Source organism: Chiloscyllium punctatum, chromosome 33, assembly GCF_047496795.1.
Source record: "Chiloscyllium punctatum isolate Juve2018m chromosome 33, sChiPun1.3, whole genome shotgun sequence".
In the NCBI taxonomy this organism is placed as follows: domain Eukaryota; kingdom Metazoa; phylum Chordata; class Chondrichthyes; order Orectolobiformes; family Hemiscylliidae; genus Chiloscyllium; species Chiloscyllium punctatum.
The window spans coordinates 34,753,975-34,826,063 of NC_092771.1; positions in this window are offsets into that span (position 1 = coordinate 34,753,975).

Genomic DNA, 72,089 nt, shown 5'->3' on the forward strand with positions numbered 1-72,089 from the left:
ACTCTCAAGGAGCAAAGTGGACAGGTTTATGTAGCAAAGCAGGAGATGGGCAAGAATTACAATGAATATTTCTCCACCGTGTTTACTGTGAAGAAATACATGAAGACTTGCAAGGCTTGGTTGAGTGAGTGCTGGCGTCTTGGGGACATTCTCTAGCAGAGTAGAGGAGGTGTTGTATGTATTAGAATGTATTAAGTTGGATAGAACTTCTGGTCCTGAGTAAATGTATCAAGGAACTTGGCAAGAGGCTGCAGAATAAATTACGGGGAAGCTGGCTGATATGTTTGCATCATCTTTAGCCATGAGTGCAGTCCCAGAAGTCTGGAGGGAAGTGAATGTTGTGGCCTTATTCAAGAAGGGAAGCAAAGAAAAACCTGGGAACTATAGACCAGTCAGCACAATATTTGTGGTAAGTAGGTTACTTGAGCAAATTCTGAGGAATGAGATATACATGCGTTTGGAAAGACTGGATTTGGTTAGGAGTAATCATTATTTACTTTAGTATCAATTAATGACCATTGTTATTTAACTGAAAATATTGCATGGCTTTGTGAATGGGATATGATGCCTCACAAGATTGTTTGGGTTTTTTGATGAAGTGACCAGGAAGGTTGATAAGGGCGGAGTGGTTGATGCAGTCTATCTGGATTTCAATAAGGCCTTTGATAAGTTTCCATGTGATAGGCTGCTTTTCAAGGTTCGAACACATGGAATCCAGTCGAGGTGGAAAATTGAATACTGAATTACCTTGATGATAGGAATCAGAGGCTAATGATGGAAGGATGCTTGTCAGAATGGAGGCCTGTGAATAGAGTAATGCCTCAGATGCCGGTGCTGGACCAATTGCTGTTTGTTGTCAAGATCAATTATTTGGATGAGAATGTACAAGGTGGGATTAAAAGTTTGCTGATGACACGAAAAGAGGCATTCTCATGGACAGTGATCAAAGTTTTCAGACATTGCAGCAGTACTTTGATCATTGGGCGAAGTGGGATAAGAAGTAGGAAATGGGGTTTAATATAAATGATTGTGAGGACTTGCATTTTGGAAAGTCAAATCAAGGAAGGGGTTTCTTGTAAATGGTATTACCTTAAGGGGTGTAGTGGAACCTTGGAGTTCGGATGCCCGGTTCTCTGAAAGTTGTGCCACAGATAGACAGAGTAGTAACGAAGTTTTTTGGCACACTGACCGTCATCAGTCAGGGCATTGCGTACACAAGTTGGGAAGTTATGTTACAGATATACATTATGTTGGTGAGGGCGCCCTTGTAGTTTTGTGTTCAGATTTGTTCACATTGCTGTAGGAAGGATGTTGTTAAACTGCAAAGATTGCAGAAGAAATGTATATGGTTGTTGCCAGGACCTAATGGTCTGTGTTACAGGGAGAGCTTAGACAGACTAGGACATTTTTCTTTAGCGCATATCAGACTGAGGTAGGTTCTTTAAAAAAAAAGTACAAAATCATGAGAAGTTTGGATATGGTAAAAGGACTCAGTCTTTTCTTTTCCCAGAGTTGGGGAATCGAGGACGAGAAGGCATCAGTTTAATGATGAAGGGAGAAAAATAAAAGGGAACCTGACGGGCAACGCTTTTACACTGAGGGTGGTCCGCATATGGAATGAGCTGCAAGTGGAAGTGGGTGAGGCGGGTACATTAACAACATTTAAAAGGGATTTGGACAAGTACATGATACAGAAAGGTTCAGCAGCATCTGGGCCAAGTGCAGGGAAATTGGGTTAACGTGAATTGAATTTGGGTCAGCATGCATAAGATGGCGGAAAGGGCCTGTCTAAGTATTGTACAACCAATGATTCTACATGTAGAATAACATTTAAGCCAAATGCTCATTTTTCCTTTTGACATGTGTTCGAATTATATTTGGACGAAATTCTTTCAAGTTGACATTGCAGAGATTTCGCTTTTCAGTTTGTTATCAAACGTGTGTGTGTATGTGTGTGTATGTTTGTGTGTGTGTGTGTGTGTGCGTGTGTGTGTATGTGTGTGTGTGTGTGTGTGTGTGTGTGTGTGTGTGTATCTGTCTGTCTGTGTTTCACATTATTTTACAAACCGAAATATCAATTTGCACATTTGCAATATCCACTCGTCATTCTTCTTCCCATGATAGTTGGAGTAACTTTATTTTAGTCATAAACGTGTTGTTTCAGCAGATTAAAGAAATCTGCCTGACTTGTTCCTAACACTGATCCTGACACACTCTGACAACTATATCATTGGCCCAACCACCAAACTAATTATATTTAAAATTTGTTGTGACTAGTGGAGGAGTGGGACTAGGAAAGAGAACAGTGATAAAAAACACGGGCAATTTTAGACTCAGTGAGCCTAACGTCAATGTCCAGTAGATGTTTGGAGGCGGCTCTGACAGAAACAATTTACAGGCATTTCGAAAGACAAGGACTGATTAGAGACAGTAAACATGGCTTTGTGTGTGAGAAATTATGTCTTATTAACTTGACGGATTATTCTGAAGTGATAACAAAGTAGATTGATGAAGGCACTGTTTACAGTGATGTAGACAATATTTACCCAGACTTTAGAAAAGTGTTTAGTAAGGTTGCACATTGTAGACCGCTTACTTAGGTTTAGGTCATATGGAATCCAGGGAAAGTTAACCAATTGGATGCAAAATTGGATTGAAGGGAACGCATTTTTTTTTCCGGACTGGAGGCTTGTGGACTGCGGTATGTTGAAAGAATCAGTTCTGAGCTCACTGCTTTTCATCATGTATATAAACGATTTTGATGTGAATATCGGAGGCAGAGTTAATGTTTTTACAGATTATATTAAGAAACGTGGTGCAGTGAAGAAGATTACCTCAGAGTACAATGGCACGCCTGAGAGCGGGTTCATTTGCACGTTTAAAATATATCTGGGTAAGTGCATCCAGGAATAGTTCTGATGAATATGGGCCAACTGGTGACAAATGTGAATTGACCAGATTAGGATATCTGGTCGGCTTGGACAATGTATAGAAAAGGGTATGTTTCCATGCTGTATGACTCTCTAATCGAATAAGGGGGACGAGTAAAAGTTCTAAAATGGCCTCTGGAGTGGAAATTCTCTTCCTCAGATGTTTGAGGTGCCTCTTTGTTTACATTTACTCGAAGCTGAATTAGTTAATTATTGGCTAGAGAAGTGAGCCAGACATAATGGGACACAGACAAAAAGTGAGGCTGAGACCACAACCTGATCAGCCAGAATCTTAGTGCCTGGTAGAGAAGGCTCAAAGTGTTTGGTGACACACTCCTGCTCCTCAGCCCCATGTTTCTGAGTTCCATTCAGTCCCTCAATCCTGATAGGCACCAGTAGTTGAAGGTTACTTACTCCGACAACCTTGTGCACAATAACAGAGGAGAACATACAGCCTCTCAAGACTGTCATAAACAGTATGATGGTATTTTTGAAAATGTAATTTGAAAACCCAGACTGGGTATGAAAGAGGTAATTCAGCTCTCTTTACAGAGCGTTCCCTCTCTGAATTTTAATCACATTATAGACCCACATTCAGTGCGAATATAGGTCCATACCACACCCAGTAATGGCTCACAAAATTCGCTAGTCTCCCTGACTGCAACATTCAACAATAGAAACTAAGGGAAAATAATTTCCACTAAATTTCCAAAAACAGAATGTGAGAACGTCAGAAACAGAAGCAGGTTTTTCACACTCAACGACCCACGCCGCCAACCCCCAAGTCTAACTTAAAATACAGTAAGATCATGACTGATTTTCTGTCGGACTCAAGTTCTCTTTCATGCTCATTTCTTCTTCTCACTCAACTCGCTGACACTTCAAAATTCATTTAGAGCATCTTCAAATACTTTCATAGACCATATTGGTGGAGCAGCAGAAAGCATAAGGGACTGTCAGAGAATACAGGAGGATATAGATAGACTGAAATGTGGCAGATGTATTTCAATCCAGACAAATGTGAGGTGATGCAGTTAGGCAAGACAAATTCTAGAGCGAATTATACAATGTACGGAAGGAGCCTTGGGAAAAGTTGATGGGCAGGGAGATCTGAGTGTGCAGGTTCATTGTATCCTGAAGGTTGCTGCACAGATGGATAGAGTTGTCAAGAAGGCAGATAGTATGCTTGCCTTCATTAGACGGGGTATTGATTATAAGAGCTGGCAAGTCATGTAAACATTGTCCAAGACATTGGTTCGGCCGAATTTAGAATACTGTGTGCAGTTCTGGTCGCCACATTATCAAAAGGATGTGGACGATTTGGATAGGGTGCAGTTTCGGTTAACGAGGATGTTGCCTTGTATGGACGTTGCTAGCTATGAAGAATGTTGAGTAAGTTAAGTTATGTTCATTAGAAAAAGGAGATGGGGACCTGTTTGAGGTTTATAAAATCATGAAGGGTATATACAGGGTGGGCAGAGACAAGCTTTTTCACAGGGTGAAGGATTCAATAACGAGAGGTCACGCTTTCAATGTGACAGGTGGAAAGTTTAAGGGGGATACACGCGGCAAGTACTTCAGAGAGAGGGTGGTGGGCGTTTGGAATGCGTTGCCAGCAGCGGTGGTAGAGGCAGGAACGGTAGTTTCTTTTGAGTTGCATATGGGTAAATGCATAAGTAGGTGGGGAGTAGAGGGATGCAGATGCTCATGAATTGACTGACAGGTTTAGACAGTACATTTGGATCGGCTCAGGCTTGGAGTGCCGAAGGGCTGTCCCTATTTCTTTGTTCTTTATTCTATATAACATAGAGTACAACACAGTACAGGCCCTTCGCTCCTCAATGTTGTGCCAACCTTTGATCCTATTCGAAGATCAGACGAGCAATATCATCTATACATCAGTGCAATATCATCTATTAGCCTATCCAAACATCTACCTAAAAATACCTCACGTATCTGATTCTAATCCCGTTGCTGGCAGTGCAATCTACGCACCCACCACTCTCTCTGCAAAGATATTACCACTGACAGCTACCTTAAACCTGCCTCCAATTACTTAAAATTAAGTCCCCTTCTGAAAATCATTTCTGCCCGGGCAAAAGGAATCTGGCTACTCAGTCTATCTATGCCTCACATCATGGTGTACACCTCTATAAAATCAGCTCTCGGCCTTCCTCGCTTCCTAAGACCTGCCCTCCAGTCCAGGCAACATCCTGGTAAATTTACTCTGCACCATTTAGAAATATTCCCCGTCCTTCCTATAATGAGGTGACCAGAACTGAACACAATATTCCAAGGGTGGTCTAACCAGGACGCTATAGAGCTGCAGCATAACCACACCGCTCTTACACTCAACCCACCTCCCCCACTACACCCCCCCCCCCCCACCCCGCCGCCGCTAAGGAAAGCCAACACACCATTCACCTTCTTTACAACCCTATCAATTTGGGGTGCACCTTTCAGTGATCTATGGACATGGATTGAAGATCATTCTGATTATCCACGCTGCCAAGAATTCTGACTTTAACCCTGCATTCTGCATTAAATTTCGAGCTTGCACACTTTTCCAGGTTGAACTCATCTGCCGCGTTTCCGCGTAGCTCTGCATCCTGTCCATGTCCCGTTGCAAACTCCAACAGATCTCCATACAATGTAGCACTCCACCAACCTTCGTGTCATTTGAAAATTTACTAATCCTCCCTTCCACTTGCTCACACAAGTCATTTATTAAAATCGGGAAGAGTAGAAGTCCGAGAATCGATCCCTGTGGAACACCACTGGTAACGTTTAGTGATCTTGCTCCTCTAACTCTTTGTGTAAGAAAATTCCTGACATTCACTACCCTATGCTTGAAGAAAACATTCTCTGCTTCGACACCATTACCTATTGTTATGAACAAAAGAGGTAACTTAGGGGGTCAGGTCTGATTGGTCTGACCCCGATAAATAGGCAGTATTTGACTGAGGATGATATCCAAGATCATGAGCATAACTGCACTTAATGCGAATCGATTGTAACCTCTCTCCTGTTTGCAGCCCCCAAACAACACAAGGGAACATGCTCATCATCGGTGGGACTCCTTCATCTCAGCTATGGGACATGACTGCAGGAGATGTTCAAGGTAGCTCCCTCAGCCCAGGCATCCACGGTTTGTTATCATACATCAAAACAGTGTAGTAGGAGGCCATTCAGTCCATTCAGTTCACACTAAGTAGAAGTGGGGATATTGGCTGGAGGTTACACAATGTTCAGAACCCCCTCGGCTCTTGAACCAGTCTGTATCCATGTGCAAAAAAACCTGGACAACATGCAAGAAGTGCTGTTAAAGTTTGGGTAACATTCATGTAACATGACTTCCAGGCATCACATTTCCGTACTAAATGGTGCAGCTCATTCCCACACCAGTCTGGGTCCACAAGAACGTGGGGAAGTCATTCAGTCCATCAAAACTATTGGACAAGAAGAGGGACAGCCTATTCAGTACCTCCTGTCTATTATACAAGAAGAGAAAAAGTCTGCTCACTCTCTCAAGTCACCTATATCAGAAAGAGACCATTTCGCACCTGGATCAGGAAGAGGACCATCAGCTTCTCACATTGTTAATACAGGAACAGGAAGGGGTCAGAGATGCTCGACCACCACAAACAAATATTGACAGGACTGAACGTTTGGACTGCTCCACCTTGTTTCACATTGCTTGATTGCTCATTGTTCATAATTGTTACTTTAACATGTATTTATTTGCTGTAGGAATGAAGCCAAATCATCAAGGTGTCTTCCATCTACAAGAAGACAGACCCATGGTCTCTATGGAAGTCAGAAACCAATGGGAATACCTAACTGTTTCAGACTTAAGGTATTGTGCCTGCTGACAGGATTGTGTACCACGCAACATTCAATACCGAGTCAGACAGAAACTGCACATTTCAGTGTTCAGATTTCATTCAGAACCCGTCACACGATATGGGGCTCTGCAGAGGCACCTAAATTATCAGGAAGCAAGCATTCTACAGAAAGTATGGAATTTTCACCCTGTTCAGATGTTTGGGACACAATGAGTGTCCAACGTTAACCAACTTATTATTCTTTCACAGTACTACAGATTAAACGCATCGCTTCTTCAGTCTCTCCGAAAGGTACCATCAGACCAGAGTTTATCTGTTGAAAATCCTTTGCACTGTGTCAGTGACGAGGAGAACATTATTTATAAATCAGACCTAATCTATTCACAATATTGCAGATACCTCCTTACAAAACACTACTACTTAGAAAGACATTCCTCCTCTGGTAGTCCAATCATTTTGCATGAAGAGCCTCACATCATTTAATGCCTGCCCAGTAAGAATTCTCTTAATGACTTATAATCTAGAACATCCACGGTCCTTTTCAGCAACAGCTTTTCTCAAGCTCTCAGTGTTTAATTAATATAAATGTGAATGATTGTTGTTCACATCTGAATAATTTTTATACCTTGCAAACAGCTTTTGTCCAAACATTGGTCCTTCTGAAACGCAACAAGCTTTCAGTTCAGAGAAAAGTAACACTGTTCGCTTCATTCTCCCCATTATCTAATTTTTAATCCATTTGGGATATTCCGCCCCTACCTAGCCATGGACACTAACATTCTTCACTCACCGAAATTCAACCATGTCAAACTTTTTTCTGAAAATACAAAGAGTCCACTTTCACTGTTTCTCTGTTGTCAATGTCACAACGGAAATTAGCCACAAACTTCAGCGGGTTTATCAAAGATTATTTCCCTTTCCTAATCCAGGCCGACACGACCAAACCATACTTCAATGTGTGTGTATTTGTCACATTCTTATAAAAGTTCTTTTTTTTTCTTAAAACTATCATCAAGCTATCTAATATTTTGTCCTGTTTTCCCTCTCCGTCCTTTTTTCAATGTTTGCGTTCACTCTCGCTGCTTTCAAACCTGAAAGATCCTTTCCGGAATCTAACCAGCTTCAAAGAATAATCAGTAATCCTTTCACTCGCTCTTTTGCAACCTCCTCAATACTCTGGGATGTAGTGTATCAAATGCAGCAACTTATCAATCTTCAAATCAATTAGTATTTCAAAAACATACTCTTCATTATTTCTAAATTCCCGTTGTTCCTCAATTTTAAAAGTCACGCTGAATCCTGGTTTGATTCTGCATTTACATCTGTGTATATGGACATAATGTATTCCTCTCAGCCGGCAGACGTCTTCTGTCAGCCAGTGAACACATTGACGACTGCAATGCAGAGATGATGGATATGTCAAATACTCCTGCACAGAAAGTTTCAGAATCAATCAGTTACCTTAATTGTGAGTGTCAGCACAATCCCGTCTCTGGCGTGAGGCTACAGGTTATACGAAAAGAGGGGACACAGCTCAATCACCACCAGTTTGAAACACACTGGTTTCATACTTTACACCTGAACGTGTCCAAATTCCTGGAAATCCCAGAGAAAATAGTACAGTGCCTTGCACCTCGCTGTTTGCAGAGCTTCACTTCTGTGTATTCGCAGCTCCATTTGTTTACCATGGACCAAGACACTTTAGAAATGCAGTGCCCAGAGTGGGATTACCAGACGGTCGAGTCTCCCTTGCTATGACACGAGGTAAACCCCTCTGTTGATTTAAACCAATCAAACAGATCGAGACGCAGAGGACTATCCCAAAAGTCATGAATTAAAGTATAAATTAATGACTTTATTCTTTCAGTTTAAAGTAGAATATTAACTGACAACAATATACAACTGCTTTCTCATAAACTTATCTTTTATCTAACTCTACACAGTACTAGTCCGACAAATTCCCGATTACGAACTTCAAAAGAAATCACGTTTGGAAATAATCAGATATGCAGAGATTTCTCTGTAAATCTTTCTGTGTTCTTTTCTGCTTCACAGATCTTTGGACAACAAAGGTACTTATTTAGAGACCAGTTCTGCAGGCAGTCTGTACTTGGTAGTGGCTTGCTGGTCTTTTCCTTTCTCTTGCTAACTGTTCACAATGCCTGATACCTGTATCACAAAGTATTGGATTGTTTCATTAGTTTTAACTTTGCCAAAATAGTAAATTGAAACTTGAGTGGAGTTTGGTATGTTAGGGCAAAATGTTAACTGATTGGCTGAATTTGAATTTGTTTTTGTATCCAGCCAACCCAACTCCTCTAGCGGTTCGACCAAATGTTACATTTTAAATTTTTCAGCACTCTCTGTGCCACTCTAAGTCATTGATAGCTTTTTCCACTCTCTTAAAGGTACAGTACACTTTAAAATTTCGTAACAATTCCCCTTAAGAAAAACTGAACCATGTAATGAAAAGTTGGCTTCGATCTTTTCTATGTTTTAACTACGTTACGAAATAGTGTGGATTATTTTGATCTAAGCTCATATTAACTTGCTCCCAAATATATATAACATTAAAAAGATGTGTTTTTACTCTAATTTCAGTTAAATCCGTGACAATTCAACTGTGTTTGCATTCTTACGACACATAACATGTATGACTTTCAAATTAAAAGGCTGTAACATAAGACCACAATGGAGTAGTCACATATTCTTGTATTTAAAGTGTCCCATGAATAAAAGATGATAGAGATCCGTATAAACAACCGTCTCTGACACATTGTTTATGACATATACGTTAAGTGCACCAAACTAAATCGTGCGTTTTCGATCGTGGAACATTTTCTCTGGTGGATGCTGCGATTGTTGGCAAAGTAACCAACTGGCAGGTCAACCCCGTCCTCATCTTCTTGTAACAGTACAGATCCAACTCCTCTGTCACCAGCATCTATGACAACTTTGAAATGTTTTGGAAACTTTGGTGTAGGCAAACCTGGTGCAGTGTTTAATATTCCTTTCAAATTGTAAATGCCTCCTGGCATCTTACTGTCCACTGAACCTTTGTTCTTCTTCAGCGAATCAGTTAACGGTTCCACTATACTGCTGAAGTTTGGAACAAACTTGCGATAGAATTTGCTGAGTCTGAAGAATCAATCGAAGTTGGTCATGGAAATTCCTCGATGGCCTTCGCCTTTGCGCTCTGATAAAAGTCCCAGGAACGTCACCTCTGATTTTGAGAGTTCAGTTTTGTTTAGGTTTATTTATATGTTTGCTTCTCGTAGTCGTTCAAAGCGCTCTGCCACATGTACCATGTGATCTTTCGCAGAGTTACTAAAAGTCACTACATCGTCCAAATAATCTGCACAGTTTGTTCATGAGTCTTTAGAATGTTTCTGGTGATTTTCTTCATTCCAAAGGGCATCATTTTGAATTGGTATAGCCCATTCGTGGTGACAAATGCACGAATGTATTTTGCAGTTCCTGTTAAAGGTCCCTGCCAGTAACCAGGCAGTATATCCAACTGGGTGATATGGCTGGCTTGGCCGACTTTCTCGATACAGTCCTCCAATCTAGGAATTGTTTGTGAGTCCGATTTTAAAATGCCATTTACATTCCGATAATCCATGCTGAATCGTTGAGTCCTGTTCAGTTTGGGAACAAAGACGATCAGCGAACTTCACTCCTTCTGGCTTGATTCGATGATATTGTCATCGAGCATGGCCACCACCTCCATCTGGATCTGTCTGGCTTTGAGAGATTAAGCAGATAGGGGTGTCATTTTATCAGAGCACTATTCCTTACGTCAACTTCACTTACATTAGCATTAGTCCTCCTCATCCTATTCGTACATATGTCCTAGTGCTGTAGTAACAAATCTTTCAACTGCGTTCTGTCCTGAGACCAATAGTTTACTAACCTATACCCCTCCTCTCGGATCTCTCATTTTTTAATCTATTCTGAGGCACATCAAAACCAACACCATCTGAATTTGATTCCTCCCTCTGCAGGGCAGTAACTCACACCTGTTTCTTCAGTTCTTTCACTCTCGTGCAATACGGCTTTGACATGTTCGCATGATATAATTGATACCACTTTTTTTCCTATTTGGCACCTTTAGTAGATACTTCACCTGACTCATTTTTTTTCCCAATTCGAAAGGTGTTGAGAAAACCTGGCTTTGAAAGGATCTCCTATCACTGGAAGCAGTACTAACGCATCGTTCCTTGGGAAAACTTCAGAGGTTTTAACTGACACATGCTTCATTCTATGCTGTGCCCTCTGTAGATGCTGTTTTACTAATAGAACTACGCGATTTAATCTCTCCCTCACCTTCGATACATAGTCAAAGTATGAGATCTCTGACTTCACTCCTGTCTGTTTTTCAATTATTCATTTCAAAAGGCCTCTAACTTCTTGCCCAAATATTAACTCGAAGGGAGTGAACTGAGTAGATTCGTTTGGGTCATCTCTAGTGGCAAACAATACGAGTGGAATCTCTTTATCCCAATCATTCGGGTAATCCTGATAGTGTATTATCAACATGGTCTTCAAGGTCTCATCCCACCTTTCTAAAGCTACCAGGAATTCAGGATGATATGTTCTGGATTTAAAGTGTGTATACCTCAGCATCCACAACCTTCTTCAACAGCCGAGCGTAAAATTTGACTCTTGGTCCAACTGAACCTCTCTGGGTAGCCCGTACTGTGTGAAGAAAGCTACTAACTCCTCGACCACTCCTTATGCCTTGATACTCCCTCATGGCGTTGCCTCTGCAAATCTGGTCGACAGCCCCATCATGACTAACAAGTATTGGCTCCCCTTATTATTTCTCGGGAGAGGACCTTCACAATAAATTATAACTAGTGTGAAAGGTTATTTAAATGCAAGAATTGGCAACAACGGTGCTGGTTTTATTACTGCCTGTGGCTTACCTACTATTTGGCATGTGTGACACGTATGGCAAAAGTTAACCACATCTTTGTGCATTCCAGGCCAATAAAAGTTTTTGTTCCTTCGCCTGAGTCTTTCGTATGCTTGGTGACCTATTTCATGTAGTTCAAGTACTATCCATAACACTTCCTGTCTGTATGCTACTGGCAACAAAATCTGGTGCATTTTGGTCCATTTCTCCTCTGCACTAACCTGCCGTGGTCTCCTATTCCATCTTAGGATTCTCTCTTGCAGATAATAACCCTTTGAAATATTCTCTACTTCCTTTTCAAAGTACGGATCCACATATATCCCTTCTATCGTCTTGTCTGACTGTTGCAAGTCCCTTAGCCTTTCAGGACGAAACACTGTAATCTGAACCTCTGCCTCTTCAGGTTTTTCCAGCAACATTACGTCAAACAAAGTGTCTGCTAACTTAACATCAAGTCCTTCATGTCTGTCTTCAGTTATTACTTCGTGGTGCAACTTGTAATAGTGGAAACGGAGTCCTGAACATTCTGGAAAATACCAGCTATTTATCTTTAAACTGCTGGGTGTCTTGGTCTTCCTTGTGCTTACCCACAACAAGGGTCATCACTCCCGTCTTGGATCCTGCTAAACCATTCCGAAGAACATACTGAATTGCTGGAACCGTGCACTCTGTCACAATCCACAGTCTGTTATCCTCTGTTAAATCCACAGTTTTGAGTTGGCACTCCTACCTGCTCTTACATAGTGGAACGCTAGGTTTCTATCCATCTATCCAACAAATTACCACACTCTCAGTTAACAGATCAGAAAGAGTGAAAATTGGCTCATCCCTTATATCGGTAACTGTTTATTTCCTATATCTCTCACCATTATAATTTCTTGTACTTCTTTCCTGTCCCTCAGAGATAGAAAGCAAGGCTGGAGATATTACACAGACGAGAAAGCAAAGCTGCAAATGTTATAGTGAAAGTGCAGCTTGTACATGCTCGAACAGGCTACTGAGATTTTTAAAAAGTATTCATTCACAAGATATGGGGAGAGGTGTAGTAGCTAGATGTTAGAGTGATAGGGAGGGATGTTGGGGTTGAGGAATTTACAGTGACAAATGAGGCTACAGTATGAGATGAAGATTGTGGAGATGTGGAGGTTTACTGAGATACACATGGATGTAGCGACAGGAGGAGAAGACAGGGAAAGATACAGAAATTCATGCGGACATTTTCAAGACTGAACTGTCCAATGACTTAACAGAGAAGACGATGTGAAAATCTGTGAAAAAAGCCAAAGCACTGACAGGAACTGAATGCGTGAGACAAATCACAGGAGCCATAACGTCAGTGTCACACTGCACAGAAGAGACCATTTGGTTGACAACGAGAAAAATAAAATGCCCTGGAGACCCTGAAAATTCGTTCTTCCTGACGTCTGGGGGCTAGGGCCAGAATTGGGAGAGCTATCCTACAGACAGCTCAAGCAAAAATGTGACATAACATTGTGTCAGATCAAACACTGACACGTAAATCGCCTGACACACCTCCCTCAGCCTCACGGTTTCAGATCAAACACTGACAGAGAAACCTCCTGCTGACTCCACTCCCTCAGCCTCATGGTGTCAGATCATACATTGACATGGAAACCTCCTGCTGACTCCACTCCCTCAGCCGCACGGGGTCAGATCATACATTGACATGGAAACCTCCTGCTGACTCTGCTCCATCAGCTTCATAGTGACAGATCAAATACTGATAGAGAACCCTCCTGCAGACTCCCCTCCCTCAGTCTCAAGCTGTCAAATCAAACATTGACACGAAAACTTCGTGCTGACTCCCCTCCCTCAGCCTCATGGTGTCAGATAAACACTGACACGGAAACCTACTGCTGAACCCCCCCCCCCCCCCCCCCCCCACCCCCTCAGCTGCTAGATCAGTGTCTTTCCACATTGAGCAACACTTGGTGGAAACATTGAGAGAGTGACAGAGCGGGAGAATATATACTGGGTGGGCCATTTCAAAATCATCACCAAGAACAGCTCAGCAGCAGCATTGCTGATCCAAAAGGACATAGCAGCTAGACTGGGTCTGCAACAGACGGGGAGGGAACGACTAAGAGTGAGAAACATACTTGACCACATCCTCACCAATCTGCAGGCTGCAGACACATTGATCGATAATGATATTGGGAACAGTGATTACTGCATACGGCATTTTACATTGTGAATACCTTCTGTGTGTGTGAGAGAGAGACACTATCACTGTGCTGTACGGGATAGATTTCGAATACATCTCGTAGCTCAGCACTGGGCTGTGTGACGTGATTCGGGTAATTACCAATAGCAAGAGAATTGTTCTCCCGCACAATTTTCACTATCACTGCTTGGGATATGCTCCACTTTACCCTGACCATCAAGCCAGGGGATAAACCCATGTTCAATATATAACACAGGAGTGCCTGCCAAGAGTAGCACCAGTTCCACCTCAAAATGAGTTGAAGTTACCAATCAGGATCATTTTCTCACTAAATAATGTAAGCTACCAGTGACTGACAGATCTAAGTGAAAACATAACCAATGAATCAGACCTAGTCTCTGCAATCCGGTCAAATGTAATCAGAGTGAATAGTGGTGGACAGACATAAAACTCACTGGAGGAGGAGGATCCACAAATATCAACTCCCTCAACGATGGAAGAGCCCAGTACAACAGCAGAAAAGAGAAAGCTGGAATATTCACAACAATGTTGAGACAGAAGTGTTGATCCGATGGCTCATTTTAGTCTCCTGCAGATGACAGGTTTCAGTCATTTAGATTCATTTTGTGGTACCAAAAGGCTGGAAGGTTTGGAGAATACAAAGGCTGTGGGCCCTGATAACATTCCATTCAAGCTGTTTCTGCTGAGCTACGGCACTGGCACCTACCTGATAATGTGGGAAACTATCCGGGTATGTCCAGTACACACACAGACAAAACATCAGATAATGAATGACTGTACCATTGCTTTCATCCCTATCATTAAAAAAGTGATAGAAAATGTCATCGACAATGGGATCAAGCAGCACTTCCTCAGAACCCAACTACTCACTGAATCTCAGTTTGGGCTCTGCGAGGGCCATTCAACCCCATGACCTTTGTTTAAAGACGGACAACAAGAAAACACGGTGGCTATCACCATGTCCCATCACTACATACCTCAGTTTCTCTGAAAAGTGCACCTTAAAACTCTGCCGATCTATGTTAGCTGATCTGGCCTCGACAACTGCCCTTATATCTGCAGAAACTCTACTGTGAAAGTTGCTCCAATAATCTCCAACTCTGCTGATCTTTCAACTGCCTTCAGTTGTGAAACTCTCCCCATCTCTGTCATCTTTCTCCATTTCGAAAGCCTATCTTTGTATGTTCCTCCAATTCCTCCAACTGTCCCTGTCTTTATGACATTTTCCTGCATCTTGAAACCTCCTGATTGCTGAACCCTCTTCAGACACTGCACTTTCCTTTTTTTTCTTACTTTCCCCTGTTCTTACTACCGTCCCTGTCTGTATAATACCCTGCATTGTCCGCAACGCTCGGTATTTCTAACCACTAACTGCCTCACAACCCTCCCTATATATTTTACTACTTCTAATCTCTTCAGCGTCTTTTTTAACTGCAAACTGCCCATTTGCCAAGGCTACTCCAGTTCCTGCAATGTCTGTCAGAAACTGAAGCTCACACTCTCTCCAATCTGCAAATCTCTCTACAATCCGTTAAGATCTGCAGCCACCATTACGGTCCGTGCATTTCTTCGGTCCTCCAGTAAAATTAAGCTTCCTATTGTTGCATTAACTAAAGCCTGTCTATCGTAGTACTGTTCTAAAAGCTTTCATGTCTTTGTAAACTGCTCCAAACCCTCCACGATCTCCATAAACATCTACAGCAAGTGAAGCCCTCCCTTTCTGTGTTAGCTCTGCCAGTCGTGACAAAACCCCCAGTCAATGGAGCCCCTTTTATCTTCCCTTGTTGGGTAATGCATTGAAATACCTGCCGATTTCCCGATCTGTAAACGTTTTCAGTCATTAGAAACTTCCATATCTCTCTTAGTAGATATAATACTCTTCTCCCTGAAACACTCCCTTCTGTGCTTGGCACTCTGCCTGCCTCTCCCGACATCCATCTATGTCCTTATCTCCAGAATCAAATCAAGCTCCCTCTATCTCTGTAAATTCCTCCAATCCCCAAACCGCTTTGTCGCTCTGACATTCTTGACCAGATGTAACTCTGTTTAACTCTATAATCCTCGAGCCCCCACAAGCCTCCCTATCTCTGTAATCTCTACACATCTGTTCAACCGCCCCACTACTGATGAATGTCTCCCTGCATTCGCTATAAGGCAGATGGAATGACAGTTCTGATCAAACTGTTCTTCCGGAGATGTAGCTGCAGAATGACCATTGCTGGGAAGGGGATATTGAAGGGCTGTTGGGATCTAGGCAGGCGAAGCAAAAGCCAAAATTTGTGAAGCAAGGATGAGGCTAATGCATTAATGAGATAAACAGATCGAACTGAAGATCAAAATTTGGAGTCTATTTGGGTGGATCTGAGAATAATCAAGCAGCAGTAATTTTTAGCAGGAATTCTTTTTATCAGCTCCCGACAGTGATGGTAATGTAAATATGGACACTAACTGAACTTGCAACAAGGGCAGTACAGTAATTGTGAGTGATCGTGCTCTCCATCGACGTTTCCTCGTATGTAAGCTTTTTGGGTGACACTGACATTGGTGGTCAACTGGACAGTGTGAAGGTTTTCTATGATACAACAGAATTAACAGTGCTGATGGGAGAGTGGGCTGAAGAATAAATGTGAAGTGTTCCATTTAGGTGAAACAAGCCTGGTGGGACTTGTACAGTCAATGTTCAGGCCATGGGTCATGTTGTCAATCAGGGACCCAGAGATGCAGGTGCAGAGTTCTTTGAAAGTGGTGTCACAGGTGGACAGGCTGGTGAAGCAGACGTTTGGAATGGTTACCTTCATTTGGCAGATCATTGAGAATAGGAGTTGGGATGTCATGTTGTGACTGTACAAAACATTGGTGAGGCCACCATAAAAAAAAATTGTTCATCAGTCGGAACAACTCATCTAGTTCACTTACCTCCTTTTGGGAAGACCATCTGACATTCTAACCTGGGCACGCCAACATGTGAATCCAGACTCACTGCAATATGGCTGACTCTGAGCTACCCTCTGGGTAATTAGCAGTGGGACAAAGAATGCTGGTCAAATCAGTGACATCCTCATCCCATAAATGAAGAAATAAAAATGCATATGTCCCTCCCGACCTCTGCAAACACGTCCAGCTGCAGTAATCCGTCCTGGTTCTGTCACCCTGTAACACTCTCACCACCTCCAGAACCTTATTTTTTCCCTGATCCGATCTTGTCATTAAACATTGACAAAGATTCCTCTTCCCATTGCCCACCTCCTGCTAGCAGATCCTTTGCAATCCCTTCACTCTTACTTCAGGATTTTAAGTACTTTGTGTTGATCTTCTGAGCCTGATAATCTAATATGATCCATTTTGTCCTGAGTGAGAGATGGGTGGGAATTTCTTGCTGAGGAGTTTCTCTTTCAATGGAATGACCTTTTGTTGAGTCGTTTACACTGTTCCTTTAAATGTTTACGACTGTTCACTTTCAGGCACATATTTCAGTTTGTTTAGCCTGTTTACCTTAATCGGTTCTCCTCTCAAAGCATGTAGTTGGTTGTTTTTGTTTCTAGTTGCAGCTTGTCCTTTCTGTGGATCACTTTAAAACTTTATATTTCTTTAAACAGCACTTTATCACAATTTCCCAGAGGATCCCCCCAGGTGACATTACTCATTCACTGAGTTTCATTACGCAACGGTCAATCTGAGATAGTTATGTCCCTAGCCAGTTGCACAATGTGTTATTCAAAGAAACACTGAAAACATTATACCATCTCCCCTTCGAATATCACCCTTGTCAGTCTAATTTTCAAGATTATATGAATATTGAAGTTTCACTAAATTATCACAATGCCTGCATTTACAATTCCAATGAGATCCTGTTTAATGCAGTGATGAGCAATGAAATGTTGTTCGGTGGCCTAAATCTGTTCTGCTGTTTATGTCATTGGCACGTAGTAGCCAAAATTTACATTCAGACTGACTCTACTTCATGATCTGCGGCCAATGCTTTTTCTGGAATGCCTTTGTTATCCATTATTGTTAGCGTTGTCCATTTTGCCTGAGTTTCTGCTAGCATGTGAGCCATTGAATATTTATGTTCCAGCTTTTGTTCGCCCTGTTGCCATGTCTCCTGGTGTCTAAATCTTTAATACCTGTGTCACAAATCCACCTACCTGATCGAAGAGACTTTGCCCATTCCAGAAACAAACACAATTTACTCTTTCCCACAATTTCCTGTCAAAAACTGATTCACTGATGTACAGTTTTAGTTAAACTCTGTTCCTTCCACTTCCTTCCTGCATGTCTTCAGTCACATTCCCATGCTGGTCTGATGCTTCACCGTTTCACATTGGATTTGGAAAGGTCCTTTAACCTGAACCCTGTCCTTGCATCATCACTGTCAGTTTAAACCCCTGCCCATAAACCTACGACGTGATTGACCAGGACACTGGTCACAGCTCTGTTCCAAAGGGATCATCCTGATGTATTTTTTTTTAAAATTAGGTATGGGATGTGGGTGTTTCTGGCTAACCAGCCTTTCTTGCCCAACCCCAGCTGCCCTACGTTGTTTGGCTTGCTCGGCCATTTCAGAGGATAATTGAGAGGCAAACACTTTGCTGTGGGTATGTCGTGCAGACCACGTGAGGATGGGAAGATGTCCTTCTCGAAACGAGAAGTGTTTGTATTTATTGAATATCAGTAATGGATTGTTAATTAATATATTTAAAATAATTATTTGAAATTCTACCATTTCTGAGGGCGGGATTTAACCCTGTCTCCCCTGACCATAAGCTGAGGCTTTGGATACATGCTGTAGCAATAATACCACTCCGCCATGACTTCGTCTGCTCACAGACTATTCATCCCTGAACACTGATACAAGTGTATCATGAAGCTAAACCTGTTTTTCATTCATGATTGTTTGATCCTGATACCTCCCTGCACTCTGGTGATATTACTCAGTGCCTCTCCATGCGGTATCCCTCACTGTGTGTGTCTAATTGCTGCCTCTATCAACGACTTTCGCCATTGCAGCTACTCCAGATCCTGAGAGAACAGAATTATCCACTCCAGAGACACGCAACAGCACTGTCAATGGATGGAGACTGGGATTTTCTAGATCTCTGTGATACTCAGGACCATTCTCCATGTATTACACTCACTGCATCAGTATAATTTCCTATTCTGCCTATTTCTCTGTCTCCTGTAGGTACCCATGGAATTCCTGTCTTAATAGACTTCCCAGCTGCTGGGTGTCTCGTCTATCACCTCATTGAAGATGGTTGGTCAGCCATAGAGACAAATGGAAGGGAGATCTGAAAACTTCAATATATCCTTCAGTGAGGTCAGATCACTCACGGTGCACGGAGCAGAGAGCAATGAGAGGGTTCCAACTATCGATTCACAAGACATGACATAGGTACAGTGCTGGAGGGGGAGCAGATTACAGACACACCACATGCTCATTCATCGCCCCTGCTGTATGTTTTGTTGTACAGAGACAGCATCGGGTGGGTCACCATTATCAATCCAGGCCTGTGCTGTCTGAGTGAGCATCGGTACAACAGAGGGGAAAACAGGCCTCGCGAGAGAGGCTGGGATTGTTGCCTGGAAACTTTATGTTCTGCGTTCCCCCTCCAACACTGTACATATACCATGTCTCGTGGACCAGTGTCTTCAATAGTTTTTAACTCCTATGAAAGTTCCTGGCCCTGTAACATCCTCCCGCCCCTACAGTCCCTCCACGTATTTGAAATGTAATGCATTGCAAACTATTATCCCTCTCGCTGTAACTTGGTTCAGTATCTACAACATGACTTACCTCAATAGTCTTCTTCTCCAATTACTGGAGAAAGGGCCATCCAGCACGGAATCGGTTCCTTCGGTCCATCTAGTCCATGCTGACCACAGTTACTGAACTCGTCACGAGATTTGCCTGCGTTTTGCCCATATCCCTGCAAACCTTCTCCTATCCATATACCTGCCCAAACCTCTTTTCCATGTTGTAATTGTACTTTTCTCTACCACTTCCCCCGGAAGCTCATTCTATACTTTAACAATTCTCTGTGTGGGAAATGTTCTCCTCTGGTCACTTTGAAGTATTTCTTCTCTCACCTCAAATATCTGCCCTCTAGTTATGAATTCCCCTACCCTGGGGATTCATCCTACGATTTCACGATTCATCCTACGTATTCCCCTCATTGTTTTATAATCCTTTATAAGTTCACCCCTCAGCCACCTATGCACATGAAAAATACGAAGGAAGATGCAAATATCTCTGTCACATTCCCCACTGCTACTTTGCTACAATGTTGTGGGATGCACTTGTTCATGACCTAGAGTTTTTTCTACCATTGTGTTCAAAGATCTCCAGCACAAACACTTCTGTAATGGAGATTCTATTCAAGACATCATTGCTTACTACCGTTTGTTTCCTTATCCTTGTCCACAGTACGTTTTGACATGAAATATTCATTTAGGGTCTTGCCCATCTCCAACGGTTCCACACATGGCTCGGGAACTGGAGCTGGAGTTGGATGAACTTAGGATCATTCAGGAGGCAGAGGGGGTCATAGATCGGAGCTTGAGGGAAGTAGTAACTCGAAATATTGCAGACAGATGGGTGACAGTGAGGGGGACTGGGCGGAAGCAGCCAGTGCAGGGACACCCTGCGGCCGTTCCCCTCAAGAACAAGTATACCGTTTTGGATACTTGTGGGGGGGAAGACATACCAGGGGTAAGCAATGGGGTTCAGGCCTCTGGCACGGAGCCTGTCCCCGTTGCTCAGAAGGGAAGGGTGGAGAAGGACAGAGCAATAGTTATTGGGGACTCGATCGTTCGGGGCACAGATAGGCGGTTTTGTGGGGGCGAGAGAGACTCACGTTTGGTATGATGCCTCCCAGGTGCAAGGATACGTGACGTCTCTGATCGTCTTTTCCGGGTCCTTAAGGGGGAGGGGGAGCAGTCCGAAGTTATGGTCCACATTGGCACCAACAACATAGGTAGGAAGAGGGCTGAGGATGTTAGGCAGGCTTTCACGCAGCAAGGTTGGAAGCTCAGAGTTAGAACAAACAGAGTGGTTGTCTCTGGTTTGTTACCCGTGCCACGTGATCGAGAGTCGAGGAATAGGGAGAGAGAACAGTTAAATGCGTGGCTACAGGGATGGTGCAGGAGGGACGGATTCCGGTTTCTGGATAATTGGGGTTCTTTCTGGGGAAGGTGGGACCTCTATAAACAGGATGGTCTACTCCTGAAACTGATGGGCACCAGTATCCTTGGGAGGAGGTTTGCTAGTGCTATTTGGGGGGGGGGGGAGGTTATAGTAACTCTGCAGGGGCATGGGAAACTAGACTGTAGCTATAGGGTGCAGGACCTGGAGTGTAGGGAGGTTAGGAATATCAATCTCAAAGGACGGTGCCTGTAAACATGGAAGTGGCTTGTAGCGTGTATACTTCAATGAAAGAAGTATACGAAATAAGGTAGGTGAACTTGCAGCGTGGGTTGGTACCTGGGATTTCGATGTTGTGGCTATTACTGAGACATGGGTAGAACAGGGACAGGATTGGCTGTTGCAGGTTCCAGGATTTAAATGTTTTAGTAGGGTCAGAGGTAGGGGTAAATGAGGGGGATGTGTGGCATTGCTTGTCAAAGATAGTATTACAGCGTTGGAAAGGACGATGGATGAAGAGTCGCCATCTGAGGTAGTTTGGGCTGACTTTAGCAATACGAAAGGTGAGGTCACGCTGTTAGGAGTTTTCTACAGGCCTCCTAATATTCCGAAAGACGTAGAAGAAAGGATTGCGTGGATGATTCAGGAGAAGAGTAAAAGTAATAGATTGGTTGTTATGGGGGACTTCAACTTTCCTGATATTGACTGGGAAAGCTATAGATCGAGTTCGTTAGATGGGTCTGTGTTTGTTCAATGTGTGCAGGAGGGTTTCCTGACACAATATGTAGACAGGCCAACAAGAGTGAGGCCACATGGGATTTGGTTCTGGGTAACAAACCAGGCCAGGTGTTAGAATTGGAGGTAGGTGAGCACTTTGGGGACAGTGACCACAATTCGGTGACATTTACTCTCGTGATGGAGAGGGATAAGTGTGCATTGCAGTGCAAGAGTTATAGCTGGGGGGCAGGGAAATTATGATACGGTGAGGCACGACTTAGGCTTCAAGGCAAGGGCGAAACTAATATGTGGAGCTTGTTCAAGGAGCAACTGTTGAGTGCCCTTGATAAGTATGTACCTGTCAGGCACGGAGGAAAGTGTCGTGTGAGGGAGCCGTGGTTTAATAAGGGATTGGAATCCATTGTTAAAGGGAAGAGGGTGGCAGCTGTAAAGAGGAGGCGTGAAGGTTCAATTGGGGCGACTGAGAGTTATAAAGTAGCCAGGAAGGATCTGAAGTGAGAGCTAAGAGCAGCAAGAAGGGGACACGAAAAGTCCATTGTTGGTAGGATTAGGGAAAACCCCAAGGCTTCTATAGGCATGTCAGGAATAAAAGAAAGACTAGGGTAGGAATAGGTCCAGTCAAGGATAGTCGTAGGAAGTTGCGTGTGGAGGCTGAAGAGATTGGGGAGACACTGAATGAATACTTATCGTCAGTATTCACTCAGGAATAGGACATTGTTGCCGATGTGAATACTGATTCACAATTAAGTAGAATGGATGGCTTTGAGGTATGTAGGGAAGAGGTGTTGGAAATTCTGGAAAGGGTGAAAATAGATAAGTCCCCTGGGCCTAATGGCATTTATCCTAGGATTCTCTGGGAAGCAAGGGAGGAGATTGCAGAGCCATTGGCCTTGATTTTTATGTACTCGTTGTCTACAGGAATAGTGCCAGAAGACTGGATGATAGCAAATGTGATTCCCTTGTTCAAGAAGGGGAGTAGGGATAAACCTAGTAACGATAGGCTGGTGAGTCTCACTTCTGTTGTTGGCAAAGTCGTAGAGAGAATCGTAAGGGATAGTATTTATGCACATCTGGATAGGAATAATGTGATCAAGGATCGTCAGCATGGTTTTGTGAAGGGCAGATCGTGCCTCACAAACCTTATTGAATTCTTTGAGAAGTTGACTAAGGAGGTGGACGAGGGTAAATCGGTAGATGTGGTGTATATGGATTTTAGTAAGGCGTTTGACAAGGTTCCCCATGGTAGTCTACTGCAGAAAATACCGAGGTATGGCATTGAGGGTGAGTTGGAGGTTTGGATTAGGAATTGGAGGCTGGAAGAAGATGATGGTAAAGGGTCATCTTGGAGTGCAGTTACTAGCAGTGTACCGCAAGGATCTGTTTTGGGACCATTGCTGTTTGTCACTTTTATAACTGACCTGGAGGAGGGGCTAGAAGGCTGGGTGAGCAAGTTTGCGAATGATACAAAAGTTGGTGGAATTGTTGACAGTGAGGAAGGATGTGTCCGGTTACAGCGGGATATAGATAAACTGCAGAGCTGGGCAGAAAGGTGGCAAATGGAGTTCAATGCAGGTAAGTGTGAGGTGATTCACTTTGGTATGAGTAACAAGAAGATGGGGTACTGGGCTAATGTTCGGATACTTGGTAGTGTGGATGAGCAGAGGGATCTCTGAAACCTGCCACCCAGGTAAATAGTGCGGTGAAGAAGGCATACGGCGTAGTGGCTTTTATTGGTAGAGGAATTGAGGTCCGGAATCCTGAGGTTATGTTGCAGTTGTATAAGACTCTGGTGCGGCAGCATCTGGAGTATTGTGTGCAGTTTTGGTCGCCATTCTATAGGAAGGATGTGGAGGCACTGGAACGAGTGCAGAAGAGGTTTACCAGGATGTTGCCTGGTATGGTAGGAAGATCGTAAGAGGAAAGGCTGAGGCACTTGGGGCTGTTTTCATTGGAGAAATGAAGGTTTAGGGGTGACTTGATAGAGGTGTACAAGATGATTAGGGGTTTAGATAGGGTTGACCATGAGAACCTTTTTCCACGTATGGAGTCAGCTATTACGAGGGGGCATAGCTTTAAATTAAGGGGTGGTAGGTATAGGACAGATGTTTGTGGTAGATTTTTTACTCAGCGAGTCATGAGTTCATGGAATGCCCTGCCAGTAGCAGTGGTGGACTCTCCCTCTTTATGGGCATTTAAACGGGCATTGGATAGGCATATGGAGGATAGTGGGCTAGTGTAGGTTAGATGGGCTTGGATCGGCGCAACATCGAGGGCCAAAGGGCCTGTACTGCACCGTATTTTTCTGTGTTCTATGTTCTATGGTTGGCCTCATTGATGTTTGAGTGACCCTCCTGTCTCTCCAGTGGCATTTTTGTACTTGTGTGTTGTAGAATCTCTGCATTCTACTTAACCTTATCTGCCAATGCCATCTCATCCCCCCCCCACCCCCCGCCATTTCGCTTTCCAGCTTATCCAGCCTCTCCTTGTAAATCACACCGTCCAGTATCAGTAACATCTTCGTCAATCTTTGCTCCATTTACAGTTTCAGAAAATGCTTCCTAAAGCAGACAGATGAGAATTCTACACATTACTCCAACTGCAGACCCAACAATATCTTGTATAGCCATATCATGATGTACCAACGCAGGTACTCAATGCTCTGACCCATGTGGGCAAGTGTGTCAAATGCCAATTTCACCAACCTGACCACCTGTGATGCCATTTTCAAGGAACAATGTAGTCTCTCTCTGCTTGATAACACTGCACAGAGCTTTGCCGTTAACTGGGTTAGTCATCCCTGGTTTGTCTTAACAAAATCCAGCACCTGCATTCAGCTCCATCTTTCATTTATTAACCCATTGGCTCGGTTAATTAAAATCATCTTTCATAACTGTATTCACTGCACACTATGACAGTTATTTTTCTGTCTGCAACCTAACTAGCAAAAATTCCTATATTCTTGTTAATGCACATGCGTGGCCCAACACCAATCCTTATGGAACACCGCTGATCAGAGCGCCCCCCCCCCCCCTCTCCCAACACCCTCTGTCTCCGACTGTCAAGATAATTATGTGTTCGTTTGGCTCGCTCTCCTTGATCCCATGTGATCTAACCTTACTAACCAGTTCACTACACTAAACCCTGTCCAAGGCCTTGCTGCAGTCAGGATAGTCAACGTCGACTGCTCTGCCTTCATCCATCTTCTTTGTCACCTCTTTGACAAACTCAGTCAAGGTTCAGAGACACTACTTTCAATACACAAATCTGTGCTGACGATCCCTAATCAATCTTTGCCTTTCCAAATGCATTTAACTCCTGTCCCGTGGAATCGCTTCCAACACCATTCGCACCACTGACATCAAGGTAACAGGTGTTTGTGTCCCAAACTTTCCCTCGCAGCCTTTCTTAAATACTGACACAACATTAGGCACCCCCCAGACCCCCAGCTCACCACCTGTGTGTGTCAGTGATAGAAATATTTTGTCAGTTTCTTTTCTAACTTACCCAAATATCCTGGGATATCCTTGATTAGTTCCCAGGGAGTTGTCTAATTTTAGTGCGTTTTAATGCCTTCAGCACCTCCTGTTCTCCAATGTGCACTCTTTTGAATACATTGCTGTTTATTTCCCTGCTTCCCAGTGTTATTTCCACAGAAGGTTCTGACGTGAAAATTTTGTTTCGGAATTCGCCAATTTCTTGTGGTTTCACACAAGAATTGCTTGATTGATCTTTAAGTGGTCACATTCTGTCCCGAGTTAATGTTCTGTTGTTAATAAACTTATAGAATGTCTCTAGATTTCCCTGAAACTTATCTGCCAAAGCACTGTCCGGTCCCCTTAGGGCCCTCATGATTTCCCTCTTTAGAGTATTACTACACCTACAATGTTCTTCAATGGATTGACTGAATCCAGCTGGCTATATAGGAAATGTGCCCCTTTTTGTCCTGACCCGAACCTCAATATCCCCAGTCAGCCAGTGTTTCCCACTTGTATCAGGATTGTCCTTCACACTAACAGGAATATGCTGACCCTAAAATCTTAATTTATCTCTCTTTGTGGAAATAAATCCACTTGCTTGAGTTGTAAATAGCCTCCACGAATCAACTTTGGGACGTTCTTGACTAATTCCTTCTGGACTGGGGCAAGACCAGTTTTGATATTTAATTTGTGCACCAGATCTGTCCTTTTCCATAGCAGTTTTCAAATAAATAGAACTGTGGTGACGTTGTCAAAGTGCTCCCCCAAAAACACCTCAGCCCCTTTCTCTCCCTTGTTTCCCAGCGGGAGGTCAGATTTATCCCTTTCTCCAGTCCGGCCATTGACATTCTGATTGAGATTGATTTCTTGAACACGTTTAAAAAAATCCTCCCATCCAAGCTCTGAACATTATTGCAGTCCCAGTCTAGGTTTGTAAAGTTAACATCCCCGACCATTCCAACTCTATCATTCTTACAGATACCTGAGATCTCCCGACATGTTCGCTGCTCAATTTCCCGCTGACTACTGGGGGACTGTAGTAGTCATATCAAACTGATCATCCATTCTTATTTCTCAGTTCCACTCATTTAGCTTCATTGGGTGATCCCCAGGATTATACTCTCTCAGTGCTGCAGTGATGATTTAACTGACCTAAAACTCCACTCCTCCTCCTCTCTTGCTTGCCCTTCTCTCCTTTCTGCAGCATCTGTCCCTGGAACAATGAGCTGGAGTCCTGTCCCTCCCTCAACTGTGTTTCTGTAATTCCTGTGGTTTCCCAGTCTCATGTTCATCTGCCTTATCTGTCAGACATTTTACATCAAAGTAAATGCAGCTTAATTGATCAGTTTTCCATCATTGACTGCTGTGCTCTTGCCTGGTTTGTCGACTGAAATGACTCTCTTGAAATTCTGTCCAGCCTCAACCTTCAGCGTGAAAGTTGAGAACATCCACCTGACTGTCGACAACACCTTCACCTTTCATGTCATCTGCAAACCTGCTAATGATAACTTCGGCACACATGCAACTCAGTGCATAAAAACCAGCAATGGTTCCTGCACAGATCCCTGTGATACACCCGCTAGCCAAAGGCTTTAAATCACAAAATCAACCCTCCACCAATTTTGCATCCAATTTGTCAAGTTACCTCAGCCTTCCATATGGGATCTTGTCAAAGGCCTTATTGAACTCCATGTAACGCACATCATGTGCACTTCCCTCATCAATATTTTCAGACTCCATTTCAAAAAACTCAGCTGAATTTATCAGAGAGGATCTTCCTCTACCAAATCCGTGCTGACTACTACTCATCGATCCATGCCTTTCTAGATATTAATTCAAAATTTCCCTCGGAATTGTCCCTAATACTTTGCCTCGCATTGACGTTAGACTACCTATTCTAATTCTGAGCTGAAAATGTGTTGCTGGAAAAGCGCAGCTGGTCAGGCAGCATTCAAGGGCTTATGCCCGAAACATCGATTCTCCTGTTCCTTGGATGCTGCCTGACCAGCTGTGCTTTTCTAGCAACACATTTTCAGCTCTGATCTCCAGCATCTGCAGACCTCACTTTCTCCTACCTATTCTAATTACCTGGCCTATCCCTTCTGTCATTCTTGAACAAATGAAACGCATTAGCTATTCTCCAGTCATACGGCACTTCAACTGTGGCCAGAAAAGTATTAAATATATCCACCAGGGCCCCGGAAATCTCCTCCCTTACTTCCCATAGCAGTCTGGGATACATTTCGTTGGTCTCTGGCGATGTCTCTATCTTTATATCTGTCAAATCATTTAATAACCCCTCCTTATTGATCTTAAAACGTTCCAGAATCTCACCATCCCAACTGAAATCCCTCGCCATCATGCCTTTCTCCTGTGTGAATACAGATGGGAATTATACATTGAATAATTCAACTACTTTCACTGGCTCCATTCACTGATTGTTCTTTTGGTTTCTAACAGGTCTCGCTCTTTAGCTGGGAATCCTCTTACTCTCACGATACTAATAAAAAACCTTGTGGCTTTTCCTCATACGTATCTCCCAATATATTTCATGACGAGTGCTTGCACTTCATTGTCTACAATCCCCTTGCCTCTGTATACTCGTGAAGGGCTTTACCTGATTTTATTGCACTGTAATTTATTTTATCAAATTCACGATTTTGCGTGATCAGCATTTGCTGGACTTTCTGCTTTTAATATTCACTCTCCAAGAAAAACACTCGCCTTGAGTTCTCACTGCATCACTTTAAAATACTCCCACTTTCCGAATATAGACCCAACTGGAGGTAGTTCCTCCCAGTCTCTGTTTCCCAGGTCCTCTCTGATGATCTCAATACTGACAAGAGACTCAGTTGTGAGGGGGACAGACTGGAGACTGTGTGGGTGAAAAAGTGATCCCTGGATATTGTACTTACTCCCGGGTGCCAGGGTCAAGGATGTCTCAGACCGGTTACAGAACATTCTGAAGGGGACGGTGAACAGCCAGAGGTCATTGTGCACATTGGTCCACATGACAGATGTAGACAAAGGGATGGACCCCTGTGAAATGAGAACAGGGAGTTAGATAAGAAGTTGAACAAAACAGGATATTGAGGGCAATAATCTCCAGATTACTCCCAGTGCCACGTGCCAGTGAGGATAGAAATAGAAAGATAAGCCAGACAGATGTGTTGTTGAGGAGCTAGTGTAGGTGTCAGGGTTTTCAGTTCTTGGGTCATTGGGATCTCTTCTGTGGTAGAGGTGACCTATACCGGGGGATGGTTTGCACTTGAAGCAGAGGGGCACCAGTATCCATGAGAGCAGATTTGCTCGTGTTACCCGGAAGTATTTAAACAAGTTTGACATGGGTTTGAGACTCTTAATAAGAGAGAGGCCATCGACTAGTCGGGTGAAAACACATCAGCCATCCAAAGCAGGTTTCCTATTCAGGATATGCGTGGCATTGTAAAGGGACTAATAAAAAACATCTGATTTAAACGACATTAATTTCAACGCACGAGGCCTGACTGGGAAGGCAGATGATCTCAGAACATGGATTGGCTCTGGGGACTGTGATAATATAGCCATAACAGAAACATGGCTGAGAGAAAGGCAGGATTGGCAGCTCAGTGTTCCAGGATACAGAAGCTACAGACGTGACAGAAGGACAAGTAAGTGAGATGGGGAAGTTGTCCTATTCATTAGGGAAGACATAACAACAGTGCTTCGAGACAATACTGATAATGAGGCCATATTTTTAAAAGTTAGAAACAAAAAGGGGATGGTCAGTCTGCTGGGATCGTGTTCTCGACATTCAAGTAGCCAACGGGTATGAGAGGAGCAAATGTGTTGCGAGATTGTAGGTACCTATCAAAATAATAAAGTAGCATTGATTGAAGATTTTAACTTCCCCTGTATCGACTGACACCCATAATGTAAAATCCCCGTACGGCGTGGAATTTGTCAAATGTGTCCAAGAAAGTTTCCTAATCCAAGATATAGAGGGCTCTACGCTACTCAGGCGGATGCAACGCGTGACCTCCCCTCAGAAAACGAGGTCGGGAAAGTGACGGAAGTGTCCGTCGGAGAGCATTTTGCGTCCAGTGACCACAACTGTCTTCGTTTTAACAAAGTTATGGAAAAAGGTCAGCCATGTCCACAGATTAGGGTCTTAAACTGGAAGCGAGCCAATGTTGGGGCCATTCAGCAGGATCAAGCAGGAGTGAAGGAAAAAAATCACACAACACAAAGTTATCATCCAGTGGTCTACACAGAAATATCGATTATTGGAACGAGATGGGCGGGCACTATTTCGTTCGGACAATTGCCTATTTGATTAATCTATTCAAAACCTTTCCTCTGGGGCTCAAAGATTTCAGTCAGGTCTGATCCTCGTTTCGGTGACTGGGCAGCAGCAAACCATGCCTCGCCAGGCCGCAAAAACGTCCCCTGGTCGCACCCAAACCCTTTCAACACTGCCCCCACCCTCCCCTCAATATCGCCCCTAATCTCCCCAAACCCATCCAACACCGACACACACCCACCCGCCAATATCGCCGCCCCGCCCCCAAACCCGTCAACACAACCCTCTGCTCGCCTCCAACAGTGAACGCTGCCCGCCCCAAACCCATCCAATATCACCCTCAGCCCACACCAAACCCTTCCAACAACATCATCTACCCGCTTCCAACATTGCTCCCCGCCCGCCCGCAAATCCATCCAACATCACCCTCAGCCCGCCCCCAAACACGTCCAACACCGCCCCCACCCGCCACACCCACCGTCCAATCTATGCCCACGTCCATACCCCCGGCTTTCCCGCCCCCTGTGCGCCCCTGCCACTATCATTTCCTCGCCCTCCTGGCCAGCCAGAGTGGAAACCAACAGTAAGACAACAGCTGCCTTTGGCGGGTAAGTTTCCAAGTAGCGCACGCACACACGCATGCGGTCATGCACATGCATTCGCACAGGCGGCCACACATACAAGTTTTCCTGCAACAGTTCGAAAAGTTCCACCTTTTCTCTGTACAGGAAAATGTTCGAGAGAATATCTGGGGAAGGGGGGTTTAGGATTCACCCCTATGTGGAACTCCAGGAAAAGTGTGGGGACTGGGAGAGAGGGTGGGAGGTCAGTCATTTGCAGATGGTACTGGGCTTAATATCTCGGACTGCTCTCGGCAACATTTCAGTCAGCTGAGATCGTTTTTAATCAGTTTGAACAAAAGACAAGATCAGGGTTGAGAAAAACCTTTGATGTAACGATTTTTTCAGAACCTCGAGCTCTCCATTGGATAATCCGATATTCGGATAATTGATGTTTGGATATTTGGGGTCCCTCTATGTTTGGAAGCGCTAGATTTGGATGCACTGGTGATCATTCTAAAAGATGGAAGTCTTAATCTCAACTTGTTTAATATTACATTCCATGACACTGCATCTCTGTTGCCATAAGTTCTGTGTCTTATGACTGTGCTCCACAAACACCTGATGAAGAAGCAGCATTCTGAAACCCAGTGCCACCAAAAAATTACACTGTCAGTTGGTGTTGTGTGATTTTTAACTTTGTCCACCCCAGTCCATCACCGGCATATCCAAACCATGGGTCAGTCTTTTTGAAGGAAAAGGAATGACTGGCAAGTGGGAGGATTTTAAAAGTATAATCTCAAGAATCGAGTATGTTCCTGTAAGGGTGAAGGGAAAAGCTGACCGGTTTTGGGATCCCTCGCTGATGAGAGGTTTGGGGCTCTGTTTAGGAAAACGAGGAAGGCACGCATTGTATTTGATGTTGCTATTTCTATGTAACCCCTTCCAGTCCGAAAGACACGATCAATCTGTGGAAACCCTAAAGTCATCTCAGCCCCATGCAGCACTCCCGATATATAGAATCCACTCCAATTCCTGTGAGTTTCAGTTCCTACAAGACTCCTTATCTATGTAACATCCTCCCATCACTCATACCCCCATCAATGTAAGCTCCACCTGTGTCTCCATCCATCTACTCATCTCCATAAACCTCTCCAGCTCTTACAACCATATCTATGTAAACGTTACCCTCTCCAACAACCATTCCCACTTTGAAGAAACTGGAGGAGGTTATCTGTGGAACTGTTTTCAACCAAAACTGCCCTTATGGAAAATCTGTTAGACTCCACTCCCTCCATATCTAAATAATCTGCAGGACATAAACCTTCTGTATTGATAAACATCTTCAGCCATGACTACCCTCCATATCTCTGCTTGTTTCTCCAGTCTATACAACCCACTTTATCTCTGTAATCTGCTTGATGCACCTAAAACTCAATCCCCCTCCTCATGAAAGCTAATATACCACACGCCTTCTTAACACCATTACTAACTTGGCTGGCATCTTTGAAGGAGCTCTTGACGGGGGCCCCAAAATTCTTCTGTTACTCCACATTACTAAGAATCCTACCTTTAAACCATTAGAGTTTTCTGCAGAATCTTTCAATCTTAAACCCTCCCTATTTTGGTATCTTCCTTCAGTCCCCACAAAACTGATAAACTGTGAAATGTATTCCAGTCCCTCTTTAGTTCTATAACCTCCTTTATTGGCGCGAACCCTCAAAATTACTGAAGCCAATTTTAGCCACTTCAATGTTACTAATAACTACAAAATCCTCCAATCCTAATATCCCTCCCTAACTCTGTAACCCGCACTGGACTCCTTCTGGGGAACATTGCAGAGGAAGGAAGACTTGCAGAGCCTTCCTCATGTTACGGAGGTAGGAAAGGATGCAGGACCTGGAGAATGGTACAAATGTAGGAAGGGACGTGGATTCTGAAGGTGGTTGGAGGAAGCAGGATTCATATAATCAGCAGGATGGGACCGAGAATGGGTTGTGGAACATGAACGATATTTTAGTCTGAATGACTGATTTGTTTTTGATGAGACGATTGGGCCGATTTTGATGACCTTATTTTTGGCGATGTTTACCAGAATGGCTGTGCACAACTTTAGATTCCCAGGCTGGGCGATGTGAGTTCAGATGTGAACATATTTGCCCATTCTGTCTGTGTGCCTGATACTGACCTGGTGCTGCTCTGGGAGAAAGCACTCTCCGTGCATCTGGTGATCTCCAGATCGACGTTACTAACTAGAGCTCATCTCATCAAAGCCTTCATGTAGAATGTTCGCGATTTTTTCATTATTTTTATGTGGCAGTTTCGTGAGATGCAGGAATTGGGGCAACTCCATTTTGAGAGAATGAAACCTTTATCATTGAAAGATGGGAATCCTTCAAAAATGAGAGAAAGGCTTTCCAGAATACAATATGCAGTATTCTATTTAGGGTGGAAGGAAATGCGGTGAGTGTCGGGTATGCTAGATGACTAGAGAACTAAGGTTTTGGTTAAGAAAAATAAGGAAACATTTGTCAGGTATAGACACAAGAAATCAAGTGAATCTTCAGAATATAACGTCAGGAGGAGTATACTTAAGTGGGAAATCAGGAGTGTAAAAATGGGACATGAGAGAGCTTTGGCAAATAGGGTTAAGGTGTATCCAAACGGTCTTGATAAGTAAATAAAGGACAAGAGGGTAAGTAGGGAGAAAATAGGGCCCCTCAAAGATCAGCAAGGCAGCCTTTGTGTGCAGCCGCAGGAGATGGGGGCGATACTAAACGACTGTTTTGCATCAGAGTTTACTGTAGCGAAGGAAATGGAAATGGGGGAAACAGATGGTGACATCTTCGAAAATGCCCATATTAAAGAAGATGAGGTGCTGGATGTCTTGAAACGCATAAAAGCTGATAAATGCCCAGGAGGGAATTAGGTCCAGCTTGGAACTCTGTGGGAAGCTGGGGAACTGATTGATGGGCCACTTACTGAGAAATTTGTATCATTGATCATCACAGGTGAGGTGCAAGAAGTTTGGAGGTTGGCTAATGTGGTGCCACAATTTAAGAAAGGTGGTAAGTGAAAACTAGCGAACTGTAGACCTTTTAGGCTGACATCAGTAGTAAGTAAATTGTTGATGGGAACCCTGCGAGATTGGATTTACATGTACTTAGAAAGGAGAGCTGTGACAAGGGATAGGCAGCATGGCTTTGTGTATGGGAAATCATGTCTCAAGAAAGTTTGTTTTTTTGAAGAAGTAACAAAAAGCACTGATGAGGGCAGATAATTGGACGTGACCGATATGGACTTCAGTGAGGTATTAGAAAACGTTCTTCCTGGAAGATCGGTTAGCAAGGTGAGATCTCATGGAATACAGAGTGAACTAGCCGTTTGGATACAGAACTGGTTCGAAGTTAGAAGACAGAAGGTGGTTGTGGAGGGTTGTTTTTCACAATGGAGGCCGATGATGTGTCACAAAGATGGGTGCCTGGTTCACTACTTTTCGTCATTATCTGAATGATGCCAACGTGGACATAGGAGGTATAGTTAATATGTTTGCAGATGAGACCAAAACTTGAGGTATAGTGGACAGTGAAGAAGGTTACGTCAGATTACAACGGGGTCTTAATCAGGTGGTTCAATGGGCTGAGGAGTGGCAGATGGAGTTAATTTCGATAAATATGCTCCATTTTGGAAAAGCAAACTTAGTAGAACATATATACTTAATGGTAAGGTTCTAGGGAGTGTTGCAGAACAAAGAGACCTTGGAGTTCATAGCTCCTTGAAAGTACAGTAGCAGGTAAGAGGATAATGAAGAAGGTGTTAGGTATGCTTTCCTTTATTGGTCAGATCATTGAGTATAGGAGTTTGGAGGTCATGTTGCAGCTGAACGGACTCTGGTTTGGCCACTTTTGGAATATTGCATGCAAACCTGTTCTTTTTCCTCTTGGAAAGATGTTGCAAAACTTGAAAGTGTTCAGAAAAGATTTATAAGGATGTTGCCAGGGTTGGAGGATTTGAGCCATCTGGAGAGGCAGAAACGACTGGGACTGTTTCCCCTAGAGCGTCAGAGGCGAAGGGGTGACATTCTTGAGGTTTTTAAAATCAGGAGGGGCACGGACAGGATCAACAGACAAGGTCTTTCATCTGGGGTGGTGAAGACCAGAGCTTGAGGGCACAGGTTTAGGCTGAGAGGGGCAAGATTTAAAAGGAACCTAAGGGGCAACTTTTTCACGTAGAGTGTGGTGTATGCCTGAAATGTATTGCCAGAAAAAGTGGTGGAGACTGGTACAATTGGAGAATTGAAAAGGCATCTGGATTGGTATATGAATAAAAAGGGCTTAGTGGGATATGGGCCAAGTGCTGGCAGATGGGAAGAGATTAGGAAAGGATATCTGAGTAGCGAGGACGAGTTGGGCTGAAGGGTCCGTTTATGTGTTATACGTCTCCAGGACTCTCTGGCGGTAAATGTTTTCCACTGTTCACTTACAGTCTGACATTTCAGTCTGTTTACTCTGTTTACATTGGTCAGTTCTCTCTCAAAATCGTGTAATTGGCTTTGTTACCGATGCTCGGATGTGCTTTATGGTCACTTGAAAATATAATAATCTCTTTGAATTCCAGTGTAATTTCCTGGAGCATCTCGGTGTGATATTACTAATTCACTAAGTTTCATCACTCAACTCTCGATCTGAGATAGTTTCATCCCAAGCCATTTGCACAACGTGTTATTCAAAGAAACACTGACAAAAATATTCAATTACGATGTCGGATAATATCACTCTATGCCAATGTGACTGTCACAAATTATGCCAAGATTGAAGTCTCCCAAATATTATTACACCATCTTTGTTACTAATTCTAATGAATTCTTGTTTAATGCAGGGACTAGCAATGAAATTACTGCTAGGCAGCCTAAAACTTTTTCTCCTGTTTTTGTTTTTGACATTTAGCACCCAGAATTTGCATTCAGGATGTTTCAGCTGCATAATCTGATGCCAAATGCTTTCTCTGTAATACCTTTCTTATCCATTACTGTCAGGGTTCCCATCTTGCTTTTTCCATTCTGCATGACATCCTGTAAGGTTGTTTACTGTTGAACATTTACGTTCCACCTTTTGTTCACCCTGTAATCGCGCCTGTCTGCTGACTAAGTCTCATTTTTCTCTGTATCACAAGTTTGTTACCTTATTGCAGATACGTTATCCATTCCAAAAAAAATTATACTTTACGTTTTTCCACAATTTCCTGTCACAAACTGATTCGCTGATGTACAGGTTTACGTGAACTCTGTCCCTTCCTGTTTCTTTCTGCTTGTCTTCAGCCATATCACCATGCTGTTCCAAGTCTTCACCTTTTCACTTTAGATTTGGAAAGCTGTTTTCACTTGAATTCTGTCCCTGCATCATCTCTGTCAGTTTAAAGCCCTGCCCGTAACCACTGATATGATTGGCCAGGACACTGGCCCAAGCAGTGTTAATTTTAATGCACTCATGGGATGTTGCTGTCTCTGCCTGGCCAGCATTTCGTGCCCACCCTGACCATCCCTAGGGCTGAATGGTTTCAGAGGGCATTTGAGATTCAATCCCATTGCTCTGGGTCTGGATTCATAAGTAGGCCAGACCGACAGCATATAACAGATTTCCCTACTTAATGGGTATTAAGCAGTCAGATGGGTATCCCTGACACCGGCATTAAGCTCTGGATGAATGGTCGAGTGAGAGTAACACTAGGCCATTGCCAGTCACACTGATAGCTCCGTCATCCTTGAGTACTGATTCCAGTGCACCATGAATCTAGCCACCTTCGCCCTGACTGTGGCTTGATCCTGATTCCTTCCTGCACACTGGTGATATCACTCAGTATCTCGCCATGTGGTATCTATTACCATGTGAATTTAGATTAGATTAGATTAGATTAGATTACATTACAGTGAGGAAACAGGCCCTTCGGCCCAACAAGTCCACACCGACCCACGGAAGCGCAACCTACCCATGCCCCTACATTTACCCCTTACTTGACACTATGGGCAATTTAGCATGGCCAATTCACCTGACCTGCACATCCTTGGACTGTGGGAGGAAACCGGAGCACCCGGAGGAAACCCACGCAGACACGGGGAGAACATGCAAACTCCACACAGTCAGTGGCCTGAGGCGGGAATTGAACCCAGGTCTCTGGCGCTGTGAGGCAACAGTGCTAGCCACTGTGCCACCGTGCCGCCCACTAATTTAATTGATGCCGGTGACGCCATCTTATGCAGCGACTCCATGTCGTGAGCCAACAGAATTCTCCATTCCCAGGAGACGGGCAGCACAGGCCAGGGATGGAGACGAGGACGTTCCACATCACTTTGGGACTCAATGCCATTATCCACGTGTAACCCTCGCTGCATCAGTCTAATTTACCGTTCTGTCTATTTCTGTCTCCTGTAGGTGCTCAGGATGTTCCTGACTCAGCAGAATTCCCAATTCGTTTTTCGTTCATCACCACATTGAAGACAATTCGGGTTCAGCTAGAGATTGAGAGTGAGATCTGGAGCCTTCAGCAAATCCTGCTGCTAGGTTCCATCACTCACAGTGAACAGAGCAGAGTGTATTTAAGGAATTGAACTTTGGTCCGGAAGACAGTTACAGTATTGAAGGGTGAACACAGAGCATGATGATCCCAGGCTCAAACCCCACCCTCTTGTTAACTTCCATCTCTGCAATTGTGAGCCTTCCTATGTCAATATAGGAAGTACACAGTTATCCATCCAGGCCTGTGCTGTGTCAGTGAGGATTAGTACAGCAGAGGGGAAAGCAGGCCGACCTCAATTAGATTGTATTGAAGCCTGGGATCTTTCTCTTTTATATTCCCCTCGCACACTAATTCTTGTCATGTGATAGAGTCATACAGCAAGGAAACATGTTTTTCAGTCCAACTCATTTGCGCCAGTGACTTGAATGCTTGTAACTCCCATAAAATTTCCTATTTCTGTAACCTCCCTCCCTCCCACAATCCTGCTGTATTTTTGAAACCCTCTCCAATTCTGACGACGCTCCCTATTGTAATTTTCTCCAGTGTCGATAACATGCCCAATCTCAATAATCTCATCCTGCACTCAGTACAATAATCCTTATTCCTGTAATTTTGCACAATAACTACAGTCCACTTTGTCTCTGTAAAGTCCTCCAGCCCAGACCAAATTATCCACCTGTGTACCATCTGAAAGCCCGAAGAAAACATCATATCACTGTAAACTTCTGCAGCCCAATCACACTCCCGTACCCTGGCCTACAGCACTACACGACCTCTGTAACCATCTCCCATCCCTAGCAACCTCCTTATCTGTGTAAACACCTCCAGACCATTTTCCAGTCGCAACAATGCTCTATGTCTCTGTTTGCTCCTCCATGCCCTTTCAGCTCTCCCAGCACCTCAAACACTCTCTCTTTGTGTAACTGTGCAGTTTGGGGCAGCATGGTGGCTCAGTGGTTAGCACTGTTGCCTCCAGTGCCACGGACCTAGGTTCGATTCCAGCCTTGAATAACTGTCTGTGTGGAATGTGCACATTCTCCCTGTGTCTGCGTGCGTCCCTCCCGGTGCTCCCGTTTCTTCCCATTGTCCAAAGATATACAGGTCGGATGAATTGGCCGTTCTAAATTGTCCATAATATTAGGTGCATTGATCAGAGGGTGATGGGTCTGGGTGCATTACTCTTTAGAGGGTTGGTGCGTGGACATATTCGGCCGAATTGCCTGTTTCTATACTGTAGTGAATCTAATCTAAACTCTCCCTCTGTGTTCCTAAAAGTATCCATCTATCCATAAACAGTGCCAAATCCCACAGTGAGCTCCAACATCCCACCTTAATAATGTAACCTCTTCCAGTCCTGAAGCCCTCCGAAAATGTGGACATCTTACAATCCTCCCTATCTGCTTAATCCTCTCAGGTCCCTGTAGCACTCCCGATGTGTCAAACCCACTCCAATGCCTTGACTCCATCAATCCAGTTCCTACAAAACTCACTGTCTATGTAATAGCCTCTCGTCACTATTAGCCACCCTGTCAATGTAAGCTCCTCCAGTCTCTCCATCCATTTAACCGTCTCCATAATCTTCTCCAGCTCTTACCCCCATCTGTGTAAATGGTATTCTCGCCAAAAACCCTCCCTATCGCATGAACCTCCTCCAGTCTGTGCAAATTCCGCATCTGTGTTAGTGTCTGCAGATCCCGTGGTGTTCCTGTGTCTGTAAGCTCTGACAGACTGTCCAGCCTCCCCATCCATATCATTTCCAGAACCTCAGCATCTGACATCAACAAATGTCTTCATTCACTTCAGCCTTCCATATCTCTGTCTGTTTCTTAATTCCATACAAATCACTTAACCTCTGTAAATAGCACTATTCCGAATTCACTCTCTGTCTCCGTAAACTGCCCCAATCCCACACTGAGAAGCCTCGTTGTTCTTTTTATCACTTGTAGTCCCTTCAGATCTCCCTGTATCTTTCCTGAATCCATGGAATACAGCTTATTTTTTGTTATAACTCCTCTAGCACAAATGTTACTCACTATCTCTGTGATACTCTTCAGTCCCTGCAATTCTCATTCCTTATCTCCCAGCTTCTAATCAGCCTGATCAAGGTTATTGATCCTCTGCTGCATGTTTAATAACTGTAGCAGCCTCCAACTTCTCAAAGCATCCTGACAGTGTGATCTCCTTAAATACTAAAGCTCTCTGTCTTTGTAATACCTTCCAGCCTCTGCAGCCCTCTCGATTTCTGTAACTTCCTTCAGAACAGCACTCCACATGCCTGTCTAGCTGATGGGAATGCTGCAAACCTGCCTTCACAGTGCTCACTTACTCTCTGACCTCCTGCAGCCCTACAACCCTCAGTAGCTCTGGCCCGTCCAAACCCTACAATTCTCTTTGGCCGTGTGAACTGATCCAGCCTCTTCAACCCTCCCTATCTCACTCACTCCTGCATCTCCAACTCCTGACCATGTCAGTGAATTTCTCAGCACCTTATCTCCATAAACTCTTGTAGCTCCAAATACCATCCCTACCTGTGTACTCTCCAGTCTCTACAACTATCCCCATTTCTGTAGGTCCTGCAGCTGCAACTGCACCCCATCTGTATAATCTCCAGTCTCTCCGATACTCCCTATCTCTATAAATATCTGTAGCTCCAACTACCACCCATATCTGTGTAATCTCCAGCCCCAACAACCCTCCAATTTCTGTACCTCCTGTAGCTCCAACTACTAACCCTACTGTGTAATCTACTGACGTTTACATTCCTCCCTATCTTTGTAACTCCTTCAGGAGTGATAGTCCTCTACCTCTCCGTGACATCTTTCAACCTGAGGACCTAACTGATCTCGAACCTCAACAGTGATAACAACCAACCCGCACTCTGGAACATCCGCCAGTCTCAAAACTCTGCCTTTGTTTGTAAGCTTCCATAGTGACTGCATTCAACTTTATCTCCAATTACAGATCCTTGCTCAGGGAAACAACGTCTCAATACAGATCCTAAGAGAACACAAGAATCTTCGGAGTATCAATAAATTTGCCTTGTTTTGTAATTTCAAATGAGTTTAAGTTCAACCTTCTTCAACTGTTCTCATCAATACCCCTCCATTTTGAGGATCAGTTTGGTGAACCTTCTCTGGACTGCCCCCAATGCAAAAACATTTTCTGTCCAGATTGTGGATCAAACCTGTTCACAGTATTCTCAGTGTGGGCTGACTGTAGCCCTCTATAGTTATTACAAAGCCTTCCCTATTTTTATTCTCCATTCCCTTTGGAGTCAATCCCAGCATTCCATTTGCCTTCTCTATGACCTGCTGTCCCTGAATGCCACCTTTCTGCGATTTATACGCAAGGATTCCCACGTTACTCCGTGGTGTAGTTTTCTGCAGTCGATCTGAATCCAAGAGTTGACAGTAATAATCAGGTACTGGATTCGTGGTGCTGGAAGAGCACAGCAGTTCAGGCAGCATCCAACGAGCAGCGAAATCGACGTTTCGGGCAAAAGCCCTTCATCAGGAATAAAGGCAGTGAGCCTGAAGCATGGAGAGATAAGCTAAAGGAGGGTGGGTGTGGGAAGACAGTAGCATAGAGTACAATGGGTGAGTGGGGGAGGAGATGAAGGTGATAGGTCAAGGAGGAGAGGGTAGAGTGGATAGGTGGAAAAGGAGATAGGCAGGTTCGACAAGTCCGGACCAGTCAAGGAGAGTGTGCTGAGCTGGAAGTTTGAAACTAGGATGAGGTGGGGGAAGGGGAAATGAGGAAGCTGTTGAAGTCCACATTGATGCCCTGGGGTTGAAGTGTTCCGAGGCGGAAGATGAGGCGTTCTTCCTCCAGGCGTCTGGTGGTGAGGGAGCGGCGGTGAAGAAGGCCCAGGACCTCCATGTCCTCGGCAGAGTGGGACGGGGAGTTGAAATGTTGGGCCACAGGGCGGTTTGGTTGATTGGTGCGGGTGTCTCGGAGATGTTCCCTAAAGCGCTCTGCTAAGAGGCGCCCAGTCTCCCCAATGTAGAGGAGACCACATCGGGAGCAACGAATGCAATAAATGATATTAGTGGATGTGCAGGTGAAACTTTGATGGATGTAGAAGTCTCCTTTAGGGCCTTGGATAGAGGTGAGGGAGGAGGTGTGGGCACAGGTTTTACAGTTCCTGCGGTGGCAGGGGAAAGTGCCAGAATGGGAGCATGGATCGTAGGGGGGTGTGGACCTGACCGGGTAGTGGTTGAGGGAACGATATTTGCAGAAGGCGGAAAGGGGTGGGGAGGGAAACATGTTTCTGGTGGTGGGGTCTTTTTGGAGGTGGCGGAAATGTCGGCGGATGATTTGGTTTATGCGAAGATTTGTAGGGTGGAAGGTGAGTACCAGGGGCGTTATGTCCTTGTTACGGTTGGAGGGGTGGGGTTTGAGGGCAGCGGTGTGGGATGTGGACGAGATGCGTTGGAGGGCATCTTTAACCACGTGGGAAGGGAAATTGCGGTCTCTAAAGAAGGAGGCCATCTGGTGTGTTCTATTGTGGAACTGGTCCTCCTGGGAGCAGATATGGCGGAGGCGGAGAAATTGGGAATACAGGATGGCATTTTTGCAAGAGATAGGGTGGGAAGAGGTGTAATCGAGGTAGCTGTGGGAGTCGGTGGGTTTGTAAAAAAATGCTGGAATGGATTGTAAACGATATGGCATAAATGACAACCCCACACTTCAAAACCTATGGAATAAGCACTGCCCATAAGACCATCATATCGAGGCTTAGAATTAAGCCAGTCAGTCCATTGAGTCTGCCACACTATTTGATTATGGATGAATTGTTTCTGAACCCCATTCTCAGGCCTACGCCCTGTAATCCTTGATCTCCAAACTCATCAAGAACCTATCCATCGCTCAGTTAAATGCACTGAATTACTCACCTCCACAACTCCCTGAGGTTGTGAGTTCCACAGATTCATCACACTATGGCAGAATGAATTTCTCCACATCTCCATTGTAAGGGGTCGCCCCTACACTCTGGAGCTGTGGCCTTGGGCGCTAGTGTCTCCGACTAGTGGAAACATCTTAAGCAAAATTGGCACATGTGGGATTAGTGGGAACGTACTGGCATGATTGGGAATTATTTAACAGATAGAGAAGTAAGCGGGAATAAATGGATTAGTGCTTGACCCTTAACTAATCATAAATGGATTTGATGTATGGACAAAGTTTAGTGCTTCCACATTTGTTGCTGACACAGAACTAGATGGGAATGTGAGATGTGTGGAGGAAGCAAAGTGGGCATGAACAGTCTGTGATTTTCCCTTCTAAAAGTGCAATAATGGTATGTGGTCAACACCGTCTCGGCCGTTATTACATTTCCATCTGTAATTCCCTGGAGAAGGTGGTTGAAAGCTGCCTTCCTGACCCACTGCAAGCTTTTGGATGTAGGGACAGACAGCGTGTTGGGAGGATGGAACGTGGCTTGGAAATGCTAGTGTTCCCGTGCACTTGGACTTCCTGTCCTTCCAGGTTACAGTGGTTCCGGCTTTGTGAAGGGCTGCTGAAAAAGCCTTCCTGAGTGACCTCAGTGCTACTTGTAGATTTGTTTTAATTCATTCATTCTTGAACATAAGCTTTGTTGGCTGAACCAGCATTTGTTGCTGATTTTACGTTGTCCCTGCGAAGGTGGTGGTGAGCTGCCTTCCTGAGCCACTGCAGAAGCCGTTTGAACTGTTGTTATCTGTGTACCCTTCAGCAGGCGTTACAACACTCCTCACATCTGTAACTGCATACAGACAATGCAGCTGTCCCTTTTGTATCTGACATCCTCCCCGACTTGTAACTCTTATAGTTCCTCACAATATCTCACTACCTCCCATCTGTGCTAGTGATCACGAAAGTTTCTTTATTAATTTGTAAACTTCTGATTGCCTATAACCTCTTCCCTTCTAAATTTGTAACACCTCAATTCCTGTGCCTCTCCATATAACTGTAGTCAATGACAGCACAGGTTCCCCTCCTTAAATCTCTATGAATTTCACGGCTGGGTGTGCTAAATTGGCATTTCTTGCCATCCTTATCCATCTCCGATCTTCCAGCTCCTGTAAACCATCATTTCTCGACATCTGCTCATGTACTGTGGTTCCTTGAACATCACTAGTCCTCCAAGAATTTATATTTCCCCCCTCCGCCCAGTTATGGCAAGTTTTCTTCTCACACCGTAGCATCCAATAGACTCCAGGAACTGTCATTTTGTATTTATTAAAGTTTACATGTCTCCGTAAGAGTCTTACGAAATCCCTTTAGCCTCTCCTCCGCTTCGTCACCAACAAGCCACCATCTCTCCATTTCCTTTTTCTCCTTCAGTGCCTAAAACACTCCCTGTATCTTCCAGTAACCTGGTTTAGGCACTGCAGGTCTGCCTAGTTCCCCAGATAATCTGTTCCATCCCCGACATATCGCTCAATCACTGTAACACCATCTGCCCCTTTAATCCTCCTCTTTTCCACTGTCTTCCAGGCACAATGTGATCGTGTCATGGAACAGAGGGATTGTGATGTTATTATATCTCAGCTGAGGTCGGAGGCCTCCCATTACCTGGGAGTCACAAAGTCAGAAAACCTGAGAGTGTGCAAAACAGACTGGGAGAGTATAAATCAGCAAGGACAATCGAGGCCAACTCGGACTTGGCGTTGAAGAAGCAGCAGAGCAGGACTCTTCAAATCACTGCAGAGTCACAGACGAAGTGACCATGTGAGGGAGCAACTTGGAGCAGGAGGTTGAGACTAACTCACACCTGTGAGTTACAGAGGCACCTAAGTGGGAGGACACAAATCAGCACTGAGGATCGAGGCCTAGTCGTACCTGGGAGTCACAGAGATGTTGACCGTGTGAGGGAGCAGAATGGAGCGGGAGCTGGAGGATTACACTTACCTCAAAGACACAGAGACAGTGATCCGGTGAGGCAGCAGAGTGGAATGGGAGCTGGAGTATTACACGTACCTGGGAGTCAGACAGAGAGTGACACTGTGAGGGACGAGAGTGCAGTGTGAGCTGAAGGTTTCACATGCCTGGGAGTTATAGAGACAACATTCTGCAATCTGGGGGAGACGACCTGGGAGACGACCTGCCGGCACCGACTTTGGAAGCAGTACATGGGATATCACAAAAAAAGCTGTAAGTGCATTGGATGTTGATGCACCATTATTAGCAACAGACCGTACATTGCTAAAAGTTAGCAATTTTAATATTTCTTATTCTCAAAGAAGAGTTTAATTGAGAAATATCAGGAATACGTAAAAATCTGAGCCAATATAGTAAATAAATCTCAGAAAGCCACAATGGAATGAGGGAATTCATCTTAAAAGTTGTTTCCCTCATGTTAATTTTACGCAAACTAATTAATTAAAACTTTGCTGTTTAAGACGTGGTAGCACATTAACAAGATTATTGATGTTTCCAGCTCCTTTCATTTATCTGACAACACTGACAATAGTCTAATTTATTGTGCATTTCTCTGTCTTGTTGATGTTCCCAAATGCCTTGCCTTGCCCCTCTTTGTGTTGTTTGCTCCATTCACCTGGAGCCCATAGTTTCTCTTTTTAAAAAGTTTGCCATGTGATCTCTTCTCAAATCCAACGAAGTCAAGTGCAGTTGCAGGTTACTGCATCAAACCGATACAGTCAAATGAATTGCGCACAATTTCTCTTGAACAAATACAGGCTGACTTTACTGGAGTCCCTGGGACTTCCTCACAAACGGTTTATTCACTGTCGCAGAGTTCCAGCCTCGACCTATTTAATCAGTCCCTTGCTCCACATTAAACAAAGCTGCGATGTGAACCATTCTCCAGTCCTCCGGCACCATCCCAGTGAGATTTGGATAATATAGGTAACTATAAGGCAGGGGATTTTCCTCGGTTCCTTTTAACAGTCTGGAACATTGTGTTACCCTTTTTTCAGGATTTTGAAACTCCTGTGTAATTCTCCGCTCCAAGTTTGTTGCTCCTAATATTCATCTCTGTATTCTTATTTCGATTCAAACAGACAGAGCCTAAACCATCGTATGATTTGGTCAAGTTTCATTTCAGTCTGGTTTCATGAGGGTTTGTCTCCACAAGGTGAAGTGCATTTTCTCATGATACTATCCCCAATGTGCCTCATTAACTACCGTCCCTGCCCGCGTGATCTTCCTCTCATCTGACATTAATGAGCTGATTATTCCTTTTGTCCCAATAACTGCCCACTGCGTAAAAATCCCAGAATGCACCGTCCTTCCTCTTACAGGGGCCATCTTTAAAATGTTATTCCAGTCTTGGATTGTCAATCCGATATTGCCCTGGACATGGCAGAGGGGGTAAAAGTGGAACTTCACTTTGTGGACAAGCCCCTCAGGTTCTGGTGGATAGCATGGCGCATGGGAGGGACATTATCTTCCTCCAGGACTGGCAGAGGGAGCCATGACACCAGAACTTGCCACCTTGGTCCGAGGCTGACCCCTGGGTCAGTGAGATGCCAGCCTTGTGTGTGAATGCCCAGCAGTGTAGGAAGGAAGTCAGTGACCTTCTCCACTTCATTAGGGAAAGTACTTCAATCTGCACTTTGTGAACTTAACCTTACCCTCACTCTCTCTCTGTTACTGCATCCACCTCCCACCAAGGCTCATATTCACCCACCTCCCACCAAGGCTCATGGTCTCCCACTCTCACTGAATGCAGCACCTTCTCTCAGCCTTTCTCTTTCCGCTTCACTGACCCACTCGTCAACTCTTCCTGGTACCTGTGCTGCCTATTAACTCACCCAGGACACCTCGCCATCTTTCTCCAGCTTTACCAGCACTAACAGCTGTACCAAACACTTCCATTTCCCTAATCCTTCTTAGTAATGTTCACATTCCAGAAGGAACCATCCCACACTAGGGCTGAAAGAGCTAAGAGGGATTGGTGTCTCCCCAACATTCAGCTCCTCACCCCCTAGCAGGAGAAGGTTCCTGACCCTAACGACCACGAGAGGCTTACCGACCGTGTCCAAGCTCCAGGCCTGGAATCTGAGACTCCCCTCGACTAGCTGTGCTGTGCGCCGTGACTGACTGTGGACAATGATATCAAGGTACGTGATTTTGTGTCTGTGCTAAACACCAAGACAATACCGCAGACGAGTAAGCCTGGTAGCTCTGGTTGAGGGGAATCTTTGTTAAATGCAGGGTAAGGCAAGGCAATAATTCCATGAGCATTCAAGTCAGCTCAAAGTGACTGTGCACAAACACCGAGTGAGCAGCCCAGAGGGACAGTCCATGAGCTGGTTTGTATCGCTGAGCACAATGTCCTTGCAGCAGCATTGAGTGTGTAAAAACATGGAGTGAGCAGCCCAGAGGGAGAGTCCGTGAGCTGAGTGTGTCTCCCTGAGCACATTGTCCTTGCAGGAGCATTGCAATGAGGGCTGGCAGTGCACCCTGAGCTGCAGCATTGATGTACAGTAGCCTACTGTCTGTGGGTCAGAGATGTGCTGGGATAGCATGGTGAGGCTGGCATATGACAGATGCCAGAATTAGAGGGTGTGGAGTACATGCAGCTTCGGTCTGTGCAGCGTCCCTTGAAACGCTGGTGTCCAAGACAAAAGGCCACAGGAGCGAGGGTCAAGATGGAGCCTCAAGGTACCAGCTCTGACTTTCATGTCAAATTCTCCATGTTGAAATTCCTCACAGTGGGAGGGAGGATATGAAGCGGCAAATTAATGAGGAGAGATCTGCATGAATGGGGCTGATGATCATCAGTAGTTATTCAATCAGCAATTGGCCTCTATCTTGCTGAAATCTTGTCTTGAACTTTACAGTAACAGGCGCTTTTCCCCACCGGTTTGCGCTGATACTTGATACCTTTAAAAGTTATACAATGTTCAATATCATTCTATTCCCTGCTAAATCATGCATATGTCAAGATACCATAATTGTTTTTGTATCTTCTTCTCCAACCTCCTCTATCAGTGCTTCCATATCTCCTTTGAACTTTCCCCCATTTACCTAAAAAGTATGCCTCCTAGCAATATATATTTCTACCCTAGGGGGAAAAAGGCTCCAACTATCTATTCTATTCATGCCTCTCATAACTTTGTAAAGCTCTAGCAGGTTTTACTTAAGACTAATATTCTCCAAACCAGACAACATCCTGGTAAAAGTTTTTCAAACCCTCTCCAATACCTTTTGTTGATCTGGTAACCAGTTCGGCACATAATTTTCCAGATGTGGCCGAAATACAATTCGATCCAGCTGCAACATGACATGACAATGTTTATATGCTGTGCGCTGCGTGATGTACGTGAGCATGTGATAGGCCTTCTTGACCACAATGTTTCCCTGTGTTGCGACTTTCAGAGAATGTGGACCTGTACGCCCAGATTCCTTCAATATTGAAGCTTCTTAGAGGCCTTTCATTTATTGTATATTTCTCTCCTGCAGCAGACCTACTGAAAGGCATCAACTCGCAATCGCCCAGATTAAATTATATCTGTTTTTTCTGTATCCAAGTTTCCAGCCGAGGTATATCCTGCTGCATCCTCTGCCAATCATTCTCACGATCCGCAACTCCCCCAATCTATTCACGCATATCCAGACAGAAAAAAAAACTTCCACCACTACTGACTGCCATGACCAAACAGTTCTCTGTCTATGTTACTGACTGACCACTGATCCTATTTCACACCAACTTCGTAAGGAACCATATCAAAGACCTTGCTAAGGTACAGATGGCTAATATCCAGATCCATGCCCTCATCAATCACTTTTGCAACTTTCTCAAGATATTCAACCATATTTGTGAGACACGATTTTCCACACACAAAGACATGTTACCCATCGTGAATGTGTCCATATTTTTCCAAATGTGAGTCAGACCTATATCTAAGAATCTCCAACATTTTTCCTACTACTGATGTCAGATTCATCGAGCTGGGATTTCTGGAATTATCCAAGTTGCCCTTCTTCAACCAAGGGCCAACATAAGCTATTTTCCAGTTCTCTGGAACCTCTGCTGTCATCAAAGCGCATACAAAGATGTGCACAAGGTCACAGCAATTTACTCCTTCGATTCCTTCAGTATTCTGGGATTAATCCCATCATATCCTGGGGACTTGTCAACGTTAATATTTTTCAAAACACCCAACACAGCCTCCATTTTTATTATCAAAATGACACCTGATATCAGCATTTCCATCTCTCGACTCACCACCCACGATGTCTCCCCCTTTGTGACTCCCAACAAAGTATTTATTAAGGACTTCACCCCCTTCCTCCATATCCACGCATTAATTCCCTCCATTGTCCTTGATCGGACCTACTCTTTCCTTTGCAACTCTCTTCCTCCTGATGAACTGCTTTGGATTTTTGCTTAATCCGGTTTCACAAAGACATTTCATTGTGCTTTTTAGCCCTCCCAACTCTTTCTTTGCATTTTTCCTGTCTTTTGTCATGTTCTTCGAGGCTTCTGACTGTCTTCAGTTCCCAAACTCTTAAATGTGCTTCCTTTTTCTTTTTGACTGAACTGACAATTTCTATTGTCATTAAACGTTCCCAAATCTTGCCATACTTACCACCCTGTCTCCATAACCAGATATCACATCACTAAATAAACTAACATCGAGAAGGGTCTGATGGGCCTCTCAGACAATTCTCCCAGATTCATCACAATAGCCCACATTGTTCAGGTCCTTTAAGCTTTAAATGAAACTCAGAACCAAATACAAACCTTCGACAGTTTCTATTGCTTGCCTTTTATTTGCCTTATTTTGCTTTTCCTTCTCAGGTCTGAAAAGAAATCTGTGAAAGTTTACGTGGTATTTCTTGACAGGATAATTTCACACACACACTGTCTGCTTTCTAATTTCGTTTTGGATCTCACCCCTCCACATTCTGTACACCGTGGGCGGCACGGTGGCACAGTGGTTAGTCAGTGCTGCCTTACAGCGCCAGATAACCGGGTTCAATTCCCGCCTCAGGCGACTGACTGTGTGGAGTTATCACATTCTCTGCATAGGTTTCCTCCGGGTGATCTGGTTTCCTCCCACAGTCCAAAGATGTGCAGGTCAGGTGAATTGGCCATGCTAAATTGCCTGCAGTGTTAGGTAAGAGGTAAATGTAGGGGTGTGGGTGGGTTGCGCTTTGGCAGTTCGGTGTGGACTTGTTGGTCCAAAGGACCTGTTTCCGCACGGTAAGTAATCTAATCTAATCTCTCTGCATTCTGTGGTAATGCATTCCCGTTGTGTGATGTAAGGTTTCCTGTTCTGTCTGTGTATTCTAGATTACAAGGGAGCTCTGGATTTAGAAGCCTGACCCTTTTCACTTTGTGAGAACACATTATCTTGGAACCACTTTAATCTCCTCTCAGACGACCTGCCACTGCTCTAATTTTGATTTATCTTCTCGTTACTTGTTTGTGTTTACTTGAAAAAATCTCTTAACTTAATAAAGTTAGACCGCGTCTTCTTCGTCTAGCTTTGTACTTTACAATATTTACGTTAAAATCAAATGAATTATGGTCACTATTCCCTAAATACTGTCCTTTTCCTTCCAGATCTCAATTGTAATAACTGTGGATGGTGCTAAATAAGGAAATCTCATGGTACTCATTCCTGCTGCTGAGTGTCGGTGGTGAAGGGAGGGAGTCTTTGTGCATGTGGACCATTTATTTCAGCTGCTTTGTCTTTAATCGTGTCAAACTGTCTGAGTGCTTTTGGAGTTCCACTCATCACACAAGTGGAAAGTATTCCATCATATTCCTGACTTGAAACTTGGAGATTTCGGACATGCTTTGGCAAGACAGGAGAAAAGTTATTAGCTGCAAGATTATTAACTTCTGATCTGATATTCTCACCAATGCAGCGAAATGGTCTTGGACAAAATTGAAAATGTTAGTGCCAATGGATTCATTGGATTCATACTGATTTTAAATGTTGAATAGCGATGATGAGATGGTTTATGATGGTCATTGTCTGACATTTGTGTGGCACATATGTTACTTGTCACTTGTCAGCCCCGAAGCCTGGCTGCTGTTCAAGTCTCACTGCATTTGGACAGATTTTGTGATCTGAGAAGTTGGGAGTTGGAAACTCATGAGCCAACCTCATCTCATCTGACCGTATGAAGGAACGAGCTTGAAGAAAGCTGGTTTTCTAAAGTCCTTGCTGCCTTTGTTCTTATTGATGATAGTGGGTTTAGTCTGTGTTGTACCGTGAGCATTACGTGTTGCTTGTCAGACAAAACCCGGATGCTTTCCAGGTCTTGTTGCATTTCAGCATGCATGGCCTGTATCAGGAATGGTACAATCAGTGACCACTCCCCCGTCTGACCTTATAATCATTGCAGCAGCTGGAAGTGGTTGACCCTCGGACACTGTCTTTCCTGAGGAATGGCTGCAGAGCTCTCCTGGACTTCCAGTTGCTCAAAGTGACAACAGGCATTATTGTTACTGGGGATCATTACTTACACTGACAACAAGCATTATTGTTGCTGGGGATAATTACTCACACTGAGGACAGGCACTATTGTTGCTGGGGATAATTACTCACACTGACAACAAGCATTATTGTTGCTGGGGATAATTACTCACACTCACAACAGTCATTTTTGTTGCTGGGGATGATTGCTCACATTGACAACAGGCATTATTGTTGCTGGGGATAATTACTCAAACTGACAACAGGCATTATTGTTGCTGGGGATAATTCCAACCAGGAGAGGACTGACCCCTGATTCCGATTAACTGTAGTTTTACTAGAGATCCCATGGTAACACTATGTTAAGTGATGACTCGAGGATAAACGCAATTATTCTCACTGCCCCTTGGAGTTCCACTCTTTTGAAGTGAGCTTGCAATGTACTCAGGAGCTGAGTGAGCCTGACGGGCTACGACCTGAACGACACTGAGCTGGTCATTGCTGATTGGTCACATTATTATCGAAACCTTCCTTCACATTTCCATGGCAGACGGTACACCAATGGATCAATGACTGGCTGCAATGCAAGCACCCTTCTTTTTGTTCACAGGACACACTCGGGCAGTTTATCACCTTGTTGGTAGGTGTCAGTGTTCTTGCCGGAATGGAACAGCTTGGCTAGAGATGTGGCAATGTCCGGAGTTAAATCGCACCTTCCAGTGTCTCCAGCCATATCTTGACATTGTGTAGAGTGAATGGAATTGTCTGAAAATCGGGGTCTGTGATGCTGGGGCTTGTTGAAGGAGGCTGAAATGAATCATCTGCACAGCCCACCTGTCTAAAAGCTGTTACAAATGCAGCAGCTTTATTTTATTCCTGATGTGCTAGGCTCCCCACTAATTGGGAATTTCATTGTTGAGAGCAGCAGCCACCTCCTCCAATGGTCTCTTTCATTGCCCACTGTCTTTTATGAATACATGTTGCAGGACTGCAGGGATAGATCTGAACCATTGATTGTGGGATCTCTGAGAGCTTTCCATCACCTGCTGCTTGTGCTGTTGGTATACAACTCGTCCCGTTTGCAGCTGAAGGCAGTAAGAGTTTTTCCAGTTTGTCCCTTGTCACTAGGTCTGGCTGGTGCTGCCCCCAGCATGTCCTTCTGCACTCTTCGATGAACCAGGGTGGATGCCTGGCTTGATCGTTAATGTAGAGTGGGTTGTATGTGGGACCTTAATGGTTATTGTACAGTGGGAAGTATGTCGGGCTGTGAGGTTGCAGATTGTATGAGTTGTACAGCATATGATTCTGCTGCTGCCAATTACCCTCTGCATCTCATGGATGCTTCATCATTAGTTGTTCAATTGCTTAACGTCTGTTCCTTTCAGTACTCAAGGAGCTACATGTCATGCTGAGGAGAGTCTGCAAAACCTGAAGATAGTCCTTGCTCCCCATTATGCAGTGACCATTCTAACCGATATATGAGATGAAGAGGTGTATCTGCAGCAGGCAGATCAGTGACGATGTTGTCCATTGTATTTTTCCCTTTTATTGATTTCCCCATAACCTGCCACAGAGCAGTTTGGCAGGCACAGGATCCAGAATCAATGCAGCGCACTATGATTAGGTTCCCTAAGTGTGGGAACAGGTCCTTTGGCCCAACCAGTCCAACTGACCCTCCGAAGAGCAAAACACACCCCTCTGAATAATGCACCGAACACCATGGGCAGTTTACCATGGCCAATTCACCTGAGCTGCATATCTTTGGACTGTGGGAGTAAACCCACGCAGACACAGGGAGAATATGTAAACTCCACGCAGGCAGTTGCCTGGTGCTGTGAGGCAGTGGTGCTAACCACTGAGCTACCATTATTCCCCATTTTGACTATATACCACGGAGCTGCCCCCCTCTGTCCTGTCAGTGGGACAGACCCTACCAGGGAGGGTGGTGATGTTGCCTGGGACATAGTCCTGTTCGCAGAACCCTGCTTTACAGACAATATCCTCCGTGGATTTACTCCGTGAGCTCTGGTTTCCTCTCACAGTCCAAAAATGTACAGGTTAGGTCAATTGGCCATGCTAGCTTGCCCGTCATGTTAGGAGAAGGGGTAAATGTATGGTAATGGGTCTGGGTGGGTTGGTCTTCGGACGGTCAGTGTGGACTTGTTGGGCCGAAGGGTTTGTTTCCACACTGCAAGTACTCTGATATGATCTAATCTAATCTGACTGTTGCTTCATTAGTCCGTGGGAAATATACAACAGTTCACTTTCACATTTTCTATAATGAACGATTAATATTACCTTATTTCTTGCGTATTTTAAAATGACCCAAACGTCATTGTTTTCCAGTTGAAAACAATTTAAGTGAACAATAATTGAATTACCAGAGCGCACACCCAACTACTATCCCATTCAGTGACTGCAGTAAACAGTTGATTCTTGTTCAGATCAGTGAACAAACCATCTTGGAGGCAGCAAAGCTGGTGACAATGACTTTGAGGAAAAGTCTGAATTCAGACACAGTGTTACTGTCCCTTCAGACGACCTCCAAAACACTGGCTATCTCCAAAACCCGTCCAGAGAGCTTCAAAAATGGAGCTGGGCAGTTCCTCACACCATCCCTCACAGTAGAATGGTAAGAGACGCACCTGAGCAACGGGGAGATGTGAGTGGGGCAGTCTGGTCAATGGACTAGCACATGGCGCTGGTCCAGACGCAGTTCAATATTGATAACAATAGCCAGTACAACAGCTTTGTCTTGCAAGTATATCTCTTCTTGTGGGCCACCTAAACACTGTAATTCTGCACCTTGGACTCGATCCTGAATGATGGTGTTATAAAGGTGATGGTCTCCTGCAAAACATGGCATCTTACATTGAATCCCTCATAAACCACATCCAGTTTTTGTTAGCTCCACAATGTCAGTATCCAAACAGAATTGTGCAGCTCCATTGATGGCGAGTATCATCCCAACCCAAAGATCTTGTATGTGACTTGAACTAAAAATTTCTGTGTAAATATTTGCAGCATTGTTCTAACCATTAACATCGAAGTCTCTTTGCTACAGTTTCGATACCCTTTCATAATACCAACTTTTAGATTGTCCAATAAGCATTTAAGCCACTTTTACTCAGTTCACTTTTAAAACAACAACATGATGAAAACAGTGCACAACTCACAGTAAGGAGCATTGAAAATGATGAATTTCATACCCACACCCACATTATTATTAAATACGAGGACTTTGAAAATATACAATTATGTTCTCTTGTACTAAAATTGCTAACTAATAGTCAACTCTCCAGATCCTCAAATGCTGCCCGAATGGCTGTTCTTTTTCAGTATTCATACTTTTTGACTCTGATCTCCAGCATCTGCTGTCCTCACTTCCTCCCTGTTATTATCCACTCATAATCATTTTCGTAGCAAAAATACCACTGAGTTTAAACATGTTAGTCAGATATGAGTAAATTTTGAATTGCTTCTGTCCATCTCAGAGCTCAGTAATGTTGGGTGTGAATGTCAATGTCTGTGTGATGCTTGGTATGTTGGCCTGTCTCTGAGAGAGTGTCATCGTATCCCATCAGCAGTTCAAAACCAGCAAGTTACGCATTGAGCTCACGAAACCCAAAGCACAGTGTGCAGCATTGGACATGTTTGGACAATATTTTTCATTTTAATTTATTCATTGAATTTTATTGAGCCAGTATTGATTGTCCGTCCCTTGTTGCCCTTAAGAAGGTGGTGGTGAGCTGCCACATCGACCCGCTGCAGTTCATGTGCTGTAGGCTGACTTACAATACCATTCTGGAGGGACCTTGAAACAGTAATACTGACGGAGCAGTAATATACTTCCCAATAAGGATGATGGGTGGCTTGGAACGGAACATGAGCACGGTGGTGGTCCCCTGTATCTGCTTCCTTTTTCCTTCTTGACGGTCGTGGTTTCAGAGGGAGGTTGCAAAGAGCCTTGGTTAATTTCTGCAGAGCAACGTGTAGATGGCAGGCATTGCTGCGACGGAGTGTCAGTGGATGAGGGGTGAAGCTGCACTCACCTAGGCAAATGGCGAGTATTTCATCACACGCACATTCAACGTGTGTCTTATCAATGGGGGACAGGCTTTCGGAGATAATGAGGTGAGTTATTTCTGCAGGACTCCGAGCACCTGACATATTCTTGTAGGCAATCAATTTATATACGTCGAATAGTGTGGCGCTGTAAAAACACAACAGGTCAGGCAGCATCTGAGGACCGGAGAGTCGATGTTTTTGCATAAGCTATTCACAGGAATGGAATCGAAATTATATGGTCAGTCCAGTTCTGGTTAGCAGTAATGCCCGTGTTTTCCTGCTGGAACACACAGTCGTGTGTTCAGTGATGGTGGAGGAATTGAACGTTAGAAGATATGGTTCGATTTTCTATCGTTAGAAATAATTTTTGCTTGGCACGTGTGTAATGGAAATGGTATTTGTCACTTTTAAGCACGCACCTGCATATTTCCAGATTCTGTTGCGTTTGGATAAGCACTGCTTCAGTATCTGAGTAAATCACGAATGGTGTTAAACATTGTCCAATCATTGGCAAAAATCCCTTGTTTTCAATTTACAGTGCAGGGAATGTCATTTATGAAGCAGCTGAAAATTATTGGGCTTATGGCAGAGAGCACACTGATGCTGACCCTCTCTCTTAGCAAGGAATCTTGCTTTGAGTTCCACATGCTCCAGAGATCTATAACAACATATCTGAACAGAATAATGTTACAGTATCCTCCCCAAGGAGCTGAGTGAGCACTTGGGTAGCTCAATCCGTTGGACGGCGAGTTGTTAATGCCAATAGTGTGGGTTCAACTCCTGCACTGACAGTGGTGACTAGAGGAATGTCCTACTCTACTCCTCCCTTACATGAGGCATGCTGACTGCCCGGTTAAATTGCCACCAGTCTTCCCTGTCTAACGAGAGAGCAGTCCTACCATCCCGTAGGAGTATGGGTCCTTACCTTTCCATTTCTAATCTACAGTTTACTCAGAAACCGCTCCCCTGGGGAACTGCTACAGGGCTGTCCTGGAGCTTAGATGGCTGCTCCCCACCAACACCAGCCACCTTCCTTTGTACAAGGTATAACTTCAAGCAGTGCAGACGACTCCTATTTGCTCCAGTTTTGTTATTAATCCTAGATACGACACTTGGTCAAATACAGTCATGATGATATTAAGTGCAGCCACTGTCGCCTTCCCTCTAGAATTCAGCTGTGTATTTTCTTGTTGTACATCGTTAAACCAAGGCTTCAATGAGCCCAAGGGATTAGTGACCCTGGCAGAACCCAAGCTGAATTTCAGTGAGCTGGTTGATACTGCAGAAGTGCTACTTGATCCATCTGTAGACTCCAATAACATTCCAAAACTTTATTAATGATCGGGATTAGAGAAATGGGGCAGTCATTGATTGTCTAATGTATTGTCTGTGTGTGTACAGGACTTACCTGGATAGTTTCCGAGGTTTTCAGGTAGATGGCAGTGCTGTAACCCAGCAGGAATATCTTGAATGGAATGTTATCAAAACCCTCAACCTTTGCATTATCCAAACCCTCCAGCCGTTTGGAGATACCATACGAAATGAATTGAATTAGCTGAAGACATTTCGCCATCTGGAGGAAATTAAAATACACCATCCCATCGATACTTCCATCAGAACATTGTTGTGAGTGTATCAGCTTGATTTTTTCTATTGTTGTTCTGGGCTCTTCCACCATTGAGGAAGGTGATATTTATGGATCCTCCTCCGCGAGTGAGTTGTTTGATTGACTACACAATTCACCCTGATTGCTTGTGACAGGATTGCAGAGATTAGGTCTGATTTGTTGGTAAGATCTGGCTGTCAGTAGCTGTTTATGCTATTTGGTGAGTTAGTGGTCCTGTTTTCTAGTGTCACCTCATTTTGAGGTGTACCTGGTGCTGCTCTTGGCAGGCCCTCCTGTATTCTCCATATCTCCTGGTTTGATTGCCAGGGTAAAGTGGAGAATATGCCGTGCAGTGATAGCGAAATGTGTGCTGGAGAAAAATGCTACTGCTGTGGGTAATACCCGAATCACCTTATGCAGGTCAGTGCTGACTTCTAGAACTGTTCATCGAAATCTGTCCCATTTACCATGGTGGTAGTATCACACACACATACACACACACACACACACACACACACGACTTTGTCTCCATAAATACTGTGTGCAGTAGTCACCGTTCCCCAATACAGTCATTGATCAATTTGTTTGCAGCCGGTAGGTTGCTGAAGATGAGGTAAAGAATGCTTCTCCCACTCAGTCATTCCCTCCCAATCCAGTGCAGATCCACTCGAGCAGCTTTGTCCTTTTGGACACAAAGATCTCGATCAGCAATGCTGGTGCTGACCTCCTCTTGGTGGTGGTTTTGAAATGACCATCCCAGTATACATTCTCCTGCATTGTCACTCTTTCAGTGCTTCCTCCAAGTGTTTAATTTCGAGGCACTCTGATCCATCAGCTGAGGGAGGATAGTCAGCAAGAGGATTCCGTGTCAGTGTTTGATCTGCCACAGTGAGGTTTTGCTATCTCACATTGTTGCTTCAGTCGTCTGTAGGACATCTCTCCAAAGGTTTGGCACTTTCCCCCCAGATGTTAGGAAGGAGGAGTTTCCAGGGTCTGCAGGGCTTTTTAAATTTTTGTCACAGCCAACCGAAGGGGCTCTTCTGGCTGTATGACACTGACTTTACAACTCTTGTGACTGGACACTCCAAGGTCTCACTCCTTCAGTTCCTCCCAGTGCCCTGTGTATTCCAAAGATTTCTACAATATTTTGTTTTTTAAGTCATGCACAATACCGTTTTTAAACTATCTCCGTGTATCTCTGTATCCTTCCCTGTCATCTCCAACAGCCGCTACATCCGTCAGTATCTCAGTAACCCTTCATATCTCCACAATCTTTAACTCATAGGCCAGCCCCAGTTATCGCTGTAAATTCTGCCAGACCGTGCACCCCTCTATAACTCTCTAACCTTCAGCTACCACACCTCTGCCCATATCCTGTGAATGAATTTAAAAATATATCACTAAACTGTTCTCGCATGGACAGGGCACGCTATCACTGTAACATCTCAAGCCTTGCTTTCCTATCTCTGTAACATTTCCAGCCTTGCTTTCCTATCTCTGTAACATCTCCAGCCTTGCTTTCCTCTCTCAGTAACATCTCTAACATTGCTTTTCTACCTCTATAACATGTCCAGCCTTGCTTTCCTATCTGTATAACATCTACAGCCTTGCTTTCCTACCTCTGGAACGTCTTCAGCCTTGTTTGTATCTCTCTTTAAAATATCTAGCCTTGCTTTTCTATCTCTATAACATCTCCAGCCTTGCTTTCCTATCTGTGTAACATCTCCAGCCTTGCGTTCATCTCTCAGTAACATCTCCGGTCTTGCTTTCCTATCTCTGTGACATCTCCAGCCTTGTTTTCCAACACACCTAAGTATATATTCTCCTGTCTTTTTTTCCATTTTTCTGTGGTTCTATAAAAATCTCCCAGCAGTGTGTCTGTCATCATTTTGATCCAAACCACGACCCATAATGCCTCATTTGAGGACACTTCCAAGATATCGTCCATCCTTTCAGCAGTAATTGTTCCTTCATTAATAATGCAACACAGCCTCCTTTTCAACACCCTCTCTTGTCCTGCCTATACTTACAGCACAACAGAATATTGAGTTGTTAGCCCTGACCTCCCTCAGACACGTCTCTGTGATGGCAAAAATGCCACACCTAGACATGTCAACTCATTCCGTTATCACATCAATCTGTCTGATAATACTCCCAGCCATTAACGTCAGCTGGAATATAACACCTGCAATATTCTGTACCTTGGAGTTCTTCAGTCATTCACTGTTTGTTATCAGGCTGCTTAAACCATGAACCAAAATTGTAACTCTGGAACTGAATGAATATTTGTTGAATTGTAATTTCTATTTTTTTTAAACTATATTCATCCAGTGCAACTTTCCAGAACTGAGCAGTCAGCTCCACATACAATGAGTTTCTGATGGTTAATTCCCAGCTCAGTGTGCAGACGGGACAGCCTCAGTAATGGAGAAAGTGAGGATCGCAATTGATTGAGATCAGGGTCGAAAACTGTGCTTCAGAAAAAAAAAAATAGGCAGGCGAGGAGCAGGCGAGTCCATGTTTCAGGCATAAGCTCTTCATGTGGAAGGCATTGGTGCATTCCTTTTTTATTTTTCCCTGATTCACGGGATGTTAGGAAACGTGCTTGCTCAGGAAGCCAGCATTGTATATGGTACTGAAATGGAAAGCAGTCAATCAGTTGGTTAGACAGGGTGTAGAAAAGTTGAAGGGAATTAGAGACTGGTTGAAGTGTAAACATAAGGATAGATAAATCGCTGGGACAGATGGGGTATAACTTTGGTTACTCCAGGAAGTGACAGGAGAGATTGGTATGCCTTTGGCGAGGTTTTTTGCGTCCTCGCTGTCCACTGGAGTAGTGTCAGATGATTGGAGGGTGGCAAATGTTATTTCCTTGTTCAGGAAAGGTAATAGGGATAACCCTGGGAATGACAGAACAGTCAGCCTTAAATCGGTGGAGGGCATTTATTGGAGCAGATTCTGAGGGACAGAATTTCCAATTACTTTGAAAACCATATTTTGATTAGAGATAGTCGGCATGGCTTTGTGAGGAGGTCATCCCTCACAAGCATTACTGAATTCTTAGAAGATGCGACAAAAACACGTTGATGAAGTAGACCAGTAGAGGTGGTGAACATGAATGTTAGCAAGGCGTTTGAAAAGGCTCCCCATTGTAGGATCATTCAGATGGTAAGGAGGCATAGGATGCAGGGAAATGTGGCTGTCTGGATATGGACGTGGCTGGTCCATACAAAAAAAAGATGGTAGCAGATAGAAAGTTTTGGAGTGCATCGCCACATTCACCTGAGCTCAGTGACAAATTGACACAGGTAACTTTGATGAAGAAATGGAATGGTGGGTTATTAAGTTTGCCGATGACACGAAGGTCTGTGGAGTTGTGAATAGTGTGGTGGACCGTTGTAGGTTGCAACAAGACTGCAGGATGCAGAGCTGGGCTGAGAAGTGGCAGATAGAGTTCAACCTTTAAAAGTGTGTAGCGATGTATTTTGGAAGTTTGTATTTGAATACAGAATACAGGATGAAAGGCAGAATTCTTGGCAATGTGGAGGAGGAGAGAAATCTTGGGGTCCATGACCATTGATCCCTCAAAATTGACAGGTTTGTTAAGAAGGCATATAGTGTATTGGTTTTCATTATCAGGATGATTGAGTTTAAGAGCGGCGAGGTTAATGCTTAGCTCTATGAAGTTGCGGTTCAACCACACTTGGAATATTGTGTTCAGTTCTGGTTGCCTCATTATAGGAAACATGTGGAAGCCTCAGAGAGTGCGCAGAGGAGATTTACCAGGATACTGCCAGGACTGTAGTGCAAATCGTAAGAGGAAAGTTTGAAGGAGCTCGGGCTTTTCGCCCTGGTGCGAAGAAGGATGAGACGTGACTTAATAGAGGTGTACATGGTATTGAGAGACATAGATAGAGTAGATAGCCAGAGTCTTTTCTCAGGGAAGAACCGGCTATCAACAAGGGACATAATTTTAATGTGATTGGAGGAAGGTGTCAGCGGTAGGATCTTTACACAAAGAGTGCTGGGGAGGAATGCACGACCACAGTGGTAGTAGAGGCAGATGCATTAGGGATAATTAAGAAGACTCTTGGATATACAGATGGAAGTTAGTGCATTGAAGGTTCTGTAGGATAGTCTGAACTTTGAGTACGATAAAAGGCCGGCAAAACATTGAGGGCTGAAGTGCCTGTACTGTGGTGTACTATTCTTTGTTCCAGGTTTCACGCAGCTTATGGATTCTCATCAGTTGGTGAATGTGTGAGGTGTGTGAGGGAGTGAGGTGTGTGAGGGAGTGAGTTGTGTGGGGTTAGAAAACTGGGGAGGGCGTTAGACCAAGACTTCCAGTTTTGGAGTACATCGCCACATTCACCTGAATGTCAAACACAATATGTGTGATTACCTAGACAAGACAAAATCCAAAACGTTCAGTTATTAAATTGATTTTTGTCTTGCCGTTCGCTCCTGGTTTCTTCAGATACATTCTGTCGTGTGACCTATGAATTAGTATCTGGCCATGCACAGGCATGTACAATTTTATTTAGTTACTGGTGAATGTGAAGGTACATTTATTGGATATAGTTTCAGAGGGTTCACTGTGAGACACAAGCTGCTGCAATAGACTGTCAATTGTGAACGTTTTCACCCAGTGTCTGGTCCAGGGGACAAATGTATGGAGTCTGGGGGACATGCCAGTTGTCATCACCATAGGTAACTTGTGTGGTGTGATTCTGACACCCCATGTCCACACATCTGCTCCATGGGCCAGGCTGTGACTGAGGATGAATTTGTAACACCTGGATCCTGGTCAGTGATTGGTATCTAATTTAGATAGCATTTGTTCATACACTGAGAGAAGTGATAGCCTGTTGGCCAGTTTCCTCCTGCTCAAGGTAGATTCCAAATGATTCTCTGTGAGTGAAAGTTTGAATGACTGTCCTGATCCAGGTTGGAAATTCGTTGGACAGATTCAGGAGCAAGCCAGTGTCTCACTCAGTATCACAGGCAGCTGTGAGTTCCTGTAGCACTGAACCTGAACTCAGGCCTTCTGGTATCCAATTGTAATATCAGTCACGAAGCAAAGTTTACTGACTTGAACAATAATCAAGAGCTTGCCATATTTGTGAATTGGGGAGAAAGTGAGGACTGCAGATGCTGGAGATCAGAGCTGAAAATGTGTTGCTGGAAAAGCGCAGCAGGTCAGGCAGCATCCAAGGAACAGGAGAATCGATGTTTCGGGCATAAGCCATGAAGAAGGGCTTATACCCGAAACGTCGATTCTCCTGTTCCTTGGATGCTGCCTGACCTGCTGTGCGTTTCCAGCAACACATTTTCAGCTCATGTTTGTGAATTTGGCAATAATAAGAAATGAGCTATGATTTGTTAACTGAACAATACCTGCAACATCTCTGAAAGTAAGTAAGTTGATTCTATGTTGATGGAATTAAAATATAAACACCGAACAGCCTTTTATGATACAAAAGTGAAGAATGCACATTTTGTTTGGTACAGAAAATGAACATGTTGTCTGACTATGCTGGTGATCACAATTACACATTAAATGTCAGTAGTCAAAGGCGGACATTGTCGCCATATCAGTTGCAAAGTGGTTGACCCCTGACTGATTGAATATTCAGAGTGAGCAGAGATTGAAGAATCAAATAGAATTATAACTCTTACACATTTAAATATAATCAATCGATTTAATTGCTCACTGAAATGTGGAAGCTTCTGCTACTTCCGAACACTTATATTTGTTTTAAAGTAATGATTGAAAAGGATAGACTAGATCTAAACGTTAAAGTTCTAAATTGGAGAAACGCCAATTTTGATGGTATTAGGCAAGAACTTTCAAAAGCTGATGGCGGCAGATGATCGCAGGTAAAGGGATGGCTGAAAAATAGGATGCCTTCAGCTGAAGGAAAGTCTGGTAGGTATAGAGTGCTGAATGACGAAAGAAATTGAGGGTCTGGTTGAGAAAAAAACAAGGAAGCATATGACAGGTGCAGGCAGGATAGATCGAGTGAATCCTTAGAGGAGTATAAAGGCTCATACAGTATTCTAAAGAGGGAAATCAGGAAGGCAAAAAGGGGACATGAGATAGCTTTGGCAAATAGAGTTAAGGAGAATCCAGAAGGATTGTACAAATGTATTGAGGACATAGGGTAAATAGAGAGACAATAGAGGCCTCAAAAATCAGCAAGGCGCCTTTGTGTGGAACCGCATGAGATGGGGAAGATTCTAAACGAGTATTTTGTATCAATGTTTACTCAGGAGAAGGACATGGGAGATGTTGATATACAGAGAAATAAACGGTGACATAACGAAATTGTCCATATTACAGGGGAGGAAGTTCTGGATGTCTTGAAATGCATAAATGTGGATAAATCTCCAGGACCCGATCGGTCAGGTGTACCCTAGGGCTCTGTGGGAATTTAAGGAAGTGGTTGCTGGGCCTCTTACTGAGATACTTGTACCACAGGTGAGGTGCCAGAAGACTGGAAGTTGGCGAACGTGGTGCCACTGTTTACGAAATGTGGTAAAGACAAGCCAGGGAACTATAGACCAGTGAGCCTGACGTCAGTGGAGGGGATGTTTTTGTAGGGAATCCTGTGGGACAGGTTGCACATGTATTTGGAAAGGCAATGACTGATTAGGGAGAGTCAACATGGCTTTGTGCGTAGGAAATCATGTCTTACAAACTTGATTGAGTTTTTGTTTTGCAGAACAAAGAGGATTGATGAGTGCAGAGCAGAGGACATGATCGATATAGACTAGAGTAAGATGTTCGATAAGGTTCCCCATGGGAGACTAGTTAATAAGGTTAGTTCTCATGGAATACAGGGAGACCTATCCATTTGATTACAGAACGTGCCAATGGCAGAAGACAGAGGGTGGTGGTGGAGGGTTGTTTTTCAGACTGGAGGCATGTGACCAGTGGAGTGTCACAAGGACCAGTGCTGGTTCCATTAATTTTCGTCATTTATATAAATGATTTGCATGTGAGTATAAAGAGGGAAAGTTAGTAAATTTGCTGAAGACACCAAAATTAGAGGTGTAGTGGACAGCGAAGAAGGATACCTCAGATTACAACGTTATCCTGATCATATGGGCCAACGGGCTTATGTGGGGCAGATGGAGTTTCATTTCGATAAATGCGAGATGATGAATTTCGGGAAAGTAAATCTTTGCAGGACTAATACTCTTAATGGTGAGCTCCAAGGGAGTGTTGCTGAACAACGAAACCTTGGAGTGCAGGTTCATTGATCCTTGAAAGTAGAGTAATAGTTGATAAGATAGTGAAGAAGGTATTTGTTATGCTTTCCTTAATTGGTCAGAGCATTGAGTACAGGAGTTGGAAGGTCGTGTTGCGGCTGTACAGTACATTGGTTCGGCTACTTTTGGAATATTGTGTGCAATTCTGGTCTCCTTCCTATCGGTAGGAAGTTGTGAAACTTGAAATGGTTCAGAAAAGATTTACAAGGATTTTGCCATGGTTGGAGGGTTTGAGCTACAGGTGGAGGTTGAATCGGCTTGGGCTGTTTTCTCTGGAACATTGGAGACTGAGGAACCTTATTGACGTTTACAAAATCATGAGGGGTATGGAATGGGGAAATAGACAAGATTTTCTTCCCTGGTGTGGGTGACTCCAGAACTAGTAGGCGTAGGTTTAGGTTGTGCAGGGAAAATATAAAAGAGATGTAAGTAGCAACCTTTTTACATAGATGGTGGTACGTGTATGGAAAGAGCTGCCAGAGGAAGTGGTAGTGATTAGTACAATTGCAACATTTAAAAAGCATCTGGATGGTTATATAAATAGAAAGCCTTTAGATGGATATGAGAGAGTGTTGGCAGGTGGGACTAGATTGGGTTGGGATCTCTGATTGGCGTGGACGAATTGGACCAAAGCGTCTGTTTCCATGCTGTACATCTCTTTGCCCGTGTGACTGTCATTTAGAAATGGCAAAAAATTGACATGTACTTTCAAATAAATAGATCGTTTATGTTATTAAATTGCAGCATACAATAAGTTGAAAACTTGCTAAAAACAACGAACATTCCAAACAGGAACAGACTATTCTGCCCTTCTCGCCTGCACCGATCCAGATCCTCCTATTTTCTAAACCTGCCACCTAGTTTCTAAGCGTCTGTATCTCCCTGCTCCCTGCCCATTTATGTGTCTGTCAGATACATCTTCGATGACGCTATCGTTCCTGCCCCTACCAACTCCACTGGCAACACGTTCCAGGCTGCCACCACGCACATATATCTGCCCTAAACTTTTCCCCTCTCACTTTGAACTCATGACCCATTGTAATTGAGTTCCACAATCTGGGGTAAAAGCTTCTTGCTATCCACCTTGTCTATATATTTCCTGATTTTGCAGACCTCAATCAGGTCACCCCTCAATCTTCGGCTTTATAATGAAAGTAGTCCTAATCTACTCAATCTTTCTTCATAACCAGCACCGTCCATCCCAGACAACATCCTGGTGAACCTACTCTGCACCCAGTCAAAGCATCCACATCCTTTTAGTAATGTGGTGACGATAACTATATGCAGTATTCCAAATGCGGCCAAACTAAAATACTATGCAACTGTAACATGACTGCCAACGCTTGTACTCAACACCTGATGCAATGAAGGAACGCATGCCATATGCTGCCTTGACCCCTTTACTGACCTGCGTTGCCACCTTCAGGAAACAATGGACCTGAACACCCAGATCTCGCTGTACGTCAATTTTCTCCATGACTTTTACGTTTACTCCAGAGTTCGCTCTTGATTTGGATCTTCCAAAATGCATCACTTCGCATTTTCACAAATTGAACTCCATCTGCGATTTCTGTGCCCATCTCTCCAATCTATCGATATTCTGCTGTATTGTCTGACAGTCCCCTTCACTATCTGCTACTCCACCAATCTTCTTGACATCTGCAAATTTGCTATTCAGGTAACCGATACCGTCTTCCAAATCATGGATAAATATCTCAAACAACAGTGGTCCCAGCATGGATCACCGTTGCATACCACTGGTCTCCATTTTGAGAAATCTCCTTCCACTACCTCTCTCTGTCTCCTGTTGCTCAGCCAGGTCTCTCTCCGTCTAGATAGAACAGAATGGACCCCATGCGACTTCACCTTCACCACCAGCCTACCATGGGGAACCTAATAAAATACCTTACTCAAGTCCCTCAGTATCTTCTCCAGCAGCTTCTCTACGACTGACGTCAGGCGCTCTGGTCTATAATTACCTGGATTACCCCCGCTTTCCTTCTTAAAATAGGGGACAACATTAGCAATTCTCCAGTCCTTCAGGACCTCACTCATATTCAAGGATCCTGCAAATGGAAATGTTAAAGCCCCAGTTATTTCCTCACTCTCTTCCCTCAGTAACCTGTGGTAGATCCCATCCGAACCTGGGCGCTTGTCAAACTTAATACCTTTTAGAATATCCAAAACTTCCTCCCTCATTGTGTCGACTTGACCCAAAGTACTCAAAGATCTATCGCTAACCTTCAACATGCGTCATATCCCTCTCCTTGGCAAATACAGCTGCAAAGTACTCGTTAAGAAACTCACGCATATTCTCTGATTCCATACGTAACTTTCTTCCTTTGTCCTTGTATGGGCCAAACATTTCTGTGGTTACCCTCTTGCTCCTTATATTTGAATCAAAGGTTTTGGGATTTTCGTCAACCCTGTTTGCCAAAGATTTTTGACCAATTTTAGTCCTCTCAATTCCTCGATGTTTACTTTGAAATGTTTTTAGTGAAAAGAAAATAAATATTTGTTCGTGCGAGTGGGAACTCAGACGTTTTCAAAGTGTTTTGTGCCAAAACATATTTGAAATCCATTTCAGTGCATATCAAAAGCAAGAGAAGAAACCTCTTGGGAAGAATAATTTTCAGCCAATGCCGCCCCCACCCCCCCACCCCCTCCCCGTTCAAAGTACTTCTGAGGTAGAAAGTAGTGAGTGTTTTCACCAAGGGCACAACAATAACTATGACTGGTTTGGACATGGAAATTGACTCAATTAATTAACTTGACAGTGATACCCTCGAATAACAATTCATAGAGTGTATTAGAGACTATTTCTCAGAGGAGGACGTCATGGAATCAACCAGAGAATGGGCTAATTTAGATTTGATATTATGTAGCAAGGAAGGATTGGTGGATGAGCTTTGCCTTGGAAAGAGTAACCACAACATATTGGAGTTTCACATTCAGATTGAAAGAGTGAAGACTGAGTAATACATGAGAGTTTTAGTATTAGGCAATGATAATTATACTGGCCAAAGGAAGGATTTGGCCTGGGCGGACTTGGGGGGTGGGAGGTGGAGAGAAAACAACAGTCAAATGCAGGACAGATAAATAAATTTGGCAAATAATTAGGGAGACACTAAAGACCGAAGACGAGTTGCATAATGGAGAAAAATCATTCATACCTTGATATGGAAGTCGAGGATAACATGAAGGCAAATCCCAGGGCATGTCATACTGCACAAGGTGGTCACACAGTGGTGGCTGGGGCCAGTTATTGGCCTCGTGGTGTTATCACTGAATTCGCATGCGATAGACCCACATAATGTTCTGGTGACCTGTGTTCAAATCCTGCCATAGCAAGTGGCGGAGATTGAATTCAAATCTTGAATTAAGAGACTGATGGTGATCATGAATCAATTGCCAAGAAATACTCACCTGGTGCAGTAATGTCCTTTTGGGAAGAAAGCTGCCATCCTTACCATAGTTTCACCACTCTCAGTCTGAAGACGTTTGTCCTTAACTCCGTTCTAAAATATATTCTCTTGGCTCTCAGGCTATGTCCTTGAGTCCTTTCTCTCCTTACAGTGGAAGCATCTTCCCAACATGCACTCTGACCAAGCAACAAGTATTCTGTATGCATCAATTAGATTCGCCTTCATCCTTATAAACAGGCTACAGCCTCAGCCACCACTGCGGAGTCATCCAGGGTCAGGTCTGGGCTCTGGAACATCGAGTCCAGACCTTATGGGAACATATCGACGACTTCGAAAATCGATGTCATCGGAAAAATATTCGGTTGCTAAGTTTTCTCGAACGGGAGGAGGAAGGCTAGCTTGTTGATTTCCTGGAGCAATGGCTCCCATAGCTGCTGACACTGGAGTCGGAGCCGTTTGAGCGGGACCACCGGATTGCTGTGTGCCAGACTGGGTTGGACCAGTGCCTCCGCCTGGTCCTCGATCAACTTCAACATTACAGGGAAGATCAGATAATGTTGGAGAATCCTCCAGAGTCCAGGGGAAGGATCCCCATGCCATGATATATAAGCGCTCCAGTGTAATGTTGTTCCAGGTTTCCTCTCAGGCTGTGGTGCGCAAGAGGAAGGCATTTGATGAGGTCAGGAAGCATCTGAGTATTTAACTATTCAATATTCTGTGCGGGACTTGAACTGTATGGATAATGATTTTATTTTGTCCCTTTTTTTGTTTTTCTTCTTTCTTTCTTCCTCTTGCTCTGCTGCATCTTTCCTAGGTGGGGTTGAGGGAGGGAACTCGTTCCTTATCCTTTCTATGGGCTCTTATCTAGAGCTCGCACGGTTTATTTGATAATTAGGCAATTTTTCTGAGCGTTGTTTTATTCGGTTGCTAATTTCTTGCTGGGATTGTAATTTTGTAATTTTATATGTTTTCATCTTGTGGTGTTTTGCTACGTGTATCGAGGTGATGTTGTGCCGGGGAAGGGGGGGGGGGGTCCCCTACTTTTGGCATCTGTCTTGTAAGATATCGGAATTTATTTACGGTATTTTGTAATGCCTGTGTCGAGGGCATGGCTCTGTCTGGGCGATGTTATGGCGAGATCATCGTAAGGTAGTACTGCCTCCTTTGAACTAGGGGTAAGTCCCTTTTAAATTTGTTGTATATTATTTGTTTCCAGGAGTAGTTATTAGTTGTTTTGATTTAGTTGTGTTAAAGAGTGTTTTTATGTATGAATCATTTTTGGTTTTTATTCAATGTCTTTTTGGTGGTGTTTTTTCTGGGGGATCTTGGGCTTGCTTGAACTGTCATGGCTAGTCATTCGTTTAGATAGTGCGCCTGGAATGTCAAGGGGAACCACTCACCAAACAAGGGAAAAATATATTATCAAGTCTATAAAAAAGCAGGTTGGATGTAGCCCTTCTACAGGAGACGCATCGACTTGATAAGGAGCATTCGAAGCTGTAATAGGGTGGAGTTGGCCAGGTTTTCTTTTCCTCTTTCCGCTCAAAAGGTAGGGGAGTAGCCATTCTTATTCGGAAGAATCTTCGCTTCCAAATGCTAAGCCAGATTAAAGATGAGTCTGGATGGTATACATTAATTAAAGGCCTAATATATGGAGAGGAATATGCGATTTTGAATCTCTATTGCCCGCTGGTGCACCATTTAAATTTGTCATGGAAGTGATCTCCAAGTTGGTGGCTCTTGGGGTGTGCCACACAATTATAGGGGGAGATTTTCATTGCATTATCGACCCAGGGGTGGACAGAATACCTACGATCCCTGCGGGCATATCTTTGAGATGTAGGCAGTCGGCAGATCTGATTGGAGAGTTGGGTCTGGTAGATATGTGGAGGTGTCTTCACCCTGATGTTCGAGAATTTACTTTTAAATCTAACCCACACACGTGCCACACCAGGATCGATATTTTTCTGTCTCCTCGACCATTTTGAACTCAATATTGTTTTGCAAAGTATTTAATATAACTATTTCCAACCATGCCACAGTATATATGGAGGTTACGGCTAGTGACGATGACATAGGTTCCCGACATTCGCGTATAAAGCCTTTCCTATTGAAGGATAGTAAGTTCATAGAATATTTCTCGCGGGAATTTAAAACCTTCTGCGATATCGATTCAAGCACGGCCAGTAACCCGTCGGTGATTTGGGAGACTGCTAAGGCTTGTGTGCGAGGCTTGGATATCTCATATTCTGCGACCCGGAAAAGACCAAAAGGGAGAACAACAGCGACTGCTCAAGGCTCGCCTGAAGACGGCTGAGGCAGCGTATGTTGCTAGACCCTCTATTACTAAACTACAGCGGATCACAGTCTTTAGGGCAACTTTGAATACTACACTTACTCAAACAGCAAAAAACGTGCTATACTTTGCGAAGCAGAGATTATTTGATTACAGTCACAAGCCTGGCAGATGTCTAGCATACCTTGCCAGAAAGATAAAGGCTCTCCAAGGCATTATGTCTCTTAGAAAGAGTGCTGTTACCCTGACTTGTGATCGTGAAATGATCAATGCAGCCATTAGAAAGTTCTATTTCAAATTGTGCAGGTCACAGGGCTGTGAGGATAGAACGAGCAAGATAGTCTTTTTTAAAAAACATCTGGCCGCCCCTGGCCTAACCTCGGAGCAGGTGTTGTGCTTGATTGCTCCCCGGCAACCCAGGAAATACAGAAGGCTGTGAGGCAGCTCCAGGATGGCAAAGCGCCTGGACCAGTTGAATTCCAGGCTGAGTTCTATGAAGAATTGACTTGGGGAATTGGTCAGGCCACTTATAAATATTTATAATTATTCACATAGTCAGGGCTGTCTGCCACTTTCTCTGAGAGAAGCAAATATTTCTCATTTTTAAGAAGGGAAAGACCCTAAATGACTGTTATTCATACAGACCTATACCAATGTTGAATGTGAATGTTTAAATTCTCTCAAAAATGTTGGGAATAAGACTGGGGAGGGTTTTGCCATTCATTATAAAAGAGGACAAGGCGAGGTTTATAATGGGTTGCAGATCAACGAATAACTGTAAAAGAGTCTTAAATATGGTACAAGCCTGCCAGCAGGGAGTGATACCGGAATTGGTTGTCTTCCTAGAGGCAGAGGAGACATTTGATCGGGTAGAATGGCCATATGTCTTTTATACACTGGAATGGTCTGGTGTTGGCTAGGCCTTTACCAAATGGGTTACAGTATTATATAATGATCCGAAAGCAGCGGTGATCACCAATGATTTAAGTTTGAATAGTTTTAGTATTGGCAGAGGTTGTCGTCTGCGATGACCTCTTTCACCATTATTATTTACGCTTGTGATTGAGCTGTTGCTGGAAGCTATACAAGCTGACCCTAATATAATGGTTCCGGAGGTTGGATCGGGTAAGCACAAAATTACTCTATATGCTGGTGATGGCCTCCTTTTCTTAAATGATCCATTGATATCTGAGCCCCGTTTTATTCAAGTGGTTAACTTATTTGGTATGTTCTCAGGTTATAAAATCAATTTTGTGAAATCGGGGACCATGCCGCTGGGCGGTCTTGCCAGTATATCCAGTTTTCCGGTTGGATCCCATTTTCCCTTTTGGTGCTCACTGGGCGGTTTTCTTTACTTAGTTATTTTTAATACACCGGCGTTTTGGCAACCTACATATCAAGCCAGTCATACACATTTATTGGAGAAAATAAGATAGGATCTTCAACGCAGGGAATAGCTCCCGATATCCTGGCTAGGTAGAATAGCATTGGTCAAAATGAATATCCTACCTTGCGTTTTATACGCAATGAGAATGCTCCCCTTGCTGCTGCCGAGACAGGCGCTGTGTAAGCTCTATGGTTGGCTCGGCTCCTTTATTTGGAGTCATAGACGGCCCCTTATTAAACTCGAAAGCCACGGCTTCCACAAGTAAGGGGTGGACTGGATTTTCCAGATTTCAGGAGGTACGAATTGAGCTCACTATTATTCTACATAGCTGATTGGGTCTCTTGTGACCCACAGTCAATCACGTTAGATATTGAGGCCTCCCAAGCAAAATACACCCTCATCAATCTACTATTTATGGACAAGATGGGAGTTATTACGGATCATTGTAAAAATCCTATTGTATTAAATACAATCAAAGCCTGATGAACAATGAGACAGGATGAGGATAACCTATAATAAACCTCCCCGATGCACCTATATTGGGAGTGGTGGGATTCCAGCCAGCGCTGACTGATGCTGTATTCATCACGTGGGAGTCCAGAGGTATCTACTGTTTGGGAGACATGTTCGATGGGGAGGTCATGATGTCATTCGAATGGCTGTGTCAGATGTTTCAGCTGCGTATGAAAGATTTTTTCGATATTTTCAAATACCAGATTTTATACAAAAGAAGACCACATTGAAAATTAATCCTTATGAATTGGATAGGAAAAGGAGAGTGCTTCCAGCGATGGGTTTGCCTGCGGTCAGTACTCTCTAACACTTACTATTTAACAAAAAATAGAAGGACATGGAGCAGTTATATAAAACCTAGAGTCAAGAATTGGGAATGGAAATCACCTGAGAGATGTGGGAGCACGTTTGGGAAACCGCCAGAAAGATACCTATCTGTAACAGGACTCAGGGCTATCCAATTGACGATACTTCATTGGGCTCACATGGCAGCTGAGTGACTTGCAAAGTTCAAGACAGGAGCATCTCCAATGTGTCCTACATGCAAAATCGAAGTTGGTACTCTCATGCAATGTCTGATATCATGCCATAAGATCCACTGGTATTGGGACAGAGTAGCGAATGCCTTGGCAAAGATTTTGGTTACGGAGATTGGCTTGGACCCAGTTTCTCTAATTTTGAGCTCCCCACATTCCCCCTCTTTGGATGTGTACGGGAGGAAATTATTCATTATCCTTTCCTTTTCTGCGAGGAAAGACATTTTGTTGAATTGGATATCCGAAGGACCCCAAAAGCCTTTCAAATAAACACAGGATAGTCATGGAATAGCTCCCCCTTGACTTCCTTACTTATATGGTGCACAAAAACAGAGTTATTTTACAGAACATGGCAGCCCTTTTTGAACTACATTGACGCAAATATATCGGCAACATTTTTCAGGGCCTTTGCTTAGCCGTGTTAATGGTTGTGGATGGTTCAGGTGCTGCCGGGAGGAGGAATCCCGTATAAATACGGGTTTAGCTATGACTTGATATAAATTTATTTTGAATATGTACCTAGTTATTTATGTACTTATTCGTTTTCTTTACTCCTTTTGTTTTGTTGTTAGTGATGCAGGATATCCTATTTTATGTTTTGGTAGTTTGTAGAGCAGATTGTAGTTTGTCTTTAAATTCTATATTGGAGTTTTTATTATATTGTAAAGCAGAATACACTAGTTTGCACTATTTTGGTAACTTTGTAAAAAGTTTCGAAAATCTTCTTTTCTCATTAAAAATATCTATTTAATAAAGTGTGTCATGTTCGCAATTTTCTCATCTTCTGGGCCCCTCCCCGATTCTAGAGATTCCTGGAAGATTACCGTTAATGTCTCCATCCAGCTTATTTATCTATTTAGTTTTTCAAGTAAATTCTCCTCATCAGCTCTGCCTCCTCACGATCTTGAATTTTGGGATATTATTCATGTCTGTCGGCCTGATATCTGACGTGAAATACTTATTCAGTTTCTCATCTATTATTTCTTCCACAC